The sequence below is a fragment of the Podarcis melisellensis genome (assembly GCF_964234715.1).
Source record: "Podarcis melisellensis genome assembly, chromosome: 14".
Taxonomy (NCBI): domain Eukaryota; kingdom Metazoa; phylum Chordata; class Lepidosauria; order Squamata; family Lacertidae; genus Podarcis; species Podarcis melisellensis.
The window spans coordinates 51,825,654-51,897,742 of NC_138546.1; the positions used below are offsets into that span (position 1 = coordinate 51,825,654).

At 43.7% G+C, this 72,089-nt stretch overlaps 1 long non-coding RNA gene across 1 annotated transcript; it reads left to right on the forward strand.

The window, feature by feature from the left end:
- Positions 1-11,378: 11,378 nt before the first annotated feature.
- On the forward strand, positions 11,379-11,712 carry LOC309356397. The gene is made up of 2 exons (XR_014162760.1): positions 11,379-11,509; positions 11,551-11,712. It is a non-coding gene; the product is annotated as an uncharacterized lncRNA (long non-coding RNA).
- Positions 11,713-72,089: the final 60,377 nt, after the last annotated feature.

Sequence of the window (72,089 nt, forward strand, 5' to 3'; positions counted from 1 at the left end):
CGATGCCTTTCTGCTACCTCTAGCATGCCTCTAAATACCAGGTGCCAATGATCATAGCGTTATCATTGGATGCATGTCCTGCTTGCGGACTTTCCAGGTGCATCTAGACAGCCACTGTGGGAAACAAATTACTGGCCTAGAAGGGCCTTTGGCCTGATACAGCAAGACTCTCATATTCCATGTTCTTGTCTACACTGTGTGTGTTTTTTTTAAAAAAAGAGTTCTCCTGGTAACTTTGCTATCCCATTGATGTTCTGATGTCACTGTGCAAAAAAAAGGGACAAGGAGGGGCTTTCAGTCAGAAAGCCAATTGAATTCCAGGCAGTATGGAAAAGGAGGAAAAAAGGGAGCCCCAAAGACCAGCCAAGGATGCCCCCCGTCTTGCAGATCCTGATAAGTCAGCTTGCTCAGCCCACGCAGCTGAGGGTGGGAGAGGAGCATTCAAGATGGGAAGAAGCCTGGTTGGAAGGGACCAGCTGGCTTAAATACCTAATCTCTTCCTCCTCTCTGACAGCCAGGATAAATCCCACCCTCCTCTCTTTGGGAGCAAATCTCTCAAGACTTATTTTCCATCAAGGTGTGGCAAATGTGGCCCACTTTATGGTAGGACTGGCATTCACATACTAACTCAAATACCACAAGGTCATGTGCATATCAAGGTTCCTGTTCCTCCCTGCAGAACAGGAACTTATTGTGGCAAGTACCAACGTTCACTTTTCCAACATGTGGAAAAAGGAAGGACAGAACTGTGGGCACTGTCCTAGCTCTCAGACTTTATGCATTCAGCTGATGATCTCCAAGGAGCCTATGGCTGGATTCAGGCTAAACCTGCAGTCCTAAACTCAGTTACCTGGGAGTGAGTCCCATTGAATTCAACCGGACTTACTCCTGAGTAGACATGGTTAGGATTGCAGTTTACATTAGTTGCACTTATTTCCCATTCAGATCAATGGGACTGAAGAAATCATGAATAACTTTTCATACTGATTTAAAGAGAACCTAAAAGCACCTAAGTTTGGGTAGCCCTACATGTGTAAGATGGTCTTTGAGCAATTGGGAGCCTCCCAAAAACCCGAGTTCTTGGTTGTATGGAGAGATTTGCATAAAGTTGTGGGTATATGAACATGAAGTATATGAATTCTTCCTTGACTGGGTGGAGATTGGAAGCAGGAGCCTTCGAGAATCTGAGCTGGCCCAAGATGTTTGCTGCCTGAGGTGGACCACCAGGCTGGCAACAACACAACATCCTCCCTGCCACCTCATTTATTATGAAGTTCTAGACTGTTTTTTAATAAAATTGAAATAGGAACATAAACAGTGTATCAAAAATGCTGCTGAGAGCAGTTGTGATGGAAGAATAGGGGATTTGTTGCATACAAAAACAATGTTTTATCTTGCTTATGTATTTCTCTACCTACAATATCCAATAGGAAGGCTTCCGGTTTCTTTAAAAAATGTATATTTCAACATTTTTAAAACTTCATTATATATCATTTCCCAGAAAGCCTTCACTTTCATACAAATGATAGAAGGTACCCTCTTTTTCTTTAAATTTCCAACATTGATTATTTAGTCTGTACATTTTTGCTAACTTCACTGGTGTTATATACCATCTATACATCATTTTCATTACATTTTCTTTAAGCATACTGCAAGCTGTAAAATTTATTCCATCTTTCAGAAGTTTTCCCCAATCCTCTAATTTTATATTATAACCAATATCCTTTGCCCAATGTATCATACCTCATATATCATTGTTTAACTTCCTCATCTTTCACATGCCATTCTAAAAGTACTTTATACATTTTTGACAATATTTTAATTTTAGAACTCAACAAATGTACTTCAAACCTGGATTTTGTATATTCAAATCCATTTTTTTTCTTATCTTCTTTAAATATTCCATTTATTTGACAATAATGCAACCAATCTTTCACTAAGCTTTTAATTTCTTCATAAGGTTTTAATTTCCACTGATTATCTATTTCGATCACCAAATCTTCATAGGTAGCCCAGTTTCCTTCCATATTTAACTTTTTTACACTTGTAGCCTCCAATGGCAATAGCCACCATGTTTTTGTATGCAACAATTGCAGCAAGAATATTATTGGCCCAAAAATGGAAACAGGAAGAGATCCCAACAAAAGAAGAGTGGCAGATGAAGTGAATGGACTATGCCAAGTTGGTGAAACTAACTGGGAAAATTCGGAACCTGCAGGGCCAGACCTTTTTGAAAGACTGGAATAAATTTACATTGAATTTGAGAGACAATTATAAACAACTGACATCGATAGTAGAGCTACAAGAAGTTTTGTAAGGTTGGAGATATCAATTATCATTAATATGATGTTTAAATGGTGTATTTAAGATTTGGATTTAAGGGTAATAATAATAATAACAAAATGTAAATTTCAGAGTATAATTAGGAAAACCATTAGTTGAGGAAGAGGGAAGTCTCAGGCCAAGATGGCCAAGTGGTTTTTATATATTATATGTAAGAAGGATGTTTTGTCAATTTTTTAAAATAAAATTTAATAAAAATTATATATAAAAAGGAAGAATAGGGGGTTTGGCAAATTGTCTATTGTGTCCTTTAAAATAAGGTGTCCCAAGAAATTGACATTACACACTGCCATTCTGATGCAAGGTTAAAAAATTGGGCAAATATTATCCTCCCCCCCCCTCCAAAGTGCACACTGAGATACAGCTGACAATTGACCAATTTTCATTTGAAAGGGGCTGGGGGATCAGTGTTTATGCAGTGCTGTTCGTAAGATATTTTTTCTTGAAAGGATGAAAAGAAATCAATGCCCTTCTGAAATTACTTTTTGCAGAATTGCAAGAAAGTTGAGTGATTAGAGTAATCATATGCAATAAGTTATCCTATATTAACATGCAAATTAAATTCAAGAAGTTCATCCTTTTCTTAAATTTGCCATTTGGAGCTGAAAGACAAGCCTTGTTACTCATATTTGAGCAGATCCAGTTGTGTGGCCGACTATACAAACCTGTCACACACACACACACCATCACCAAGCCAATCCCAGCTGTGGTGATTCTTTTGTAATCTACACCCATGAAGCCACAGGGTATGCAAGCCTGGAAGTCACTGGAAAGCAGTTTCCACATTGCTGCTACCATTTATAAATGGATAATTTCTTGTTCTTCAACCAATACTGGACTCCAGCTCCCATCATCCCTGCCTGTTGATCAAGCTGGCTGAGTCTGATGAAAGGCAGAGTCCAAGAGCAGGTGGTGAGCCACAAGTCAAGACTTCCTTGCAAATGGGATCATCCTCAGAAGGCGGTCCTTCTTGCAACTGGGCCCCTGGACACACCCCTGACTAAGTGGGTTACATTTCTAGGTCTAAGTTTCATTTCTCTAAATAGGCATCACGGGTTACAGCCAATCAGGAAAGGGGTGGGAGTGATTAAGGAATTATATAAGCATCAGTGCAAGAGTGCCCTAGACACTTGATTGGTGCTGCTGAACACCCGCCCTCCCACCCTTAGTGTAGGTTCTCGGCCTTGCTTTGGACTATGTGTGAGCTGCCTGTCTTGGGACAGGGGCCGCGTAGGAATTTTTATCCATTTGGCAAATTGGCACTGGCCACTTGGTTTTTTGCCTACCCCCTTAGCAATCATCACAACTTTCAAGGTTTGGTGGTTAGGCATTGGCTTAATTTTTTGTGTGGAGGGGAGGTGTGACCATCACCTGCCCCTCAATGATCAAAAGGTATTCCGTTAAAGAAATGTGGGGGTAGCGGATCAAGTCCGCTTGATGGGCTAGGGCCATGCCAGGATCACAGGAACCTTGCAGTAAGCTTCTGTCGGGCAAAACCCCGATGTCGCTGCCCCATAGACTCTGTCAACTGGGGCAGTAGTCCATTACAGTCTTCAGCCAATGCCTATGCCAATACCACTCACATTTAATTTGCAATCAATAAAGTTGTGGCCTTAATGTTACCCATCAACCTTAATTCTGTGTGTAGTTATTTCATGGGGGGTGGCTTGGGGCCTCAAGATGCAAATCCATTGGTTGAAAACCAGCTAAGGCCCTGCATAGAGACCCAGGTGAGTGTAGTGGTTGGAGCATCAGACTAGGACCTCGGAGATGGGAATTCGAATCCCCACTTGGCCATGAAGCTCACTGGGTGACCTTGGGCCAGTTACTCACTCTCAGCCTAACCTACCTCACAAGGTTGCTGTGGGGATTAAATGAGAAGGGGAAGCACTGTGTAAGCCACCTTGAACTCCATGGCAGAGAAAGGTGGAATATTAATGCATTAAACAATGTACAGTAGGCATACATAAACTTCTCAGAAAACATGGCAGTGTGCCTGTCTGAGCTCTCACAGACAGACAGCCCCATCTGACTGTTTCGGTGTCAGGTTCTAACCTTCAGCTCTCCACTTCCTCTCCTAACTGCATGACACTCCAGCAGCTCTTTTGGCTCACCAGGAGGCTGACCAAGGGTCTCTCCGTGAAACCGTCTTACATCCCTAGTAAGAAGCAAGGGACTCACAACGTATCCTGTAAGAACAAAAGCTAAATTGGGGCTCTGAAAATACTCAGAATTTTGCTGTTCCTAATTGCAGCCTAAATAACTTATGTATGAGTATAACTGATATTTAGAAGGATTTTTTCTCTCATATGTTAAAAGTTTGCTATTTTTGTTTGGGAGTAGGTAGCTCATTTCTGAAGTTCAGCAATGCCACTTTTCATCTTTTATCTACCCCCTCACTCAGCACTTCCTAGATTGACTTGTCCTTGGCTGCTTCTTCCTTTTGCTGAGCTTCCAACTCTCTATATGCTGTCTGTTCTGCTTTCTGTACATTTCCATGGCAGAGAGACGCTCCTGCCCTTAACCTTAAACCTACTTGCAAGATTCATTCAAGTTAGCACAAAACATCTGCCAGCAGAAGTGCTGGGTTTGAACAAGACATTTTGAATAAAGGGAAATGTTTGCTGTTAAGCTAAAAAACAAAAACAAAAATAAATCCCCATTCACACAAGGAGGAGACCTATTTGTATTAATCTGATGACTCAGACCATGTAAGAACTTCAGATGGATTCTAGCTGAAAGGTTTATACAGAACCAGGAGGAGGAGAAGTAAGGCTTACATGCCAACCCAGCAGCCTGAATTTGTTTGGAGAATCAGACTTGCCAGTAACATTTTATTGAACACTGCAGGGTCTTCCATTTCCAAACCCTGCCAATCATTCAGACCCCCGCCTGTGCTCGTTGCATCTTATTACAAGAGATGCGGCAAATTTATGTATTTTGCACAATTATCTGCACTGATTTGCTGGGACACCAACAGCCATTAGGCCAATCGCCCATTTCTAGCAGGTGTTACTACCCCCTCCAGGCTTCCGAGCCTGTCCCTGAGAGATCCTTTGGAATCCAAGTGACTACAGACATTTTCACACAGTAGCATCACGTATAACCTGGTAATTATGACTCACAACTGCTGAATTCAACATAGTGCCCAACAATATAATAACTGACCTTTGTTTTGCCCTGTCTGCTCACTGCAGGGAAATAACAACTATATTTTATAAGTAAGGTTTACTAGAACTGGCTTTTCCCCACCCCAAACTGAAGGGTTTTTTATGCTCTTATGTATTTAGTGTATCCAGAGTTCAGATTTCCTTCCACAATCCTCATCTCCCCTGTGTAGCCTGGGGCTAATTCAGAATTTTGCTTGATGCTGATTGATTTCTAACCCTTCTCCTATTCTATTCCACCACCACCCTGGAGCTGAGTTGAGATTGCTAAAATAAGCCATTTTGCCCCACAGAGGAAGATGTAAGCTCATCTATGCACCATACATAACTAATGATTTCATTACTATGACTGAAACAGTTATGTATTGAAGTTCTCACCCTGGACACCAGGAGTATCGTGTATATAGTTTTCACTCAGGTCCATGTCAGTTACTTTAGGAGGGAAGCCCTGGGTTGTTGTTGCTACAATGTTGACAGCCGGCTGCCTATAAAAGCAGGCCAGCTTGAGCTGTTTGCTGTTCAGTTCTGTTCCAGCTTACAAATAAAAAGCTGCTTTGGAGAAATCGCTGCGTCGTTTGCTGTGTCTACCCACTATTTAACACTGGCCCTGATTCCAAAAAGCAAGGTGGAGTTGCAGGTGTTCCTGGGGCTGCTCAACTTCTACAACATGTTCCTGCCCCACAAAGCAACACTAGCCGAGCCTCTACACCACCTCCTCAGCTCAAAGGTACCGTGGTCCTGGGATCATCGGGAAATGGTGACCTTCAACTTAGTCAAAACCCTCCTCTCATCAAACAGTGTGCTGGTACAGTATAGTGAAGCCAGGCCACTGGTCCTCGCTTGTGACGCCTCGCCCTTTGGCATCGGCACCCTCCTCAGTCACCGGTTTCCAGATGGTAGGGAAGCACCGCTCGCCTACTCCTCCCAGATGCTGTCTCCGGCCGAACGGAATTACAGTCAGCTTGACAAGGAGGCACTGGCACTTGTGGCTGGAGTAAAGAGGTTCCACGAATACCTTTATGGGAGAGAGAACCTTCAACCTCATTACTGACCACAAGCCACTCCTGGGCCTCCTCGCCGGTGATTGACCAACTCCACCGGTCCTCTCGCCATGCATGCTATGATGGACTATCTTTCTGGCAGCTTACAGCTACCAGCTCATCCATCGCCCTGGAAAATCGATGGGCCACATCCACGCTCTCAGTCATTGCCTTTTTCCAGTGCTTCTGGAAGACCCGGCTCCTGCTTCATCACTCCTCCTAATTGAGGACCTCCCAGCAGCACCAGTATCAGTCGCCGACACAGCCTCTGCATCTGCCCAGGACCTCACCATCAAACGTGTGCTCAACGGGTGTGGAGGGGGTGGCCAGACGGGTCCTTCGCACCAGAGTTCCAGCCGTTTGCAACCGGACAGCATGAGCTCTCGGCTCATCGCGGCTGCCTACTGTGGGGAAACCGAGTCTTGGTTCCCCAAAGACTCCGCCAACATGTCCTCGAGGCTCTGCACATCGGCCATCTGGGAATTGTCAAAAGGAAGGCCTTGGCTCGGTGTTACGTCTGGTGGCCTAATATGGACTTCACTTCACTTCGTGGATTGCCTCCTGTCAAGCATGCCAAGAGTTGAGATCCGCACCACTGGCAGCTAAGGTTAACACCTGGGAGATGCCCAAGGCACCCTGGTTGAGGGTACACAAAATGGCTGGGGCATGTTCCACAGGGGGGGATGCACTGGGACAACCGATCTCAGTGATCACGGGTAGGAGGAGGAGTTACGCTAAGACTAGACCATGTCATTACAGAGGGGGCAGGTTTAGTCGTTGTCTGAGGACTATTCCTGCCTCCGGGTCTGGTCCTGACCGGATGGATACTAGAATCAGCAAGGGATACCCACATGACCTGAAGGTGCTGCTGTGCAATGCCAGGTCAATGATTCATAAGACCACTGCCATCCATGACTTGATCATGGATGGAGGACTTGACCTGGCATGTGTAACAGAGACTTGGTTGGATGAAGCAGATGGGCCTGTCCTTGCCGCTGCTTGTCCACCAGGTTTCTCTTACGCACAGCAACCCAGGTCATGTGGGCGGGGAGGGGGGGTTGCAGTGATTTTTAGAAAGTCATTAGTTTGCACCAGGCGTCCTATTGGGAAGACCCAGTTTTCCGAGTGCATGTTCTGGAAGTTGGGCAATAGGGGCAGTACAGGATTCCTTTTGGTGTACCGACCTCCCCGCTGCACCAAGGATTCCCTGCCCGAGCTGCTTCAGGTCATGGTGGATGTTCTCCTGGAGACACCTAGTTTGGTCATCCTAGGGGATTTTAACATCCATGCCGACACGACCTTACAAGGGGCCGCTCGGGACTTCGTGGAAAGCATGGCCTCCATGGGGCTGTCCCTGAATAAGTCTGGCCCAACCCATAGCTGCGGACATGCCTTGGACCTGGTGTTTACCTCTGTGGATGTTGGTGATCTGACACTAAGTAAAAGCGAAATGAAAGAAGTGCCATGGTCAGATCACTTCCTGGTGCAACTGGACTTCTCTGCGACCCATCCCCTCTGCAGGGAGGTGGGACCAATTCAGATGGTCCACCCACGCCAATTAATGGATCCAGATGGTTTCCAGAGAGTGGTAGGGGATGCTTTATCCCATGCTGATGGCCTTTCAGCCGATTCCCTGGTGGCCCGCTGGAATGTGGAGTTAACCAGGGCTATTGACTGTTTGGTTCCGAAGCGCCCTCTCCGATTGCATGGAGCCCGGAGAGCCCCGTGGTTTTCCACAGATCTGAGGGCAATGAAACAATCGTTGAGACGGCTAGAGCGCCGGTGGCGGATAACTCATTCCGAATCTGACCAGACACAGGTTAGAGCTCAACGTCGAGCCTACCAAGTGGCGATAGCGACGGCGAAGAAGAATTTCTTCACTGCCTCTATTGCATCTGCAGAAAACAGCAGCAGGAGACTTTCAGGTGGTTCACTATTTAGCGGAACCACCTGCAACATCGAGGCCCAGTACGGGCCACATGTTCTCCTGCAATGATTTTGCAAATTTTTTTGCAGATAAAATCGCTCAGATTCGGGAAGAAGTAGACTCCACCGTGAGAGCAGGGCCGGGGCGGGAGAGTGCTAGAGTTCTGTCTAGTCAAGTTGAGTGGGATCAATTCCAATCTGTTACCTCCGGGGATGTGGACAGGCTGCTTGGACGAGTGAAACCAACCACCTGTCTCCTGGATCCTTGCCCATCCTGGCTTATAAAAGCTAGCTGGGAAGGACTGGGCGATGGTCTTCGTGGGGTGGTGAATGCTTCTCTCTGTGAGGGAGCCTTCCCAGACCCGCTGAAAGAGGCAGTTATTAAACCACTTCTTAAAAAACCATCTTTAGATGCGGCCAATATGGCCAACTATCACCCAGTCTCAAATCTTCCATTCTTGGGCAAGGTGATTGAGCGAGTGGTTGCTGAACAACTCCAGGCGCGCCTGGAAGAAGCGGACCATTTGGATCCCTTCCAGTCGGGATTCAGGCCTCATCATGGGACTGAAACTGCCTTGGTCACACTGGTTGATGATCTCCGGCGGGCTAGGGACAAAGGTGAGAGCTGTTTCCTAGTTCTGCTGGATCTCTCAGTGGCGTTTGATACCATCGACCATAACATCCTTCTGGACCGTCTGGAGGGGCTGGGAGCTGGGGGCACTGTCATACAGTGATTCCGCTCTTTCCTCCTGGGCCGTGTTCAGAAAGTGGTGGTGGGGGATGAGTGTTCAGACCCCTGGGCTCTCACTTGTGGGGTGCCTCAGGGTTCTTTCCTCTCCCCCATGCTTTTCAACATTTACATGCAGCCGCTGGGAGAAATCATCAGGAGGTTAGGGCTGGGTGTTCATCAGTATGCGGATGATACCCAGCTCTACCTCTCTTTTAAATCAGAACCAGTGAGGGCGTGAAGGTCCTGTGTGTGTGTCTGGAGCGGTTGGAGGATGGATGCGGCCAACAGATTGAGGTTGAATCCTGACAAGACAGAAGTACTGTTTCTGGGGGACAGGAGGCGGGCAGGTGTGGAGGTTTCCCTGGTCCTGAATGGGGTAACTGTGCCCCTGAAGGACCAGGTGCGCAGCCTGGGAGTCATTTTGGACTCACAGCTGTCCATGGAGGCACAGGTCAAATCTGTGTCCAGGGCAGCTGTTTACCAGCTCCATCTGGTATGTAGGCTGAGACCCTATCTGCCTGCGGACTGTCTTGCCAGAGTGGTGCATGCTCTGGTTATCTCCCGCTTGGACTACTGCAATGCGTTCTACGTGGGGCTACCTTTGAGGGTGACCCGGAAACTACAACTAATCCAGAATGCGGCAGCTAGACTGGTGACTGAGGGCGGACGCCGAGACCACATAACACCAGTCTTGAAAGGCCTACATTGGCTCCCAGTACGTTTCTGAGCACAATTCAAAGTGTTGGTGCTGACCTTTAAAGCTCTAAATGGCCTCGGCCCTGTATACCTGAAGGAGCATCTCCACCCCCATCATTCTGCCTGGACGCTGAGGTCTAGCGCCGAGGGCCTTCTGGCGGGTTCCCTCATTGCGAGAAGCAAAGCTACAGGGAACCAGGCAGAGGGCCTTCTCGGTAGTGGCGCCCGCCCTGTGGAAGGCCCTTCCAGCAGATGTCAAAGCGATAAACAACTACCTGACATTCAGAAGACATCTTAAGGCAGCCCTGTTCAGGGAAGTTTTTAACGTGTGATATTTTACTGTATTTTGGGTTTCTATGGAAGCCACCCAGAGTGTCTGGGGAGGCCCAGCCAGATGGGCGGGGTATAAATAATAAATTATTATTATTATTATTATTATTATTATTATTATTATTATTACACATCAATCTTGCCAGCCCCTTTCATGGCCGCACCTTTATGGTAGTGGTGGACGCCTATTCTAAATGGCTGGAGGTGGCCCTGATGCCCTCCACCACTACCGAGGCAGTCCTCCGGGTGCTGCGAGGCCTCTTTGCGATGCATGGGTGTCCTGATGTCGTTGTTTCCGACAACGGACCGCAGTTCACGTCAGGCACTTTTGAGCAGTATCTTTTGGGACTGGGCATCCGCCATGCCCTAACGGCACCCTTTCATCCATCCAGCAACGGGCAAGCGGAGAGAATGGCGCGCTTGGCAAAAGAGGCACTGGCATGCCTGGACCAGGGAGACTGGCACGAGCAGGTCGCCGAATACTTGTTCGTACAACACATCACCCCTCATGTGGCCACAGGGTGGAGTCCTGCTGAACTGCTTATGGGCCGCCGCCTCAGGTCTCCCCTTGACCGGCTCCACCCAGACTTTGGTGTGTACTAATGCCCCACAGTCCTTTATTCCAGGGGATCAGGTTTTTGCCCAGAACTTTGTGGGGGACATTCCTTGGGTGCCAGCCACGGTAGTGGGAGTAACAGGGCCCCATTTGTACCAGGTGGCACTCGAGAATGGACACTTGTGGCGGCGGCACATAGACCAGCTAAGGTGCAGGGTTGGGGATTTGGACACTACCACTGTGCCCCCAACTGTGGCACCAGCTCCGGAGCAGTCGTTAATGGAAGGCGAGGCTCCACCTACATCTTCCTCACAAACTGAGGGCATGAATCCTAGCCAAGCTATTTCAGTGGGTCTGCCTGGCTCTCCAGAGACTCAGACCACCCCCATGCCTGACCGTCCGCTGAGTCCGTTCACGGCGGTTCCTTCAACAGCAGCAGAGCCAGGGAACATGGGCTTAATGCCACATTTGGTCATACCACAGTTGCAGCCAGAATCGGAAGACCACCCGGACTCTAGTACTGGCTCTTGGCGATCCAGCAGGTTTTCCAAGCGCCCAGCATATTTAAAAGACTATGTTCACTGGACAAACTGCACATGTAAAGCTGTATGGTGAATAGGGTCAATTTATGCTTATGTGCCTTACTGAAACCAATAAGGGTATTGCTGTATGTAATGGAACCACTATGATTGTAACTAATGCCTTATCTCGGTGGGGAGGGGTGTTATGTATTGAAGTTCTCACCCTGGCCACCAGGAGTAGCGTGTATATAGTTTTCACTCAGGTCCACGTCAGTTACTTTAGGAGGGAAACCCTGGGTTGTTGTTGCTACAATGTTGACAGCCAGCTGCCTATAAAAGCAGGCCGGCTGAGCTGTTTGCTGTTCAGTTCTGTTCCAGCTTACAAATAAAGAGCTGCTTTGGAGAAATTGCTGTGTCGTCTCCTATCTAACAGAAACCAATGGTGTTCTTAGCTTGGATGGTTTTAACTAGAGCTATGTGCAAACAGACTCTAAAAATTACCCACCCTATTTGTGGGGATTCGACCCTGAGATGCTTGTTTCTTGATTGTAATTAAGGAAAGAATATTGTCTCAAAAACATCATACAGAAGATGCCTGCAGAGGTGGATTTAGGGGAGCGTGACAGGTTCAGTTTCACTAGAGGTCAGGTGAGGTGGACATTATGGGTGACATATTTGAGGAACTTTAAGGCACCAGCCTTGGAAGAGCCATAGCTCAGTGATAGAGCATCTGCGTTGCATGCAGAAGGTCCCCAACTTCAATGTCCAGGTAAGTCTGGGAGAGATGCCCCATCTGAAGTCCTGGAGAGTCATTGCCAATCAGTGTAGACAGTACTGATCTACATAGACTAATAGCCTGACATGTTATAAGGCAGCTTCCTGTGACTCACAGGACATAATATAATGGAAGTCTTTCCTGTGCCCACTTCACAGAGCCAATTGTGACCTTTGAAGTGCTATATAGCTTGGGGCAGGTTACCTAGAGAAACCTGAGGTCTTTCCGATGTTCTTGGATTCCGACTCCCATCACTTTCAATCAGTGTGGCCGGTGGTTAGTGTTGATGGGAACTGGTTGATGGGATCTGGAAGGTCACCCATGTTCTTATTGAAATCAAGAGACCTACAAAGAGCTTGCATGGGACAGTTCCCTGATAAAAGTCTACCACGTAAATAAGATTGGTCATGCAACATTTGGTTCCAAAGCATCTTAAACAAAGCCTAATAATAATAAAATAATAATAATAATAATAATAATAATAATAATAATAATAATAATAATAATTTATTATTTATACCCCACCCATCGGGCTGGGTTTCCCCAGCCACTCTGGGCGGCTTCCAGAGAAAGATTAAAAGTACATTAAAACATAAACCATTAAAAACTTCCCTAAACAGGGCTGCCTTCAGATGTCTTCTAATAGTTCTTTATCTCCTTGACATCTGATCGGAGGGAGCTCCACAGGGTGGGTTCAACTACTGAGTAGGCCCTCTGCGTGGTTCCCATAACCTCACTTCTCACAGGGAACCGCCAGAAGGCCCTTGGCGCTGGACCTCAGTGTCCAGGCAGAACAATGGGGGTGGAGACGCTCCTTCAGATATACTGGGCCGAGGCGGCTTAGGGCTTTCAAGATCAGCACCAACACTTTGAATTGTGCTTGGAAACGGACTGGGAGCCAAAGTAGGTCTTTCAGGACCAGTGTTATGTGGTCTCGGTGGCCGCCCCCAGTCAGCAGTCTAGCTGCCGCATTCTGGATTAGTTGATATCAGGATTATTGGCTGACTCAAGGAACAAAGAAATATTACAGGTAGATGCACATTTTTATTTAAATTATTAATATAAATGACACCACTTTATAATGCTTAGCAACAAGGAGTCTTTTGCAAAACATCACTGAAATTCTGTTTTCTTTCATTGGTCCAAAGGTACAGACACTACAGTATTCATTCTACTGCAGGGTCTCAAATATACCAACACCATAATTCACAGTGGTATCAATCAAGTAGATTGTGCTCAGGTTTCTTCCTGTATTTCCAATCCGCTTTTTGCTTGGTTTATGAAACACAACATTTATAAGGAAATGCAGATATAACATCTCGTGCCATTAAATTACTGCCATGAATTTATTCCTAAAAAGGCTGCAGCTCCCTGAGTACATTGGCTGGTTTTAGTGCTGCGTTGAGTCTCCTGTCGTGGAGCGGCAGAGCAGTCTCGGGTAGAGACACAGGAAATGATCCTCACCGTGAGTTCTCCTGGAGATGAAAGGGGTCCTCAGATTTCATAAATGCAGTTTCTTCTTGTTTCTCTTTATTCCAGTCCTAAATTCAGTTTACCTCATCTCTGCATCAGTTTGCATTCTTATTATTTTTCTTTTAGAAAAAACTATCTGCACAAAATTTTGTGTTCATTTTTGTGTGCATTGCTCTGCATGTTTGCAAAACATGTTCTGTAAGAAATAATGTGTTTTTGTACATTATTTATTTCTTAAAATTCCAGACTGGATTATTTCAAAGCACTGAGCCTGAGGCTGCCCTTGAAATGACTCAGAAACTTCAGCTGGTCCGAAATGCAGCCGTCAGATTATGGAGTGGAGTTCAATTTAGCATTTGTATAACCCCAGTTTCAAAACAGTTGCACTGGCTGCCAGTTCACTTCCAGACCCAATTCAGGGTGTTTACATTAGTGGGGAGCATACAGATTAATTTTATGCAGAGCGGCTTGGAACCCAAATCACAGATCTAAGCAGAGAGAGCACAGACTCCAAAACTAAGTGAACAGAGCAACTCAGTAACAGCTTTTTTTTTTTAATGCCCAGATAAAGAGACAAGGGGTGGTTCTAGACACAGGTTGAAAATGCTATAAATAAGCCATAAATTAAATTGTTATACAAAAAGGGGGGGGGGAGTGTATGTAAAAATCTACATGAACTCCTTTTTGCTCTCTTGCGCCATCTAGCGTTAGATATTTATAACGCGTTCAAAACGTATTATTGTGAAGAATGTAGCTGAGTCCAAGACAAATATTGGGGTGTGCACACACCCATTGTATTTACTAACTCCTGTTGGATGGCTTCAAACAGCCCAGCACTTATACTCTATTTGGCTGCAGTAGGTCTGAAATTGTAGGCTTTAGAAGTGATCAGTATCTTAACATGCCATCTGACCAAAGGCTTAATGATGTTAAAAAGCTAAATCTGAACTTTGAGGGACAAAAAGTGTTTCTGTTCCTGCAGCTGATATAGGAAAATAGAGGGGTTGGCTTTTGCTGCTCAAATCCCCAAGGGACTGAGTCTCCGAAGTCCATGATTTGTCAGAGATGAATGGATGGAGGCAGGATCCAGTGGAAAGCAGATCTTTATTTTTCTGTTGCAACAGAGGGCGCCCCCCCTTGCACGGAAGTAAGAGAGACCCTGATCAAAGTGTGCAGGAACCTTTTGTAATTGCCCAACCCCTTAGCCAAAGACCACCCAGAAAGCATCACAAGAGGCAGTCTACAACACAAATTTGTGTGGGGCTTCTCTCCTGTCTGCCAGGATACCCGATAATGTTTTACCTGGGCAGCCTGGCCATTCTTTTGAGATGGTAAATACTTTGTTCTTGAATCCAGGTCATAGGCCCACCCTATTCATACACAAATATCCCCCAACGACAGGATCTGAAGAATTTGTTAAGTGACAAGAACGACTGGAAAAGGTTTCTCCAAGATATCTCCTTCTGCAGAGAGAGGAGTAATTAGAAAAGCCAAGATGGCTGTAAGGATTGCTCTGTGTGCTAAAATAATGTGTAATTTTCCCAGGAATGTTTCCTAAAATTTGAAGGGTGAAGGACTGGTTTTCTGTGGAATGTGTGTCAGCTATGTATGTGCACCCTAAAATTTTATAACTATTCAACAACTCAATTTCCCCCAAAATTCAAAATGGAAGCATTTTTATAAGGTTTTCTGTTACTAGTAGTGCAAAGTGGGAGAAAATGATTTGACATTATATGCAGTAAAATTTAAATTGAATGTGTCACAAATTTGGTCACTGCATTTCAGAAAGTGTATTTGGGGGTAGCCTTGGGTAGGTATGAAGGAGAAATTCATTTCAATATACAATTTGTACTTTCAAAACCAGTTCCTGAATTGAAACAAAACTATGTCAGGTCCAACAAATTCCTCCATTTCCTCGCTGACAATTTCATTTCCCATAAAGTGGAAGGAGCCACAAGGGGATCATCTATCTTGGACCTGGTCCTCATCAACAGGGAGGAGATGATCAATGAAGTGGAAGTACTCAGAAACTTGGGAGGAAGGGATCATGTCCTCCTGGTTTTCATCATACACACGTAAGGGAAAACTGAGTGTAGTCAAACATGCGCTCTGGACTGGTTTGGTGTCTCTCCCACACACGACACAACTTCAGACAGGTCATTATTCCAGATTTATTGTTCAATACAGAGAGCTCTGGTCGGAGCTCAGATAAATCATTCCTCATTCGATGATCCAGTTACCAGAACTAGGCTCCTCCCCTTCCGTCCCCAACAGGGAAGCCGCCACCTTCTCTTTTACCCAGGCCCACGCTTTTCTGCTAGCCTAGTTAATCTACGAGTTCGGGGCAATTCTACTTCCCCTATCTCTTTCTCTCCTTCTGTTGTGGTGTAGTGGTTAAGAGCGGTGGACTCATAATCTGGTGAACCGGGTTTGATTCCCCGCTCCTCCACATGCAGCTGCTGGGTGACCTTGGGCTAGTCACACTTCTCTGAAGTCTCTCAGCCCCACTCACCTCACAGAGTGTTTGTTGTGAAAGGAGATGGTTAGCCGCTTTGAGACTCCTTAAGGGGAGTGAAAGGCAGGGTATCAAGTCCAAACTCCTCCTCCTCCTCCTCTTAAAAATCAGAGCTTGCAAGTTGCATTCCTTCACGCTGTGCCTCCCTGTCTTGCTCTCTGGGTCACATTACTGCTGCTAACTGCTTCTACCTCCCTTAGGAATTCTCTCTCTTCTTCCTCTGTGTCTGCCTCTTCTCCACTTGTCAGTAAGGGAACGTTCCTGACATTTAAGAAGGTCAACTTCAAAAAGCTTGATGAACTTAAGGCTGCAGGGGATAGAAATGGGATTCAATATGACTTTAACAGAGTGGAGAACTGGGCCAAAACTAACTAGGCCAAAATGAATTTCAATAGGGACAAGTGTAAGGTTCTGTACTTAGGCAGGAAGAACCAGCTGCACAAATATAAGATAGGAGACACCTACCTGGCCAGTAGCACATGTGGATCTAACGATCTTAACAGACTACAAGCTAAACAGTCAACAATGTGATGCAACTAATACTCTTCTAGGCTTCATCAACAGAATTTGGGTATGTTTAACATAATTAAGAGGAAACTGAGAGGAGATATGATAGCCGCTAAGACTTAACAACTCGCCGGTTGGACTACTTTCCCTCATGCTTCTTGACAAATTCCAATCTAGTTGGTTGAAGGGCGCTCTCAGAAAATTGGCCACATATGGTCTCTCCCCAGAGTATTTATTAAGTTTAGAAAGGGGAAGGGCCAAGAACAGAATCAAAGAAAGACTCAGGGACATTGAAGCCCAAAATGACTTTAACCAACTTCCGATAACTTATAAACTCCTATACAATTCCCAAAGGCCCCATCTAGCAAACTATCTCAAAGTTCTAGACAACGCTAAACACCGATGGGCATTTTCCAGGACCCGCTTTAACGCTCTCCCTTCAGCTCTTCTAGAGGGAAGATACAACAAAATACCGATCGAACAAAGATTATGTCCCTGTAACAGCAACGAAATCGAAACAATCTGGCATGTCATCTTATACTGTCCATTATATCGAGACTCAAGAAAAGAGCTGATCAAACCGATTCTGAGGAAAATACCTCGTAGTACAGACGACACCTATATCAGACACCTGTTAGCTGACAAAGAGCCCGAAATTAACAGGCCTTTTTTTATATAAGATATTTATTAAAATTTTACAAAAAAGCATAGAAATACATACATCATAAAAAGAAAAAACAAAGATAACAAAAATACACAAGAATAAAACAAAGAATACATAATAAAACAGTACAAACAAAGATAATGAAAAAACATAAACAAGAAAAAAAACCCAATTTTTAACTCTATATTTGTTTAACCCTGGTTCTTGACTTCCTCACACCTCCCTTTTTTGTGTTCCCATTTATCAATCAAATTCAGCAAATCCCTACCCTCTTTCAATTCTCATTATTAATTATATAGCTTAACATAATATATCTCCAATCTTTCATCCCTTTTTAGTTCATTGTTACATATTCCATAACTTAGTCACTAATGCCATATTATTTTTAAATCCAACATCATCTTAGCATTCATAAAATTTGCAATATTTTTGAAGGTAATCTTTAAATTTCTTCCAATCCTCTTCCACCTACTCTTCTCCCTGGTCTCGGATTCTACCAGTCATTTCTGCCATCTCCATGTAGTCAATTACTTGCATCTGCCATTCTTCCAAGGTGGGTAGATCTTGTGTCTTCCAATGCTTTGCGATGAGTATTCTTGCTGCTGCTGTGGCGTACATAAAGAAGGTTCTACCCTTCTTTGGCACCAATTGGCCGACTATGCCCAGGAGAAAGGCCTCTGGTTTCTTCAAGAAAGTATACTTAAACACCTTTTTCATTTCATTATATATCATTTCCCAGAAAGCCTTAATCCTTGGGCACGTCCACCAGAGGTGAAAGAAAGTACCTTCAATCTCTTTACATTTCCAACATTTATTGTCGGGCAGATGATAAATTTTTGCAAGCTTGACTGGGGTCATGTACCACCTATATATCATTTTCATAATATTCTCTCTTAAGGCATTACATGCCGTAAATTTCATACCGGTGGTCCACAACTGCTCCCAGTCAGCAAACATAATATTATGACCAATGTCTTGTGCCCATTTAATCATAGCTGATTTAACCGTTTCATCCTGTGTATTCCATTTTAACAGCAAGTTATACATTCTTGATAGTGTCTTAGTTTTTGGATCTAACAGTTCTGTTTCCAATTTTGATTTCTCCACCTGAAAACCAATTTTTTTGTCCAAATTGTAAGCCTCTCTTATTTGAAAATAATGAAGCCAATCTCACACTTTATCTTTTAATTTCTCAAAACTCTGCAATTTCAATTTGTCTCTTTCTTGTTCTAATATTTCCCAATATTTCGGCCAGTTGGCCTCCATATTGAGTTTTTTCAGAGCCTTTGCTTCCATTGGTGACAACCACCTTGGGGTCTTGTTTTCCAATAGATCTTTATATCTTATCTAGACATTAAACAAAGCTTTCCTGACAATATGGTTTTTAAATGCTTTATGTGCTTTTACCTTGTCGTACCACAAGTATGCATGCCATCCAAATGCATTGTTAAAACCTTCTAAATCCAACATATCTGTGTTCTCAAGAAGCAGCCAGTCTTTCAACCAGCAGAATGCTGCTGATTCATAATAAAGTTTAAGGTCTGGCAGGGCAAACCCACCTCTTTCCTTTGCATCAGTTAATATTTTAAATTTTATTTTGGGCTTTTTGCCCTGCCAGACGAATCAATCAATCAATTCCTTTATTCGACCGATAGTCAGAAATAAAACACAGAAATAAAACACAATACAGAATTATGAACTAAAGCATCATAGGGGTACATGAATAAGGTAGGGCCACAGCACTAAACCTCCTACAGATAACCCACATCAAGGCATAGCCAGACGAATCTAGAAATATCTCTCTGCCGCTTCTTGAAACAGTCCATCTTGTCCACAATTTGCAATGCTTGAAACAAAAATAACATTTTTGGCAATACATTCATCTTTATAACTGCAATTCTACCCAACAAGGAAAGCTTCAAATTCGACCATATTTCTAAATCTTTTTTTTACTTCTGACCAACATTTCTCATAATTATCTTTAAATAAATTCAAATTCTTAGCAGTCATAAAAAACCCCTAGATATTTTACTTTCTTAACCAATGTTAAGCCTGTCTCTTTCTGAAACCTCTCCTTCTCAATCGGTGTTAGATTTTTCTCAAGCACCTTAGTTTTTGACTTGTTCAACTTAAATCCCGCCACATGACCAAATTCTTGAATCAGGTCTAATACCCTTTTCGTACTAGATTCTGGCTCCTGTAACGTCAAAACCAGGTCATCTGCAAAAGCTTTCAATTTATATCGTTTAACTCCGACCCGAATACCTTCAATCAGACGGTCCCTTCTAATCATGTTCAGCAGAACCTCCAGGACCGAGATAAAAAGTAATGGAGAGATAGGGCAACCCTGTCGTGTTCCTTTTTCTATCTTAAATTCTTCTGTCACCACATTATTAACTATCAATTTGGCCTTTTGTTCTGAATAAATTGCACTTATACCATTTTCAAACCCTTGTCCCACCCCCATTCCCTGAAGATTTTTCTTCATAAAATTCCAAGAAATATTGTCAAAGGCCTTCTCCGCATCTATAAAAATTAAAACTGCTTTTGTGTTAATATTCACTTGTAATTTCTCCAAAATGTTAATTATATTTCTTGTATTGTCAGACAAGTGTCTACCTGGGAGAAAACCAGCTTGGTCCTTATGTATCTCTTCAACCAATACCTTTTTTAATCTATTAGCCAAAATATCAGCAAAAATTTTGTAATCCACGTTTAACAGGGATATAGCGCGGTAATTCTTAAGTTGTGTCTTTTCAGACTCAATTTTTGGTATAAGTGTAATAAAAGCTTCTTTCCATGACTCAGGCGCCTTCTTCCCCTCCAAAATCTCATTGCAGACCTGCTTTAATGGTTGAATTAACCAGTCTTTCAAAGATTTATAATATTTTGCAGTTAACCCATCCGGCCCTGGAGATTTCCCCAGCTGCATATTCTGAATGGAACCTTCAATCTCCTGTTCTGTAATTTTGTGGTTCAGCATTATCTTATGTTTTTGAGAGATTTTTTTGTAATCCATTGGTTCTTAAAAATTGATCTATATCAGTCTCTTTCTGTGGCCCTTGTGTATAAAGTTGTTTAAAGTATCTCTGGAAGCACCTTCTGATCTCCACTGGATTCTGAATGTCCTTTCCTTCTATCTCAAGGTTTGTAATAGTATTTAACAGGCTTGTGGCAAAGTACTGTTACATTGCAACAAGAATAAGACGAGCAATGATGTCAACAACGAAGTTCAAATTGTAAACATCGAAGGAACGATAATAAACAGTAGTGACACCTGAATTGAATTCTTAATACCTTAAAAGTCGAAACCTGGTCATAAATACAAGCACCAATTCTGTGAATTGGCCATATTTCCACTGTTATTTGTAGCACAATACTACTTATAATGTCATATATATATATTTTTATAAATTGCTTTCTGGTCATTGACCATATTAAAGATATTTGATTTGATATGATAGCCATCTTCAAATGTTACAAGACATCTCCCTAGATTTGCTTTTATTGGCAGGCTCAAGGTGAACGGCACTTCCTCTGGCTGTCCACAGCTGCACTCTCCACACCCAGTTCCAGGTACAGCAGGTTTCTTGAGTTTCCCAGGGTGTCCAGAGGATGGGAGAAAGACCCCCTCACAGTTCTTTCTTCACTTTCACAAAGTGGCTCATTGTTACTTTGAACCTCCGGCTCAGGGATAAGGGGTCACAGGTTTCCCCTTCTCATAATTAGAAACCTTTGATGCTGGATATTAGACAACACTGCCACACACAATACTTTCAGACCTCAAATGTTACTGACAGTGAGTATCTGAATTGTGTACATAGAATCATAGAATAGAATCATAGAGTTGGAAGAGACCACAAGGGCCATCGAGTCCAACCCCCTGCCAAGCAGGTTCTGCCTCTCTCCATTTTATCCTCACAACAGCCCTGTGAGGTAGGTTAGGCTGAAAAGCAGTGACTGGCCCAAGGTGGGCTGAATGGGGATTCAGAGGCATCATGGTGCCTCTCATGGCTAACCTTCCAAGAGCTGCATGTCCATGATAAGCGAAGTCCATGCAAAAAGTGGGCAGGGAAATCTACACTCATTGGTAGGACCTATTGGTAGGTCATTCTGCCCCCATTCTTTCTCTCACTCATCCATCCTCCCCATTCAAATACATCCATGCACATTCATACAAACACACCCATACACCAATGCCACACGGTATTGCCACACCAATGCCAGACAGCATTTTAAGTCTTGCAGAAATGACCACCCATTGCATATCCTTTTGATGATAAATCTATGGTGCCCACATTTATAAAGGAAAAGTGGTAGGAGGCCCTTAATGACACCCACAAGGTCCACCCTTAGCTGAAGCACAGTCACTTAATCCAATACTGTAATAATAATAATAATAATAATAATAATAATAATAATAATAATAATAATAATTTATTTATGCCCCGCACATCTGGCTGGGTTTCCCCAGCAACTCTAAGTGGCTTCCAACAAAAGATTAAAAACACATTTAAACAACAAACATTAAAAACTTCCCGATACAGGGCTGCCTTCAGATGTGTTCTAAATGTCAGATAGTTGTTTATTTCCTTGACATCTGGTAGGAGGGCATTCCACAGAATGGGCACCACTACCAAGAAGGCCCTCTGTCTGGTTCCCTGTAACTTCGCTTCTCGCAGTGAGGGAACCGCCAGAAGGCCCTCGGTGCTGGACCTCAGTGGCTGACCTCAGTGGACCTCAGTGGCTGAACGATGGGGGTAGAGACGCTCCTTCAGGTATACTGGGCTGAGGCGGCTTAGGGCTTTCAAGGTCAGCCACCAACACTTTGAATTGTGCTTGGAAACGTCCTGGGAGCCAATGTAGGTCTTTCAGGACTGGTGCTATATGGTCTCGGCAGCTGCTCCCACTCACCAGTCTAGTTGCCGCATTCTGGATTAGTTGTAGTTTCCAGGTCACCTTCAAAGGTAGCCCCACGTAGAGCGCATTGCAGTAGTCCAAGCGGGAGATAACCAGAGCATGCCCCACTCTGGCGAGACAGTCTGCGGGCAGGGGGGTCTCAGCCTGTGTACCAGATGGAGCTGGTATACAGCTGCCCTGGACAAAGAATTAACTTGCGCCTCCAAGGACAGCTGAGAGTCCAAAAGTAGCTAAGGGAGCATCACAAATCACAAGGGCACTGGGGGTTCCTTTGGCCCTGCTATAACTCAAGCACGGAGCATTCGGACTCTTCCTCATGGCACACCAACAAGCAAGTTCTTAACAGAAAACCTCTCCATTTTCTTGGGACTGTCCAGGGATGTGTACAACAAAGCAGACAAAAGCATTTGAAAATATCTTTTAGTTGGCAAATTTGCTTTTCATTTATAGAATCCTCAGCTCTTTGCAGATATTAAAGGTGGATGTCTTGTGCAGATTGTCATCAATTCTCTCATCTGATTTCTGGGTCTTAATCTCTATTTTTTGTGATCATTTGCATTCAGGAGATGGTGCTTGCTCTTTCAACAAGGCCTGTGTATTGCAGAGTTTTGTTCAGCAAGTGGAAAAAAGGAAGGAAGGAAGGAAGGAAGGAAGGAAGGAAGGAAGGAAGGAAGGAAGGAAGGAAGGAAGGAAGGAAGGAAGGAAGGAAACCTGGCGCAGCTGAGGCTGCCTTATAAACAGGAACTTCTTGTTTTGATGGGCTAAGGGGGGCAATACCTGATAACAATGGGGAAACTTCAGGAACTCTTTGTCTTAAAGTCAAGCAGAGCCAATCTTCTACAATAATTTCCTACACCTCTACAAGTCTGCCTGCCTGCCCACATTCTCAGCCTTGCTTATTATTGATCCACTTTGGTGATTTCATAGAATCATGGAATTGTTGAACTAGAAGGGACCACAAAGGTCATCCAGTCCAGCCCCCTGCAAAGCAGGAATCTATTACCCAGTGTGGGGCCTAACCCCACATCCCTGAGATTAAGAGTCTCCTACAGTACCGACTGAGCTATCTTTGCCACCAAAGAGCTGAGGAGGCAGACAAAATGTTAGACTATGCCTTATGATCCCACAGCTCAGGATGGGAAATAAATCTACTTAAATTTGCAATTAAGCCTCAAGTGTATTTTCTACCCAAAGGAGATTTCCACTTTATGGCAAGATAGGATTTTGACCCCAGACAAGACTTTTTATTTATTTATGGCATTTATATCCTACCCTTTTTATCCTTGGTTCCCCTCTCCCCTCATTTATTCCCCACAACAGTCCTGTGAGGTAGGTTAGGCTGAGAAGCTAGGTGCCCACGCCCCCCCCCCTCCGCTGGCTGTTCCTGAGTCAGGAGTCTGACCAGAAGACTGTAATCTTTACCTTTCCAAAAGAAGAGGCAGTGAATAAAGAGAACACACCTGACTAATGTCTGGTCATATTTTTCTTTGCATTGTCAATCATTTTTAAGAAGAATAAGAAGAAAAAGTCATTGCTCACCAGCATGTACACCATGAATCTCTCCTGATTATTTAAACGCCTTCTGTGAAAGCAGCATTTTGACTGGGTCTTTCCATTTTTCAGGAAGACCATAGTTCTCCTTCCAGCCCACAGATGTTTTATTGGCCCATGTTTGGCAAAATTCCTTCAAGCCTGTAGGGGAACTTGTCATTTAATCAATGGAATGTCTCTTTTTATTTGCATTATTGATGGGAGACAAAGAGATAGTACCTCTGAATGGCTTTTATGTATAAGCTAAACAAGCTATAGCTTATGGCTCCACTCGCTTGGGGACCCCTCAAAAAAAATTAAAGGAAAAAACCTGGATGTACATTTCAAAAATATAAGATAAAAAACAAATAAAATAAAACCTACATACAGCAACAGTGGCAAATGGCTTTAGATACATATTAGGTCCATAAATTACCATATAGTATATATTCAACACAAAAAACAGCGACAATTTGTTGTTGACAAAGGACAGTTGGACATATAAAGGGCCCCATTACCTTCAGTAGCTTAAGGCCTCATCAAACCTAAATCCAATCCTGTCCACAGCTGGAGCAGGTCCAAAGCTCTCCACAACTGAACTCAGAACAACCAAAGATACATTTTCCATAAGATTTGAAGGAGCCTTGCCGTCCACCACCTGAAGCCTCGCTCTGCCTGATGACAGGACCTGCTCTGCCTCTCCACAGTGGCTGCTTGTCTCTGAAATACCTTATCATCTGCGGTCTGGCAACCCATGTCAGTTCAATATGGGCAGGTCAGCCAGGATATACAAAACAGTACAACCGCATTCACACAGCAGTTTAATCTGTTTCTCCAATGTCTCCCTAACTGTAAATTTCCACACTACATTTGACCTTTCAGACAACATAAAAACCCCTTCTAGAAATCCAGAAGAATATAGTGGAAGTTTAGCACACTTCTGTGTGAGCTGGTTCCAGAAATAATCAGTTTGCAAACCTATTAAACCAGAAACCAGATGGGATTTGGGGGGTGGGGTCCTGGCAGGCAGTTCTTTCCCACACCATTTCATGGGGGAATCCTGGTGGAACAGAAGCACGCATCTGCAGAAAGGGCCAGGGAGTAGTAATGGTCTCTACTGGAATTTGTTGTGTCACACCACACTCACTGGTGAGAATAAAACTTAGCACAACATACCAGTATATTGTGGAAAAGCCACAGCTCCATAATGCAAAAGGTACTGCAGTGTGAAAGGAACACTGGAACACAGAATCAGGAAAATCAATCCAATATTCCCTATGACTGAACACAACTACGACTAGATCAGTGGTTCCCAAAGTACTGCCCCTGGGGAAATAAAAAAAAAAGGTAAAAGTACCCCTGCCCGTATGGGCCAGTCGTGTCCGACTCTGAGGTTGCGCACCCATCTCGCTTAAGGGGGGGGCAGCGCTGTCCGCAGACACTTCCGGGTCACGTGGCCAGCGTGACAAGCTGCATCTGGCGAGCCAGCGCAGCACACGGAACGCCGTTTACCTTCCCGCTGGTAAGCGGTCCCTATTTATCTACTTGCACCCGGGGGTGCTTTCGAACTGCTAGGTTGGGGAAATAATAACGTGCAATTAATTGTTACTGTTTTGAATTTTATAGTGTTATTATATTCCTTGGTGAGTCATACAAATCACAGCTCTGAATAATGCTTTTTATAGGATCCAAGGAGGTAGTGATCTACAAAAGTTTTCAAACTACTAGGCTGGATGTTCTGGGATAAGGCCACTGCCAAGCAAATCTACTTAGGGGGTGTTTTTTGTAGTCTTCTTGAAATGCTGCTTTCCTCAAAGTTCCTCAGGAATGGTACATAAAATTTGTTTCAAAATTTATTTCAGATGAATTTATGGTGTTAAGTCATTGGAGCAACCAGTCAACAGAAGTTTGGGATGCCTACCCCCCCCCCCCCCCGTGCACCATGAGCTGTCCAACAATGCTCCTTCTATCAGGCTGCTGCTGGCTGTTGCCTATTAGCGTCTGAGATGGTCTGTTTTGAACTCTTGGACAACAAGCCCTGCTGCTACCAGCAAAATTTGGATAATATTTATGAAGGGCTCCAAGGAACAGCTCGAAAGAAGAATGTCTTTGAAGATAAACTGCTCCTGCCACCACACACACAATAAAGAGGAGAAATAGATGCCCACCTGCCATAATTCACCATGAAGCATTCTGATCTATAGCTGAAGGACTCTGAATAAGTCACCAGTTGTGATGGATCTGCTCACATGCCCAGGCTAGTTATTTTGTGCATCCACCAAGCAGTTCTCTTGAACAACTTTCCTTTCCCCTCGCCTTCCTCCTATTGTTCAAAATGCAGCCTTTGCAGAGATGAGATGACTTTAGAAAAGAAAGATGGATAATGAAACAAAGAGCCTTTCCCTTCGAGGTTGTGGTTCTTTAGCTCAGTCAGTAACTCATCCGAGTTGATGCTCCTTGAAGTTATCTATGTGCTTTCAGTGAAGGCTGCTCACAGCATAAAATGGAAAAGAACTGGAAGCAAGAGACAGGCTGGATGAATCTTGGCAGAAAGGTCAGCGACCACATGAGTGCTGAGAGTAAATAAACTCCCATCCCGACAGATGTATACTGGTTGTAGGGACACACAGAGCGAGATCTGGACCCTTCCCTGCTGGTCTATCACTTTGACAGGAAAATGGGGGGACTTGTGAATACAGGACCCATTGCCCCAGGAATAACACCGAGGGGTTTTCAGCAGCAGCAGGATGGTGCCACTTTAGGAGGCTGATGAAGAAAACCCTTTTTTGTTATTTTAATTCTGTGCTGCTGGTTTTTTCATGGATTTATTTCCTATGTATCTGTCATGAGCTGTCTTGTCCATTTTAAATGTGTGTGTGTTTGTGTATAGAGAGGAAAATTTTAATGAATTAATGAACAAATCTAGCTAAGGCTTTGCATGCTAAACAGACCCTAAAGCATCATCATCATTATTATTATTATTATTATTATTATTATTATTATTATTATTATTATTATATTCCACCCTATACTCACAGGTCTCAGGGCAGTTCACAACATTAAAATCAAAATATAAAAGCATAAAATACATAATAAAAACAAAAACAAGAATGAGCCAATAATCCCCAACACATTTTAAAAGGGCATTGAATGTTAATCAACCAAAGGCCTGCTCAAAAACGAACATTTTTGCCTGCCACCTAATGAAGGTGTCTGGTGAACTTCCCTGGGGAGAGCATTCCACAAGTGGGGAGCCAATGCAGAAAAGGCCCATTCTCGTGTTGCCAACCTCTGGACCTCTCAAGGAGGAGACACACAAAGAAGGGCCTCAGAAGATGATCTCAAGGTCTGGGTAGGTTCACATGGAAAGATGTGGCCCTGGAGGTATTGCTGTCCTTAGCCATTTAAGGTTTTCCATGCGCTGCTTTGGTTTCGCCAGAAGCAGCTTAGTCATGCTGGTCACATGACCCAGAAAAACTGTCTGCGGACAAACGTCGGCTCCCTTGGCCAACAAAGTGAGATGAATATCACAACCCCAGAGTCATTCGAAACAGGACTCAACAGTCAGGGGTCCCTTTACCTTTAGGTGAAAAACAGCACTTTGAATTTGAAATATACTCGGAGTCGAGTGTGAATTTTATGCTCTTTATTCAGCTCATAGTAGCAATGAATGAAGCTTTCCCCCAAAACATCTAGCATATATACATTACTTACACAATGATTGGCTAATTCCAGGCTGCTCCTGTAGGCCAATCAGGTTGCTGATTCACTTCCTCCAGACTGCTGCCTTCTGGATCCTATTGTTCTAGGATTCAGCTCAGTACATAACACCCCTCCCCTCTAAGTTCCAGTCCTGCCTGGGAGGTTGCATTCATTTGTAGTCCTCAAGGTACGCCAGCGCCTACGTATGCGTTGCGGCCTGGGGTGTTCCTTGGTCAGGGGTTCTGGTTCTGGCTTGTGTTCCAAGGCTGCTGGCTATGACAGGGCTGTTTGGTCTGGTGCAACCGGCCCGCTCGGTCGCGGCTCTGGCTCCGGTGTCCCCTCTGTACTTACTGATTCTGCCTCCCCTACCCACCCCTCCTGCTCTATGGCCTCACTGCCCAGCGGTCCCCTTGGGACCCCTCTGTCCCACCCTCCTCCTGGTTTTCTCCTGGGAATCGTCATATCTGGTTGCAGTGGCGGCGCCAGCATTGCCCGCCCCCCTCAGTTAGCACCTTGTACGACACGGGACCAGTCACCCTGGTGACTGTGGCAGGTACCCATGACGGGCCTGCCTCAAAATTCTTTGCGTACACTGGGTCCTGGGCCACGAAGGTCCGGGGGTTTCTGCCATTCCCCGCCATTTCCTCATCCTGAGCTCTGTCAGGGTGAAGGCGGTCCAGTCTAATTGCGAGGCAGTGGTCCATTACTAGTTCAGCTGGGCTCTGGCCAGTCGTTGTGCTGGGGGTGCTGTGCTGTGCTAGAAGGAATGCAGCGAGGCAGTACTCCCAGTCCCCTTGTGTCATACAGCGGTGGCAGAGTGGAATGGTGCTGAGCGGATGTGGCGGATGGTGTTCTGCGCTGTGAAGGTCTGGAATTCTTCTGACATAAATGCAGTTCTGTTGTCCGAGATGAGGGTATCAGGGAGCCTATGGGCTGCAAACAGCCTACCTAGTACCCAGATGGCTGTGGCCGTAGAAATAGATGCTATCAGTGCGACCTCCAGCCATTTGGTGTAGGAGTCCACCACTATGAAGAATGTTTTCCCCTGAAAGGGGCCAGCGAAGTCCACGTGCAGGCGTGACCATGGTGCTCGGGCGGACTCCCAGGACTGGACTGGGCCCCTTGTCAGCTTCGCCTTTGAGCCAGTGCCACCGACTGGGCTCAACCTCTTCAGCCCTGACTGGGCCAGGCGAGCTGGAAAGCACTTCCAGAGACCTTCCACGCAGGAAGCAGGTCTAAGTACTGTGGACTCACAACTCAAAGCTGTGAGCACCAAACTCACTTTCAGTAGTCAGCGGAGCACAGCAGAGCATGAACCACACGGACGACAGCTTCTGTAGAATAACTTCTTTTATTCTCTACAGCTACTATACAAACTAGGACGCAGGTGGCGCTGTGGGTTAAAGCCTCAGCGCCTAGGACTTGCTGATCGAAAGGTCGGCGGTTCGAATCCCTGCGGCGGGGTGCGCTCCCGCTGCTCGGTCCCAGCGCCTGCCAACCTAGCAGTTCGAAAGCACCTCCGGGTGCAAGTAGATAAATAGGGACCGCTTACCAGCGGGAAGGTAAACGGCGTTTCCGTGTGCAGCTCTGGCTCGCCAGAGCAGCGATGTCACACTGGCCATGTGACCCGGAAGTGTCTCCGGACAGCGCTGGCCCCTGGCCTCTTAAGTGAGATGGGCACACAACCCCAGAGTGTGTCAAGACTGGCCCGTATGGGCAGGGGTACCTTTACCTTTACCTTTTACTATACAAACTAACTACAGACTAAATGGAGACACTGGACTGCACTTAGTGTTACAGCTGCATGACCAGTGACCTTATCTATACACAGATAACACTCAGACTCCCCTTGAAGTCAGGCTGGAGCGGAATAAGTAATGAGCAAAATCCGCCCCCTCCTTTCTGAAAGATCAGCAGATTCTTGCAATGGGAGGGGTGAAATATCCTCACCTCTTGGGGGATCTGGGTGGGATTCTTGGCAGGCCTGGCAGTGTTTGACCCAGGCCTCTATCTCTCGATCGATCCCCGGCCACCACACATAACTCCTGGCAAGGGCCTTCATTCTCACTACCCCTGGGTGTGTCTCGTTTAGGGCTGTGAGGACCCTTTTGCAGAGGGGCTGGGGAACGATGACCCTGCTTCCCCATAACAGGCACCCCTTGTGGGCCGACAGTTCACATTTGTGGGTTGTGTAGCCAGCGAATTCTGTCCTGGCGCTGCTGCTGAGCCATCCCCTCCACACCCAGTCCAGGACCTGGGAGATGACCCTATCTTTTGTGGAATGGTGCGCAACTTCTTGTGCCTGAACGGGGTGGTCGGGAAGCAGCTCCAGGCTCATAACCTCTTGCATGGGCTCTGGGTCGGGGGGGGGGTCTGCTTCTCAGGGGCAAACAGGTCGAGCAACGGCTTGTGGTCAGTCACCACAGTAAAGGGCCGCCCGTGCAAGAAATCATGGATTATTTTTTCTCCCTTCATGATTGCCAGACCCTCCTTGTCGATCTGCGATTAGTTCCACTCAGCTGCGGTGAGCGTCTGGGGAAAGTATGCCACAGGCACCTCTTTTCTGTCTGGGAATTGGTGTCCCAGCACAGCGCTGATGCCGTAGGGCAAGGCGTCGCATGCTAGCACCACCGGCAGCCTCTCGTCGAAGTGTGCCAAGACCGAGTCTGAGATGAGCAAGTCCTTGACTCCTGGTGCTGGCTCCACACCCAAGGGGCCCGGTTGTCCAGGAGTCTGTGTAGGGGCTCTGAACGGGGCGGTCAGGACCTGGGAGATGACCCTATCTTTTGTGGAATGGTGCGCAACTTCTTGTTCCTGAATGGGGCGGTCGGGAAGCAGTTCCAGGTTCATAACCTCTTGCGTGGGTGCTGGGTCGGGGCTTGTTTCTGGTAGTGGTAGCCTGCTGAGGGAGTCCGCGTGGCCCATCACCTTCCCAGGGCGGAAGATCAGTGCATACTGGTAGCCAGCGAGGAAAACTGACCACCCAAGGAGTGGGGAGACAGCACTTGGGGGGTTGCTTCTTGGGGGCAAACAGGCCGAGCAACGACTTGTGGTCAGTCACCACGGTAAGGGTACAGGAAATCATGGATTTTTTTTACTCCCTTCACGATTTTTTTTTCTCCCTTCACGATTGCCAGACCCTCCTTGTCGATCTGCGATTAGTTCCACTCGGCTGCAGTGAGCCGTAGGGCAATGCCATAGGGCGAAGCGTCGCTTGCTAGCACCACCGGCAGCCTCTTGTCGAAGTGTGCCAAGTTTGAAATGAGGAAGTCCTTGACTGCCTGGAATGCAGCCTCCTGGTGCTGGCCCCACACCCAAGGCGCCCGGTTGTCCAGGTTTTGGTGTAGGGGCTCCGCTGCCACCACCTTATGGGGGAGGAAGGCATGGTAAAAGTTCAATAGTCCCAAGAAGGCCTGAAGTTCAGTTTTGCCCTTGGGTGCTGGGGCACCTCAAATGGCCCATACCTTGTCCCCAGTCGGGTGGACCCCTTCTGCGTCTACCATAAATCCCAGAAAGTCCAACTGAGGCACTCCTAGTAGACACTTTTCCCACTTCACCTTGAGACCCGCCGTCTGGAACGGTGCAGAACGGTGCGGAGGCGGTCCTCAAACTCCTCTGGCATGGGCCTGGTAATCAACACATCATTGAAGAAGGGGGTGACGCCAGGAATCCCTTTAAGCAGGGAGTCCATTAGATTCTGGAATATGCCTGGTGCCACCCTGACACCAAATTGTAGCCGCTTTATCTTGAACGCTCCTCTGTGCATCACAGTCGTCTGTGCCTCTGCTGTGGCCTCATCCCCCAGCAGCTGTTGATAGGCTTGGGCCAAGTCCAGCTTTCCAAATTTTTTTGACCCAGCCAGGGTGGCGAGGACATGGCTGACTGGGTATACATGGGCCATGAGGTCCTTGTTTATGGTACATTTGTAGTCTGTGCAGATGTGGACCGAAGCATTAGGCTTGACGGGTGTGACAATTGGGGTTTCCCAGGGGGCATTAGGCACCGGCTCCAGCACTCCTTGCTCCATGAGCCAGTCCAATTCCTTGTCTATGCTGGGTTTCAGGGCGAACGGGACCCGGCGGGGTCTAGCTGTAGGGCAATGCGGGGGGAGTATATCATCCCAATGCCCCTTCGAAAACCCCCAGAAACTCTTTGCATATGGTGCCCACGTCCACTTGTAAGCTAGTGCAGTCCACCCCCATAATTGCTAGCCCTAGTGGTCCAAACCCTGCCAATCCCAGTAAGCTAATGTAGGGGCCCTTGACCATAAGCAAGTTCAGTTGCCGCTTCCGCCCTCGATATTGCACCCTGAAGGTCCCCACCCCCATTGTGGGGACCTTACGTTTCTGGAAGTCCCAAAGGGTGAATGGGGCCGGCCTGAGTTTGGGACCCCTGTTAGGCCACAGTTCCCTTAAGCTCTGTGCCGAGATTATAGATAGAGCTGAACCCGTGTCAAGCTCCATGCGGCACGGGGCCCCCTCTATCTGTATCTCTACGTAAATTTTCTTTGTGTTGGAATGGGGCAACTGGTATGCCTGGCAGTCTGTGATCTCCGCCAAGTTGCCTTGGTGCTCTTGGGTGGGTCATCTGATGCCTGGCGTCGGGTGGGCCGAGCCTTACGCACTCGGGTGATGTGTCCCAATTTTCTGCACTGCCTGCACTCTGCGTTGCAGAAACAGCAGGTCCTCCTCTCGTGGCTCTCCCCACAGCTTGCACAGTTCCCTCCTTCTCGTCAAGGCAGTTGTGGTGTGTGCGTTGCTTGAGTGCACCTCCTCCCTGTCGGATTCTGAGTCGTCAGTGAGGTCTTCGTGGTGGACCCTCAGTTAGGGCAGCAGGCTCGGCTGTGCCTCTTGAGTCAACCTCTTGGCAGCTTCAGTTGCCAGGGCCTCCTCCAGAGCGACCTGGAACGTTAGGTCCTTCTTGGTGTAGAGGCATCGTTGCAGCTTCTCATCCCTCAGGCCCCCAACGAGGTGGTCACGAAATATGTTCTCCAACTCTGAGAAGTTGCAGAACTGGGCAGCTTGGCAGAGGGAGGTCACAAACCTGGTTATGATTTCCCCGGGGGCTTGCCGCTTTGCATAGAAGGCATTTCGGTAAGCTACCACTGAGGGCTGCAGTGAGAAGTGCCCCTTCAGCCATTCCATTATTGTTTTGTAAGAAACAGTAGCGACTTCTTCAGGCGCGAGGAGAGCCTGGGCGATTTCAAATGTCCCCTCTCCACAGACACTGAAGAATGATGCCCTCTTCTTGGTGTTGTTGGTGACTTCTTTAGCTTCTAGGAGGAAGTTGAAATGGGTGGTGTACCTATCCCAGTCTCCTGATGCTGGGTTGAACGGCGAGAAGCTGCTGTAAGTTGCCATTCTGAATTCCTTGCGTCCCGGAGCTGAAACCTGGCTACACGGTGCGAGGCAGCGGTGCGGCAGGCGGCAGTGCTGTGGTGCTGTGCATAGCAGTCAGCTCAGCGGGATCCCATCCTCATCGCCAGTGAAATATACTCGGAGTCGAGTGTGAATTTCATGCTCTTTATTCAGCTTTATTCAGCTCATAGTAGCAATGAATGAAGCTTTCCCCCAAACATCTAGCTATATATACATAATTTACACAATAGGCTCGTCCCCGTGATTGGCTAATTCTGGGCTGCTCCTGAAGGCCAATCAGGTTGCGGATTCATTTCCTCCAATCAGACTGCTGCGTTCTGGATCCTATTTTTCTAGGATTCACCTCAGTACATAACAGAATTGGGCCCGGAAACTAATTGGCAGCCACTGCATTTGGACCAGGATTGGTGTAATATCCTCAAACTGCCTTGCAAGAATAAGGTGTTAGAGGAGGGGTTGGGAACTCCAGGCGCACGCAAGGGCTGTAGGCCCTTCCCTGGTCACACCCCTTCTCAGTCCACCCTGGCTATTCCTGGGCTCCAGCTCTCAGCGTCTCTTCCCTGCCCCATCCTAGGGTGCTTTTGTCTGGCTGGGACATGTGCTTGGGCCTCCTGCTTGCCTGAACAGGTTTCGAGGGGGGTGGGCAAGGATGGATGTGCTGAATCTCCTTCATATTTCTTTATAAATTTATTTATTTGGTTTTAACATATCCAACATACAACATAAAGACAAGATTCCAAAGACTCTCCTGGACTTCCCACCTCCCCTTTGTGGGTCCTACTGTTAATCATTTCTTCCTGCATCTTTTATAATAATCCAAATCTTTTACATATCCATTATATCCAAAATTCACCATTAAACTACAACTACTAACAATTTTAACTGTTTACAATGGTTTTTAAGATAAATTATAATTTTTCCCCATTCCTTATTAAAATTTTGGTCTTCCTGATTTCTGATTCTTCTGTTCATTTTTGCCATTTCAGCATAATCCATCCACTTAATCTGCCATTCTTCTCTGGTCAGGACTTTATCTTCTTTCCATCTCTGGGCCAATAACAGCTGTGGTCACATACATAGTCTTTTCTGCTCCATTGGGATTTCAGGATCTAGAATTTCTAAAAAAACAAGGTTTCTGGGCTTTGGTTTTTTTTAAGAAAAAAGTTATTTTAAACTATTTTTTTTCCAATTCATTATATATCATTTCCCAAAATTCTTTTACTACCTTACATGTCCACCACATATGATAAAAGGTGCTTTCTTTTTCTTTGTATTTCCAACATATATTTGACCCTTTTATACATTTTTGCTAATTTACTGGGCGTTAAATACCAATGGTACATCATTTTCATATAGTTCATCTTTCGTATAGCATTTTAGTATTAATTTATACATTTTTGCAAGTAATTTTGTTTTGTTCTCTAACAGCTCTTTTTCAAATTTAGAGGTTTCATTAAAAAACACACCATTCTTTTTGTCCATACTGAGTATATCATTTAGTTGATGATATTGTAACCAGTCAGTTTGTCCTCAAACCTCTTCAATTTCAATTGGTATTCTACTTCCATTAACAGCTCTTAATATGTTGCCCAGTCATTTCTCATATTCAGTTTTTTTAAAAGGATATTGCTTCTAGCGGGGAAAGCCACCGTGCTGTTTTTTGTGCCAGTAAATTTTTATATTTTTCCCATACCTTGTACACCGATCTTACAACATGATTTAAGAAGGCTCTAAGTACTTTAACCCTCTCATACCACAAATATGCATGCCAACCATCCCTGTTATCATGACCTTCGAATCCTCTTAGTTTTTCAAGCGTAAAATACAAACTTCACCCAACTGTTTTTGTATCCTGCCCCACCCAATATTGGCATGTGGTCCCAGAACATTGCCTATAAGGAAAGTGGCCCTCATGCTGAAAAGGTTCCCCATCCCTGTGTCAGGGATTTTAAGTGGAAGTCTCCAGGTGAGGCTGCCCAGCCTCCAGGTGGCAGGGGGAGGACTTGAATCTCCTGATGGGTGCAAATGCCTTATATTTACTTATTTTCTTAATAAGAACCTGCATGTAGCTTGCAAGCTCCAGACCAGCAGGAGGCAGCTGCACATAAGGGCAAACTTTGGTGGTGCACTTTGGTGGGCAAACCCACCTCCCCTCCCTCTTTCCCTCTCCCAATTAACCCCCATCTCTGATTTCATATACTTTCTGGTGCCCACCTCCCATCACATCACCAGGGGCCACCCCAGAGTCTTTGGTTTGGGCCCCGAAATCTCAGACTCCTGACCTGGCAACCCTCAATGGAAGTCCTTTGTGGTGCAGCCTGACCTGAAAGCCTACAGAAGTCCTGAATCCAGTTTAATAAGATAGATGAAGGAAGATTAAGGGGAGCATTTTTCAGACAGTGAGATATGATTGGATTTTTACAAGTGTGGGATTTTGCTTTCACTATGCAACAACCTTTGGACTTCAAGTGCTTCCAGTTATACTTAATGGTATAGAATCATAGAATCAGAGTTGGAAGAGACCACAAGGGCCATCGAGTCCAACCCCCTGCGAAGCAGGAAACACCATCAGAGCACTCCTGACATATGGTTGTCAAGCCTCTGCTTAAAGACCTCCAAAGAAGGAGACTCCACCACACTCCTTGGCAGCAAATTCCACTGTCGAACAGCTCTTACTGTCAGGAAGTTCTTCCTAATGTTTAGGTATAAAAAAGTCCTTTCTTTGTATAATCAATATATTTGACAACAGCTCTTGTGGATGGGCTCTCTCTCTCTCTCTCTCTCTCTCTCTCTCTCTCTCTCTCACACACACACACACTTTTCTACTCATGAGTATTTTAATTATTTAGCCAGAGCCTGGAAATAGGTTTGCAAAGTTGATCCAATAAATGCTTGGCACGGGTGACCTTGAAAACTCAGTACAGTGGTATTTCAGGTTACAGACTCCACTAACCCAGAAATAGTACCTCGGGTTAAGAACTTTGCTTCAGGATGAGAACAGAAATTGCACGGCAGCAGCAGCAGGAGGCCCCATTAGCTAAAGTGGTGCTTCAGGTTAAGAACAGTTTCAGGTTAAGAACAGACCTCCAGAATGTATTAAGTTCTTAACCCGAGGTACCCCTGTAGCTCTGTGCTGTGAAATGGAGAAGCCAGATTGTTACTAAGCAAAAATTTGGCCGTCTCCTCTGCTTTACTGATCTGGCAAATAAGGGTGTGGCAATTTCATTTCATTCCATTTATTTATTTTCAATGCTCTTTATTGGTTTCATTAGATATTACAACTATTCCATTCATCATCAAAAACATCATAGAATACAGGAAAGAAAAAAAATCATGAAAAAACACCCATAAATAAAAAAAATTCAACACTGTATATCTTCAGAACCTAAAATTATAAATAAATGATCTACTTCTTGAAAGTGACTTCTATCTACCTCACTTCGGGTCCTTTCTTCCTTTTTTAACTACATCCCTTTTCACCTTATCAATCATCAATATTGTATAAAATGTATTATCCATCTGTCATGTAATTTGCAAAAATTAGTCAAAGCAAACTAAAGATTTATTTGGGAGCAATGTTTTTTTAAGTACCCTCTATAGCACTCCCACTCCTTTATAAACTTTTGGTTTGTTTGATTCCTGATTATTTATGTCATCTTTGCAAGTACCAAATACTCAAAGAGATTTATCTCCCATTCTTCTCTTGTTGGAGTTTTCTCTCCCTTCCAGTCTTTAGCAATCAACGTTCTCGCTGCTGTTGTTGCATATAGGAATACTCTTCTCATATCACTTGAGATACCTTTTGTCAAAATGTCTAGAAGGAAGGCTTCTGTTTTTGTTTTTGTTCTGCAAGTGTTTGTTTAAACTTTTTAAAAAATTCCTCATAAATGATATCCCTTTTTTTGTACAACCCCACCACATTTGGTACATTGTTCCCTCAGCCTGCTTGCACCACCAGCATATGTTTGAATTTGTTTTGTACATTTTTGCCAATTTGCTGGGGGCATGTACCATCTATAAATCGTTTTCATGAAGTTTTCGTTTAATGTGTAACAAGCAGTAAACTTTAGATCTTTAGTCCATATTTTTCCCCAAGCAGCCATCTGAATGGTATGCCCAAAATCCTTTGACCATTTGACCATTGCTTCTTTAACTTCTTCCTCTTTTACTTCCCAATCTAGCAGGCATCTAGTTTAGATAATTTTAGATAATAGTTTCCTTTTATTTTGTATTAAATCTTTTTCCAGCCTTGAGGCATCTATCGTGAACCCCTTTTTTCTATCAAATTTTAAAATGTCATTTATTTGATGGTACTGCAACCAATCCATGAAATGATGTCTGATTTCTTCAAACTTTCTCAATTTTAATTGGTTTTCGTCCTCTAATATTTCTTTATAGGTTGCCCAGTTTCCCCTCCACATTTTTCCTCTTTACTGAAATGGCCTCTGGGGGGGGGGGGGATAACCACCAAGGTGTTTTTTTTGTTGTTGTTCTAGTAGGTTTTTATACCTATCCCACACTGTATATAATGATTTCCTTATTATGTGATTCAGAAAGCTCCTCTTTACTTTGACTTTTTCATAGCCTAAATAAGTATGCCATCCAAAACTATTGTCCCATCACTCCAAATCCAGTAAGTCTGTATTCTGCAGAATTATCCACTCTTTTATCCAACCTAGGCAGGATGCTTCGTTGTAAAGTTTCAAATCTGGCAGTGCAAGGTCCCCTTCTATTCTTAATACCAATTAATACAGTGGTACCTTAGGTTGCAGACGCTTCAGGTTACAGACTCTGCTAACCCAGAAATAGTGCTTCAGGTTAAGAACTTTGCTTCAGGATGAGAACAGAAATCGTGCTCCGGCGGCGCAGCAGCAGCAGGAGGCCCCATTAGCTAAAGTGGTGCTTCAGGTTAAGAACAGTTTCAGGTTAAGAATGGACCTCCGGAACTAATTAAGTACTTAACCCGAGGTACCACTGTAGTTTGTTTTATTTTGGGTCCCCCCTGCAAATAAAATTTGATCAATCCCTCTGCCATTCCTTGAAGCATCCTTCCCCCCCCCCCCCGAATTGCCTGAAACAGAAACATCTTTGGGAGAACATTCATTTTGATTGTTGAAATCCTCCCCCAGAATGAAGGGTTCAAGCTATTCTAAATTTCCAAATCTTTTTTTATCTCTTTCCAAGTCTTGATATAATTGTTGTTAATTAAATTAATATTTTTTGCTGTAATCCAGATTCCCATATAGTTATTGTCAATCCAGACACTGTTTGCAATTCTTGCTTTTCTTGATCTCCCATATTTTTTGCCAACAACATGGTTTTATTTTTATTCTATTTAAATCCTGCCACCTGACCAAATTCATAAAATCTTTCCAGAAAAAATTGGTATACTTTCTAGTGAGTTTTCTGTAGCTTTTATAAGGTCATCTGTGAAAGCTTTTAGCTTATAAGATTTGTTTCCCAGTGTAATTCTTTTAATTCTGAGTTAGTTCTTAATGCCATTGCCAGTGTTTCAAGAACCATAATAAACAATAATGGGGAGAGTGGACAACTATGTCTGGTTCCTTTCATTATTCTAAAGCTCTCTGATATTTCATTATTTATGATCAATTTGGCTTTTTGATTCTGGTAAATCACTTCTATACCTCTACCAAAAATATCCCCTAAGCCCATTGTCTCTATAGTCCTTTTCATAAACTTCCAAGATACATTGTCAAACGCTTTTTCAGCTTCCACAAACATTAGTATCTCTTGTTTACCCGATCTCATCTCCAAATATTCTAATATATCAATCACTGCTCTTATATTGTTATTCATTTGTCTCACCGGTAGGAAACCTGCCTGACCTTTATTTATGACATCTTTTAGTATTTTCTTTAACTTATTTGCCATGAGATCCGCAAATAATTTATAATCATTATTTAAAAGAGATATTGGCCTGTAATTTTTCATTGATGTAAAATCCTTTCCTTGCTTTGGAATCAACATTATAAAGGATTCTTGCCAAGATTCTGGCAGTTTCCCTTCCAGGATATTAGTTTGCCTGTCTTCCCAAGTGATGTGTAAAATTTATGGTTCGGTAGCAGGGTGGGGAATGCATCAACAGAATCCCTCCCCTTCTCAAACATCCAATACAATTCCTCACATCCAGTTCCTAGGTAGGTTGGGTTCCTGGTGTGAGAGATGCAAGTATCCATGGATAAGTTCAACCCCTCCCCAGCCCTCTGACCAGAACTGCCTCATGAATCCCAAGGAGACATCATGGAGGGGCTGATTGGATCAAGACAAGTGGTAGGAAGAACTGGAGTTGTCTGCTGACAACCCTGGTGAGGGTCCCAGTGGCTTGGGATGAGCTGTGTTAGGGTCTGAAGATACAGTGGTACCTTGGGTTACATACGCTTCCGACTCCACTAACCCAGGAATAGTACCTCGGGTTAAGAACTTTGCTTCAGGATGAGAACAGAAATTGTGCTCCGGTGGTGCGGCAGCAGCGGGAGGCCCCATTAGCTAAAATGGTGCTTCAGGTTAAGAACAGTTTCAGGTTAAGAACAGACCTCCAGAACGAATTAGGTTCTTAACCCGAGGTACCACTGTACAGAGGAGTCACCCCAGGGGGGAGTTACAGATGAGGAGCCAGATCCCAGGAAAGGTCCCAGTGGCATGCCCCACCCCCAGCTCTGCTCTGTCCCCTCTTATGCCAGCCTCGCCTCCAATCCTGGCATTCCCTCCAGTGCCGCTGGAGCCCACCCCTAGCCCATCCTTTCAAGATAAATCTGCCACTTTGTCTGGTTCAGGGCCACATCATGGAAACATCAGTGGAGGTGCAAACAAACAGCTCAGGTCCAGCCCCCCAGAAGGCATTCCTGTTTGCTTTCCCAGTCTGGACAGTCCCACTTACGGCGCTGGCTGTGCCTTCCCATGTCCATGTCATGGGATCCAATAGGAGTGTTGCTTGTTGGCATTGCTTTACTGTCCCTGCAGGTGGGTGGGTGTGAATTGTCAGTGAGGGGGAAGACAGCAGCAAAGGGAGGGAAGAACAGCTCCAAGAACAACCATGAAAAATGGAAAAATCTAAGGCATTGGCTCACCCCCAAATCAGCACTTTCAGTGTGAACACTGATTTTGGATAAATCACTATTGCTGAGCCTCCAGCCTTGTTACAGGCCATGGTGGGTCATAACTTATGTGGGTCTGCAGGAAACCCTTTTGCTCCATTACTTGACCAGAAATGTGTGACACTCAAAACCATGAAATAATAATAGCAAAAAGAAGGCGAGGAAGAATGCTTCTGCCATTTATGAATCAGACTGCAGGATTTGATGGTGCTGTTTCTGACTCTAATGGGGAAGAGAATTCAGAAGAGTCTTGCACTCCCCTCCCCCAAACTCCCCTGCTGCTAATAGAATAAATTACATTTTTCTTTTCTCTTCCTCCCCCTTTTACTGCCATGCTTCATTCTTTTATGTGGCAAACTGGTGGCAAGGAGATAATGATGTGTCCCTAGGCAAAAATAAAGCTAAGGGGAAGTGGGTCTGTGGGTCTGGGAAAGTACATGTGAAGCTGTCTGCAGATTAGAAGGTGAGCCTGCTTTTATTTATTCCATTTTAATTGAGCTCCTTTCCTTTATAACCCGCAAGGACAGACATCTACCTGCCTTCTTCCTTGACTGTGTTTGACACTGGGATATCACACCGCTAATAAATTTCACAATAACACTTACAGCTTGATGGCAAAATAAAGCATTAATTTATTTTATTTTTATTACCGGTTCACAAACTGTTACACTACATGTAGGCACAGACAGATGAGTCATCCTTGACGAAAATCTGTTTAAAATGAAAAACAGCTCTGTGAGCAGGGCAATCTGAGCAGAGTTGCAGTGTGTGTGCAGCTATTAAAATTTCCCTTGCCCAAGCAGGCACAAACTGTGGTCTTGCAAGGGTGGCAAAATAATGGACACAGGACACAGGTGTTAGATGAAATCAGGCCAAATCTTTGACTACAGAGGCATACCCTCCAACATTTCACCAATGAAAATAGGGACATTCTAGTCTACAATAGGAAGCTTCTCCTGTGTTTGATCTCACCGCACACATACATGTCATAGACACATTGCATGTACATCAAGTGGATAGCTCAATTGGTGAGAGCCTGATGCTGATAACCCAAGGTTGCATCGATCCCCGTATGGGAGAGTTGCATATTCCCGCATTGCTGGGGGTTGGACTAGATGATCCTCAGGATCCCTTCCAACTCTACAGTTCTATGATTCTACAGTATGATTCCATATAAAGGTAAAGGGATCTCTGACCATCAGGTCCAGTCGTGGCCGACTCTGGGGTTGCGGCGCTCATCTCGCTTTATTGGCCCAGGGAGCTGGCGTACAGCTTCGGGGTCATGTGGCCAGCATGACCAAGCTGCTTCTGGCGAACCAGAACAGCCCACGGAAACGCCGTTTACCTTCCCGCCAGAGCGGTACCTATTTATCTACTTGCACTTTGACATGCTTTCGAACTGCTAGGTTGGCAGGAGCAGGGACCAAGCAACAGGAGCTCACCCCGTTGCAGGGATTCAAACCGCCGACCTTCTGATCGGCAAGTCCTAGGCTCTGTGGTTTAACCCACAGCGCTCTTATGGTTCCATATACATATACCAATTACAACCTCTCAGCCCAACCTACCTCGCAGGAATGTTGTAAAGAAAAATTTGCAAGGGAAGAGATAATCTACAACACCTTCAATAGATAAATGGGATAAAATAAAATTTTAGCTGTAAGCTGCCTTGAGTGCCTGGCAGGGAGAAGGGTTGGATATGACATGATATGACATGACATGACATGATATATGATATGATATAAGATATGATATGAAAATATGATATGATAATATGATATGATAATATGATATGATAATATGATATGATAATATGATATGATATGATATGATATGATATGATATGATAATATGATATGATAATATGATATGATATGATATATGATATGATAAGATAAGATAATAATGGAAACTGAGAATGATCAGAAGCATACCAAAGAGCAAATCCTATTGAACTCACTGGGACCTAGTTCTGAGTAAAAATGCTTAGAATTGCAGTGTAAGGCTGCACAGTCATTACTCTGGGAGTAAACCCCATTGAATACAGTGGGACTTGCTTCCCGGTAGACAGTGTAAGGCTCCATTTACAATAAAGGAATAAACGCTCCATGTGTTTCCTAAAAAATGGCTGTCTCCTGAAACATTGCAATTAAAGGACTGGATCGAGACACATCAAAGAAGCATTTCAGTTAACCATATTGTAAATTTTGTATGAGAAATTCGATGGGCAAAAACGCAACTTCACAGTGGCATCTGGCATCACAATGTTAGAATGCATATACAACACATATAAAGCACTTTTTCTTTGCCAGTGTAGCTGAGTCCAAGAATTTAACATGCATTGCTGACATTTTCATTCAAAATTATAAGAAGGGCTTCGTATTCCAGCCACACCATGAAGGTGACACCAGGCGTGGGTGGGTGGGCAACCTTCAGGGTAAAAGAGCCCTGAACTCTGGTGTCTGAGGCCTTTCCCAGGCCCCCTTCTGTCTTTCTCTCCAGAAGATGTCATGAGAGGATCCCATTCCCACTGGAGATCATGGGCACAGAAACCGTGGGGAGACACGAAGGACACCTCCCACTCTCTGTGCCTTGCAAAATCATCCCATGCACACGGTACCTGGAACGAAGCTTCTTGAAAGTCATTTCAGTCCCCCCCCCCCAGCGTATTTCTTCAGTTACAGCTATTGGTATTTCTTCCCCTTTTAAGTTATATATAGGGGTTGATGTGTCTTCAGCCCCCCCCCCCAAAAAAAATACCAGGAGGCCAAAAGTTGATGGGCATTGGCATTGTTGTTCCTTTGAGAAAGCTGTGAGGTGATACAATGGCCATCTTTAAATATCTGCAGGGCTGCCGCATGGAAGGTGGAGCAAGCTTGCTTTCTGTTACTCCGATGGGCAGGATTTGAACCAATGGATTCTAATGACAAGAAAGGAGATTCTGTTTAAACATTAGGAAAAACTTTATGGTGGTAAGAGCTGTTTGACCTCAAGATAGACTACCTGAGAAAGTTTGGACTCTCTTTCATTTGAGGTTTTTAAAGAGAGGTTGGATGACCATCTGTCAAGGATGCATTAGCTGTGATTCCAGCACTGCAGGGGGTTGGACTAGATGACCCTTGGGGTCTCTTCCACCTCTACGATTCTATTATTATAACCAGGGAGAAGCCTGGCTTGATATATGGTGAGCTATGGCTACCTGAAGCAGCAAGTTTCAGATGCCATGAAAGGGCAGGAAATTTCCATACATTTAAATAATTTGTTCTGATTATTATTAGTCACAGTGCAAGATGGGGTCAGGTAGTAAGAAGTGTACTATTTGGACATTCTGAGCAATGCATTGAAGTCCACCTTTTTACCTGCTGCTCTATAGCATTTTAATTAATGTGTTGCTTGTGGTAGTATGTATCAATATTTCTTGTAGCAGAAGTTAGAAATTTTCTTTTCAAAAACAAATTGTCGACTGAGCTCATCATCAGTTTTACATGTACACTCTCTTCATATTGATTCTCTTAATACAATAGTAAATCACATTAATGGCGGACATCAGATAAGTTATTAAAGTGGACAAGTTAAGAAGTGCCTCTCCAAATGTGTATATATTTTAGTTAAGGGCAAAGACTAGGCATGTTGTTAAACATAAATCCTACACAAGGAGAGGGATGTGGGTGGCGCTGTGGGTTAAACCACAGAGCCTAGGACTTGCCGATCAGAAGGTCGGTGGTTCAAATCCCTGCGACGGGGTATTTGGTCCCAGCTCCTGCCAACCTAGCAGTTCAAAAGCACGTCAAAGTGCAAGTAGATAAATAGGTACCGCTCCGGCAGAAATGTAAACGGCGTTTCCGTGCGCTGCTCTGGTTTTGCCAGAAGCGGCTTAGTCATGCTGGCCACATGACCCGGAAGCTGTACGCCGGCTCCCTCGGCCAATAAAGTGAGATGAGCGCCACAACCCCAGAGTCGGTCACGACTGGACCTAATGGTCATGGGTCCCTTTACCTTTACACAAGGAGAAGGGGATGACAAAGGACAAGATGGATGGACAGTGTTCTCAAAGCTACAAACATGAGTCTGACCAAATTGTGGGAGGCAATGGAAGACAGGAGTGCCTGGTGTGCTCTGGTCCAGGGGGTCATGAAGAGTCGGACATGACTAAATGACTAAACAACAACAACAACAACACTTTATATGGTTGGAGAACTGCTTTGCAAAATTTGAGAAAGCACTGGTTTTGAATTGTAGCTGCATTCAGTTCATGTCATAAGAATTTAAGAAGAGTCTTTAGCTGGATCAGGCCAATGGCCCATCTCCTTCAGCCTCCTGTTCCCACAGTGGCAAAGCAGGTGCTTGTGAGAAACGAGCAAGCGGCATCCCAGCACAGGAGCACGTTCTCCTCCTGTGGCTTCAAGCAGCTGGCATTGCTGCCAACTCTGGAGGCAAGGCTAAGCCATCATGGCCAACTACCATGGATGGGGCTCTCCTCCATGAATTTGCTGTTCCATGCTGGTGGCCGTCCTGCCTCCTGTGGGAGCGAGTTCCACAGTCTAACTCTGCGCTGCATAAGGAAGGACTTCCTTTTACCTGTCCTGAATCTCCCACTGGGTGTCCATGAGTTCCAGCATTAGGAGAGAGGGAGGAAAACTTTTCTCTATCCTCTTTCTCCATGCCTGGCATAATTTTATAAGCCTCTGTCATGTTACGTCTTACCTTTCCTCTAAACTAAAAAGTCCCAGACACTGCAACCTTTCTTCAAAGAAGAGTCACTCCATCCCCTGATTTTAGAAGTGAGGATTATGTAGTTTCATATTAAAATGCAAACCGAACTGAATTTCTGTCTCATCCTTGCTGAGGAGCACTTTGGAGAGATGAAGATGGAGTTTCAGGCTTGCTTAGGATGTATTTCTTTGTTTGTGACTATCTGCCTATCAATTTGACTTCTGGCTTTAAGCAGAGCACATGGTGCCTCAGCACATTCATTTTCCAGTCAGATCATTATCCAATTTAACAGAAGCTTTCTACAAATGGGGAGATTAGGCAGCTTTATGACGCACATAAATAATTCCCATTGACTAACAAAATTACTTCTGAAACTGCAGAACACATAGCCATTTGTTGACAGAAATAAAGTTCTACCTTGTCTTCATTGTTTATATGAAGTCCACAACATCACCTCGAAACCGGCCACCCAGGCATCTCACCTTCCCATCCTAATCTGAGGCAGTGTTGGACTGGCAAGTCATTGCTTGCAGAGAGGGGAGTTAGGAAGAACTGGATGAAGAGGAGGGTCTTGTTTTCTCCAAAGGCCTCAGAAGGGCATTTTGTCTGCATTGATCTGCTGGGGCTGAGGCTAATCAGGTGAACACAGCCAGGTTAATGTCCAAAACCTTAAATGACTTAGACATCCTTCCTTACAGCCCATCCCTGGTGCTAAGGTGCTAACAAATGCCCCTCTTTGCCCTGTCCTTTGGCATTTGAGACGCGTGCTTTCAGGACCTAACCTATTCTTATGAACTTGCTGATATCCGATAAAACGGGATGTTGGGAGATTCAGGACAGATAACATATAGGATTTCTCCATGCAGCACACATATTTTATTTATTTCATGCATAGCCCACATTTTTTCTCCAAGGAGCTGTACATGGTTCTCCCCCTCCTCACTTAATCCTCTACAACCCTGTGAGGGAGGCTAGGCTGAGAGTCAGTGACCAGCCCAAGGTCACCCAGGGAGCTTCATGCCCAAGTGGGGACTTGAACCTTGGTCTCCCAGATTCTAGTCAAACTTTCAATCCACTACACCACCCTGGCTCACATAATGGAACTGTGGAACTTGCTCCCATGGGAGGTATTGCTGGCCACTAACTTGGATGATTTGAAAAGAGAACTGGAAAAATTCATGGTGAAGCAGACTATCAAAAGCTACTAGCCACAAAGGCTACGGTCTGTTTCCATGGTTGGAGGCAGCAATGCTTCTGAACACCAGCTGCTGGAGAGTACTTTCATGCTAGGGTCGTGCTTGTGTGTTTTCTACAGGCATCTGGCTGCCATTGTGAGAACAGAATTCTAGACTGGATGGGTCACTGGTTGGAGCCACCAAAGTCTTCTTATGTTATTAATACAGATGGGCAATGACAGTGGTTCCTCCCCGTCATTAGCTGTCCATATTATGTATGCCAAACTGAGTATACACACCTCAGGGGACCCTTCGAACTCTACAGCTATGATTCTATGATCTATTTATGATCAATATTATGTGCATCAGTACCAAGTAATGCACATTTTCAAAATTCATTTGATTTTAATTTAGTAAAAAATATTGTAAAAGCTGTATGAACTGGCATCCATTACCTTGGGACATTTTCCAGGGAGAAACAAATGAGAGACTTACATACAGTTCCTTACATGCAAGTAGTTCTTAGAAGGTTATTTTCTCTTTTTTATGATAAGGAAAAGGTCAATGTTGTTCATCTTTCTGGCGGAAATGAGCTGTTAAAACACTTAACAATGAGTGGCGAATTCTGTCTGCTCAGGCTGTAAGAGAGTACCCAAGCAAAGAAACAACCGAATGTTTATGGGTGGAATAAGCGATATGAATGGGAAGGTGAATCAAGGTGGGTGGGGGAGCAATGAATGGAGCAAAGCACCAGGGAGGAATAAGAGGGGCTACAGTGAAGGAACCATGACCTACAAAGGGAAGTAGTAGAGAAGGAATATGCTAAGGTCTGGGGATCTTTCCTTCTGTGGTGGTCCAACAGACAGCCAATAGTAGTCCTGATAGTACAGGAGACCACTGAACAAAGGGTGACACAGGAACCCTGATTGAAACAAACTGTGCACCGAGGGTGTCTGATGGTGAGAGGAGCCCAGAGTTTGTGAGAGTGATGGGCTTCCCAGTTTTCTCTAATAAATAAGAGGCATGCTGAAAACATTCCTAGGTCCTCAGGGTTGGGGAAGGGGAAGAAAAACCCCCACAGTTCCTAACACTCATCTTCCTAATTTGGTGACAGATAACACTGAGTGCTACAGACTGGTGATGTATTTTGTACTTGATTTATGAATGCAATTTTCTTGTTGACTTTGGCTGTTTACCACCACAATGCCCCCCCCCCCCGTTAACATTGGCAGTATAAAATAATACATGCAAGGGCTTACTTGTGCATCTGAATGCGCTGTCACAGGTGACTCGTTCAGACAGGAAGACCAGAGATGCAGCCAGCACCAATGCTTGGCATCCTCAGGTGGTTGCTGGGTGTCCCTTGGCAGGGCCCACAGCTGACACCTGCCTTGACCTCCTGGTGCTCCAGAGTTCCAGCATAGCCAGGCAGGATTCGGACAAATACATCATCAGCCCCCCATCCCATGAAACAGCACTGAGAGCACCCCCTGGTAAGCAGCGTCCCAGGGATCTCTGAGTACAGAGATCAGGGAGGGGAAAGTCCGAGTGAGAATATGCAGCAGTGAATCAGACACAGGACGGCCGGCAGTAGCCTCTCCAAAAACTCGTAGGCTCTCAAGACTTTGCGAGAGGTGCAAAAAGGAAAGGAAACGACAGTGGGGGTTTTCCTGTTGGGAGAAAAGGGGGCAGAGCTCAGTCCTGGCAACTGCTTCATCTGGAGCAATAAATGTGAAATAATTGACTGTCCGAGTTGCCTCGCATCTATGGGAGAGACCCAAGCCATTACACAGGGCTTCTGTCTGGTTCCATTTTATTCATGAATTTATTTTGCCCAGCATTGTTCATGTACAGCTTGCTGAAACTTCATTTCCTACAATTTTCTGATGCTTGGCATCACCACACCACCAATTTGCATGACTTAAAACCAGTTTTTAAAAAAACAGTATTGGGCAGTCATGTACAATCTCATCAAGGTGCTTTTTATGTCGTACATGGGCATGAATTGTTCAAACTGATGTGCCCCCCCCAGCCAAAAAAGTGAAAAATACCAGCAAGACAAAGAGGTACAAGGATCCCAGTCAGGGATAAGCAAATCAGTCCGTTTCAGCTTCTCTTACTTTCTCATTTTTTCAATCTTCAGTTCTCCACATTTCATATCAGTTTGAGATTTTTTAAAACATTATCCTGAAATGATTCAGTGTGAATCTATTCTAATATGCACATTTCTGCAAGCAAGATTCAGTAATATAATGCATTTTTGTAAATTATTTTCACAGACAGGTGCATTTTTTACCTACACTTCAGCCTAATACATGAATGCATGTGCACACTGCAAAATCCTGAAGAGTGCAGAATTCAAAGGATATGTGTGTTCCATTTCACATATTGTTTCAGAAAGTGTGAATTAAGAGATCCTGCAGTTGCCTTTACAAGGTGAACTCCAATGACTTTTTCCTCCATCCTCATCCCTACCCCCAATCTAGCCCCTTCATTTTCCTCCAAGGCAAATTATAGATTTTAAAATAATGTTTGAATAGCAAGTTAGGGGAGAATCGAATCAGCTGCCAATTGACAGCTGACGTAACTTGGCCAAGTCTCTTACAAGCTTCCCTTTTATCTGAGACTCCCCCAAGCTTCCAAGCAGATGACATAACAAAGGGACAATTTCCCTTGATACAATTTGTTAAAGCATCCTGAGTACACTCAAGTTACAATTTACTTGCCTTGTTTTCCCATGAAGTTCCCAAGCCTGCAGCAGACATGCTTAATCTAAAATGATTAAGCCTCTAATTAGGCTGTTAGCCTTCTGTATCTCCCAAACAAATCTTAAAGCTCATAAATGGGGCTAAATTCTTCATTTTTCTATTAGGCTGCTGTGCTCTGGGTTCTTCATTTTATTAAGCTTGTTGAAATAAAAAGGAAAAAGCAACAAATCTATCTAATAAGGCTGTTTTGTTAGCAATAATTTCTGTAGAAAGGAGAAAGGTGATCTAAGCTGGTTAGTAATCAAGTGAAAACATAATTTTCTAAATTTGGCTTCTGATGCCAAAATCCACCTACCCTATCCTACCCTACCCTGCCCCCCCCATTAAAATTCAGTGTTCAAATTTGAAATTGAAATTTATCTGTTTGTGGGTATTTGGGTTTTTGACCAGCTGTTTAAGAGGCTAGCAATCAATATATAATATATGAATAAAAAGATGTTAAATGCTATTGCTATTGAGCTGCAAATATTGTAAAATGATTACTGCTATTCATGTCAGTTCTTGGATACAATCCAATGTCATCTGTTTGTAAAATACTGAAATCAAATATAATTTTAAACTACACATAGTTGCCAAATATTTAGACAGCACTTGTTGTGCATGTAGGGCTATAGGGTCACGGGAGGGGGGAGGCTAGCTCAGGGCAAGAGCATCTGTTTGGATGCAGAAGGTCCCGGGTCCAGCCTCCAGCATCTCCCTCTCTGAAACCTTGTAGAGCTTCTGCCAATCAGAGGAGGCAATACTGAGCAGGGGGGACCAGCTGTCTCACTGAGTATAAGGCAGATTCCTATGTTTGTGTATAATAATAATAATAATAATAATAATAATAATAATAATACCCCACCCATCTGGCTGGGCTTCCCCAGCAACTCTGGGTGGCTTCCAGCAAAATATAAAAACCTAATAAAACATCAAACATTAAAAACTTCTCGATACAGGGCTGCCTGTATTAGGGGTGTTCTGGAAGGAGTAGTTAACAAGTCTTTCTCCGCTCCTGAGTTGAATCAAGATGTCTTTAACCCACCCTGAGTTGGATGGGAGTCCTCAGAAAGGGGACTGTGTGTACTGAACAGGTGGCTGGTGCTGAAATCCAAAGAGGCTGAAGGAAGGGTGGGCTGGCCTCAACACACACCCCTCCCCCCTCTGGAGCCAAGGGGGCCTGCAGCTCCATCCTTGCATCACACTTCCATGCCTTTTCTTCCCATCCAGTGGCAAAGGTCACTCCCACCTGCTTGGAAAGGTGAGAGTATCCAAATCCTGGAGTTAACCCCTCCACAACATGCATTTGCTTAGTTATTTAAAGTATGCTTATGCTGCTCTTCAGCTGAAAAAGGCTCTCAGAGCTGCTTCCAGATATCATTAGTAAGAGAATTCCTTGTCTTCAGGCCTAAGAAACTAATAACAGCCTGCTGGATCAGGCCAGCATCCTCCTCTCACAGTGGCCAGCTAAATGCCTATGTGATGCCCACAAGCAGGATCTGGGTGCAACAGCACCCTTCCCTCCTCTACTTTCTGGGAAAATTCAGAAGCATGCTGCCTCCAGCAGTAGAGGCTTACAATCTTAAAAGCATGGCTTTAAAGTGTTGGTTCAAAGGGGGGGGGAAAGGTATACGAAAGGAGAATTCCCAGATGCAAAGATCCAAGTTTGGGAAGAAACCCCAAGTAGAGAGAAACCCAGCAGAGATTTAAAGTTGCAAAAAATGCAGAAAAGTAAAGTGTGGAAATGTAGGCCATTAGATCTTTAAAATATGTGTCCTTTAAAGCAAATTCTAAAGTTTCCTTCTTCCTCTAGCATAGAAAAAGATCACACATTTGGAAGTTAGAAACGGTTTACTTACAAACTCTCCAAAGGTCATATTCATGTGCTTTTCCATACAGCATACAGAAAATGTTGTACAGGCAGTAAAACATGGCTTAGTTAGAGTGGTGAAAGTGCCTAAGCTATTGAAATAGGAACTCAAGAATGGCTTCTAAGAGCCATGCAGCTAATCTCCAGAAACCAGTTTAGTTTCTTCACATGCTGAGTTCATCAAGTAGTCTGGATGAGGACAAAGACTTGATTACCTAGTTCCCCACTCCACCCAAGGGCAGCTAAGCATAGCAAGACAGCTTACACTATGGTATTAACCCCTTCATGCATTAATTAGTCTTAAGCATGTTGGCTATAGGAAGCTGGTTATCCCACAGAAAGGAAATGGGATTGGAATAGAGGAGAAAAAAGCAAACAGGCATGAGTTTATACCAAGGGAGTTTTTATAGTGACAAGCTAGGAGGGAAAGTGTCCAAGGAGAGGAGGAACCAAGTGTTGCTGGTCTCTTGAGTGAGTAGATGGAGAGGCACTGAAGTCTCGTCTCTCTCTCTCTGTTTCTGCTATAGTCAAAAAATAAAGCTTTTGTCACCACTGAAGGTTTTGCAGAAATATATATATCTTTTAAAAACACCCACTTTTCAGTTCAGCCCTTGCAGAAACCACTTGACACATACATAATTCCTTTTTCTAATGGCTGAGTAAATGCAGCCCACCTCCAATCGCCTGGAATGAGGGTGCAAACTTTTCAAGCCAGCTAAGGCTGAGAAACTGTCTTTCCACAATCCAAACCTGGCATCTCTTTCCTCCTCCTCATCTGTCATGTACTAATTATCTGAACCAAAGTAAAATGAAATGAGCATTCATTTTAATTTGGCTGTTTGGCAGAAGGTCAGAGTTTGATGTCTCCTGGGAATGATGAAGCAAAAGTTGTTTAAATGATTTGTATAATCCCCACCTCAGCCTCCTCTGTTGCATCCCCTCTCTTGGCAAATGATAAATTATGCTGAGCACCTCCAAGCTGACAAATATTTGAAGGATTAAAAACATTTATGTGTTTATGTGCTATCGTACCCAGAGATCCATTTATAGCAGAAGTCCTGCCCATGTTGACAGCTCGCTTTTACCAATGGCAAATTTCATAAACCTTATGAAGAAAGGGAAGACTTGTTAATTTTTACCAACTCTGGGATGAAAATGAGGAATTTCAATGGGGGGGCACTCCATATTTTGAAGTGAAATTTGCATTAATTCTGAGGCCTTATTCTGATTTTTAAAACTGTGCAATCCGTGTCCAATCCTAGGGAAATCGATCAGAATTTAAACACACAGACTGAATGCACGTATCCACCAGTGTTCTGTAATTCCTCACTTCAATTCACGAGCTGAGTCTAGATAGAATTTTTCTGAATTAAGCAAGAGGCTTGAGAAATGCTTGTCGGTGACTTCTGGAGAGGCATCATGGCTGGTTAGTTGCTTCTGTAGTGACACTGTCAACAGAGGAAATTAAGTGGTGATTAACAATAGCTAATGTATATTGTATTATCTATGAAAAATCAGGGATAACAGGAATTAACTTCCAAATGCTCTGGAAGAATTGCTCCCATGCTGCAGGGCCAAGAAATCTTCAAAGGACCCAGGCAGACAGAGTGAGTGACTGGGGAGTGAAAGAACCACAAACTTGTCTGAACACCACTTAATAGCCCTAGATATCAGTTCATAGAGCAAAGACCAGCAAATCTCCTTTCTTTAATTACTTTTGAAACTTCTGCCGGTTAAAATGTTCATTTGAAATATAGACTGATGGCTGGCTTAGGAGGAGACACCATTAAGGGGCTGAAAATAAAGACAGAAAGAAGCGTGCTCTTAAGATATATACCAAAGTAAGTTTACAAACAGCTAAAAGAGTCTTCAGTTCTGAGAAATCCTCATCTTACTGTGTTCTCTTTTTAATCCAATAGTCACCAATAGTCAGCATGGATTTCTGAAAAATAAGTCATGTCAGACTAACCTGATCTCGTTTTTTGACAGAATTACAAGCCTGGTAGATGAAGGGAATGCAGTGGATGTAGCCTACCTTGATTTCAGCAAGGCATTTGACAAGGTGCCCCATGATATTCTTGTAAAGAAGCTGGTAACATGCGGTCTTGACTATGCTACCACTCAGTGGATTTGTAACTGGCTGACTGACCGAACCCAAAGGGTGCTCATCAATGGTTCCTCTTCATCCTGGAGAAGAGTGACTAGTGGGGTGCCACAGGGTTCTGTCTTGGGCCCGGTCTTATTCAACATCTTTATCACCGACTTGGATGATGGACTCAAGGGCATCCTGATCAAATTTGCAGATGACACCAAACTGGGAGGGGTGGCTAACACCCCAGAGGACAGGATCACACTTCAAAACGACCTTGACAGATTAGAGAACTGGGCCAAAACAAACAAGATGAATTTTAACAGGGAGAAATGTAAAGTATTGCACTTGGGCAAAAAAAATGAGAGGCACAAATACAAGATGGGGGACACCTGGCTTGAGAGCAGTGCATGTGAAAAGGATCTAGGAGTCTTGGTTGACCACAAACTTGACATGAGCCAACAGTGTGACGCGGCAGCTAAAAAAGCCAATGCAATTCTGGGCTGCATCAATAGGAGTATAGCATCTAGATCAAGGGAAGTAATAGTGCCACTGTATTCTGCTCTGGTCAGACCTCACCTGGAGTACTGTGTCCAGTTCTGGGCACCACAGTTCAAGAAGGACACTGATAAACTGGAACGTGTCCAGAGGAGGGCAACCAAAATGGTCAAAGGCGTGGAAATGATGCCTTATGAGGAACGGCTAAGGGAGCTGGGCATGTTTAGCCTGGAGAAGAGGAGGTTAAGGGGTGCTATGATAGCCATGTTCAAATATATAAAAGGATGTCGCATAGAGGAGGGAGAAAGGTTGTTTTCTGCTGCTCCAGAGAAGCGGATACGGAGCAATGGATCCAAACTACAAGAAAGAAGATTCCACCTAAACATTAGGAAGAACTTCCTGACAGTAAGAGCTGTTTGACAGTGGAATTTGCTGCCCAGGAGTGTGGTGGAGTCTCCTTCTTTGGAGGTCTTTAAGCAGAGGCTTGACAACCATGTGTCAGGAGTGCTCTGATGGTGTTTCCTGCTTGGCAGGGGGTTGGACTCGATGGCCCTTGTGGTCTCTTCCAACTCTATGATTCTATGATTCTATGAGATGCCTGAAGACTGGGAAAACATTACCTAGCAGTAGGAGCAGCAGCTGGATATTACTCTGGATTGAACATTTGACTATTTAGTAGAATGCTTGTATACAGTGCTATTTTTCTAGAAAACGAGGTGCCAGAACTCACCTTGAACGTCTCCCTTGTTCTCTTATAATGACAATGGCACCCACCTGAGAAGTGCTGAAACTCAGTTCTGGCAAGTTGCCGCTGGAAAAAAAGCCCTGCTTGTATATATAACTGACAGATGGATAGTTGGAAGTCCTTTATACCTATTTCTTTTTTCTATCTCTCCTTCCCTTTTATTCCTTTATTATTTCTTTTAATATTCTTATCTCTTTGTTCTCTTTCCCTCCCCCCTTTTCTGCTTCGTTTTTGTGTTTGGTCTGCTCTGCTCTTTTGTATTTTTCATGGTCTTCTACTCAGGGTTAAGGAGGGGTTAACAAGCAGATGGCAGTGATGGATGGCGGATGAAGGACCCTGCGTGAGAGACAGGGAAAGGAAGATCTCCCAGGGTGGGAGGCTGGAAAAAGAAAAGGAAGCTCCCAGGTGAGAGCTGGGAGTTCACCTTTCTCTGTGTGTGACAAGTTAAGATTTACCTGTGAAAAAGGACTTTGCATTCTTTCTGCTTCTTCTTTGTTTTTCTTCAGATTAGTTTGTTTTTTATTGTAATGTATTCTGAACGGTCTTAATAAAATCTTAATAAAAAAGAAAAAGAAATGCTTGTCAGACGGCAATTTATAAACAACATGGTGCTTAATATGCTCCAAGGCATATGTCTCTCTGGAACTCTCTAGCTTTCTCCATAATCCAGCGCTTGTTTGCAATTTGGTCTCTGGTTCCTCTGCCCCTTCAAAATCCAGCTTGGAACATAAATGGCGGGAATTCTCCAGAAAAACGGAGAAAAGTATTTCATATTTTGAAAAAAGAACAATTGGACATTATTTGCCTGCAAGAAACACATGTGACAAGACTCCACAGAAAAGTGTTAATTAACAAAAGGCTAGGCCAAGAATTTATCTCATCGGACAAAGTTAAGAAAAGAGGAGTGGTGATATATGCAAAGGAGAACTTGTCACCAAAATTCGTATTTAAAGATGAACAGGGTAGAATTTTGGCAATTGAAATTCAGACACAAGGAGAAAAGTTCTTAATTCTAGGAATATACGCCCCAAATGATGGAAAATCGGAATTTTTCAAGAAGCTGCATGAGACTATGCTGGACTATTTGGATTACAACAACATTATCATGTTGGGAGATATGAACGGAGTCGCCTCAGTGAATATGGATAAGTCGCAAAGTGCTAATATAACGAAAGACGGCAGACTACCAAAAACCTTTTTCGAAATGACTGACAATTTGGATTTGAGTGACATATGGAGGATCAAGAACCCTCTAGGGAAGGAAGGAACTTTCTTTTCTGAGGCCCACATGACATGGACGCGAATCGACCAAATATGGATAACTAGAGGGCTGGCACCTAAGACCAGAAAAGTGGAAATCTGCCCAAAAACCTGCTCCGACCACAACGCTTTGAGAATGGAATTGAGATTAAATACAACCGGATCTTTCAGATGGAGAATGAATGACGCTTTGTTAAGAGATCAGGAGATTGTTAAGAAGGCCCAAAAAGTTTTAAAGGATTATTTTGAAATAAACTTAAAGACAAATGTGGAAAAAAGAACAATCTGGGACGCAAGTAAAGCAGTTATGAGAGGGTTTCTAATACAGCAGAACACGATTAAAAAAAGGCTCTGGAATGAAAAGAAGGAGAAGATTTTGGAGAAAATAAGAGAAGGAGAGAAAAAACTGAGATCCAGGCCTAAATCAAAGGAAGTATTGAGAGAAGTGAAGTTTTTCCAGGCACAATATTCGAAACTGATAAATCAAGAGGTGGAATGGAAAATTAAACAAATGAAACAAAGATCCTTTGAATCTGCTAATAAGTGCGGGAAGTTGTTGGCTTGGCAGTTGAAAAAGAGACAAAAGCTTAACACAGTTACAAATCTAGAGATTGAAGGGAGAATGGTTCAGAAACCCGAGGAAATTAGAAAGTGTTTCCAGAGATATTTCAAAGAACTTTATTCACAAAGGCCACAAAAAGGCTCGGAGGTGGACCAATTTGTCACAACTAATGGATTACAAAAAATACCCCAGGAAATGAGAGCAACCCTGAACTGTAATATTACAATCCAAGAAATTGAATGCGCCATTCAGAACCTCCAACTGGGCAAGTCTCCGGGGCCTGATGGACTTACTTCCAAATATTACAAGGCATTGAAGGATTCATTGATACAACCATTGTTGGAAGTTTGTAACCAGATTATGGAGGGGAGGAAGGCACCGGAAATGTGGAAAGAAGCTTTCATCACGTTGATACCAAAATCAGAAACTGAAAAAACTCAACTTAAAAACTACCGTCCTATCTCACTCCTAAATGTGGATTACAAAATCTTTGCAGACATTTTGGCAAGCAGGTTTAAGAAAGTATTAAATGAAGTGATTCATAAGGACCAAGCAGGCTTTCTCCCTGGCAGACATTTATTTGACAACACAAGAAACATCATTGACATTTTGGAATTTTTACAGATTAACTCAAATACAAGAGCGGTGTTGATCTTTATTGATGCGGAGAAAGCCTTTGACAACATTTCTTGGATGTTTATGAAGAAAAATTTGGAAAGGATGGGAGTAGGGCAGGGGTTTGAAAATGGAATAGAAGCAATTTATTCAGAACAAAAAGCTAAATTGATAGTAAACAACGTGGTGACAGAGGAGTTCAAAATTGAAAAAGGGACACGACAGGGGTGCCCTCTATCTCCTCTGTTGTTTATTTCAGTCCTGGAGGTGCTATTGAACATGATTAGAAATGACCGGTTGGCACAGGGAATTGTGGTCGGAGAGAAACAATATAAACTGAAAGCATTTGCAGATGACTTGGTATTAACATTACAGGAGCCAGCCTCTAGTACTAAAAGAGCGTTAGAATTAATTTCTGACTTTGGTCGGGTGGCGGGATTCAAGCTGAATAAACAAAAAACTAAAGTTTTAGCAAAAAACTTGACAACTACTGAAATAGAGGAGTTCAGAAAAGAAACAGAACTAAATGTGGTTAAAAAAGTAAAGTACTTAGGGGTGCACCTGACCTCCAAAAATTTGAATTTGTTTAAGGACAATTATGAGAAATGTTGGTCAGAGATCAAAAGAGACTTGGAAACATGGTCAAGACTGAAACTTTCCTTGTTGGGCAGAATAGCTGCTATAAAGATGAATGTATTGCCGAAAATGCTATTTTTGTTTCAGGCCCTCCAGATCGTGGATAAGGTGGAATGTTTTGGAAAATGGCAGAGGGATATATCTAAATTTGTCTGGCAGGGCAAAAAGCCCCGAATAAAGTTTAAAATACTAACAGATGCGAAAGAAAGAGGGGGGTTTGCCCTGCCGGACTTGAAGTTATATTATGAAGCTGCAGCCCTCTGCTGGTTGAAGGATTGGATTTTGTTGGAGAACACCGATGTCCTCGACCTGGAGGGATTTGATAATGCTTTTGGGTGGCATGCATATTTGTGGTACGACAAGGTTAAAGTTCATAAATCGTTCAAAAACCATATTGTCAGAAGGGCAATTTTTATGGTCTGGTCAAAATATAAAGACTTATTGGAGAGTAAAACTCCGAGGTGGCTCTCACCGATGGAGGCCAAAGCACGTAAAAGACTCAATATGGAGGCCCACTGGCCTAAATATTGGGAAATAATTGAAAAAATTGGAGATAAATGGAGGTTGCAGAGTATGGAAAAGTTAAAAAACAAGGTGCGAGATTGGTTGCATTATGCTCAAATCCAGGAAGTTTTTAAAGCGGACAAAAAAGTGGGTTTCCAGGAGGAAAAATCGAAACTAGAGACAGAGTTGCTTGAGCCAAAATCTAAGTTAATTTCGAGAATGTACAACTTGCTGCTTAAATGGAATACACAGGATGAGATTGTTAAATCCTCCATGATAAAGTGGGCGCAGGACTTGGGGCACAACATTATGTTTGAAGACTGGGAAAGGTTATGGAACACCGGAATGAAATTCACGGCATGTAGTGCCTTGAAGGAAAATATTATGAAAATGACATACCGGTGGTACATGACCCCAGTCAAGCTTGCAAAGATATATCACCTGTCTGATAATAAATGTTGGAAATGTAAAGAGGAGGAAGGGACATTTCTACACCTCTGGTGGACCTGCCCGAAGGTGAAGGCCTTCTGGGAGATGATACATAATGAACTAAAAAAGGTGCTTAGACTTACCTTACCCAAGAAACCGGAGGCCTTCCTCCTGGGCATGGTAGACCAGAGGGTGGCTAAGAAAGATAGAACTTTCTTTATGTACGCTACTACAGCAGCAAGGATCTTGATGGCAAAGCACTGGAAGACACAAAATCTACCCACACTGGAAGAATGGCAGACGCAGCTGATGGATTATATGGAACTGGCTGAAATGACTGGCAGAATTCGAGACTCGGGAGAAGAAGAAACGGAGGAAGTTTGGGAAAAATTTAAGGACTATTTGAAAAAGCATTATAAGTTGTATGAATGTTAAAAAATGCTTCTCTCTGGGAAATTATAGCTTCAGTATCGGTAAATCTTTGAATTGGTAAATAAGGCACAACAAGACAGAAGTGGTGTAATGTAATAATTTTATTGTGTTGAAATTAAAAATTAATGGATTCGGATTGAAATGTCTAGAGACCAGATATCACGATAAAATGGAAGATATATTATTATGTTTAAAACAAGTCAACAAATTGCTGAGGTTTTGGTTTCACAGAGAATGCAGTGTCCGGAAGATGGGGGGAGTCCACTAGATTTATGGAAACATGTATTTGGAATTTGAATTTTGTATATTATAAACCTAATAAAAATTATATATAAAAAAAAACAAAATCCAGCTTGCACTTCTGGGAGTTCTCGGTCTACATACTGCTTAAGCCTGCCTTGTAGAATTTTAAGCATAACCTTGCTAGCGTGTGAAATGTGTGCAATTGTGCGGTAGTTGGAGCATTCTTTGGCACTGCCCTTCTTTGGGATTGGGATGTAGACTGACCTTCTCCATTCCTCTAGCCACTGCTGAGATTTCCAATATGCTGGCATATTGAGTGTAGCACCTTAACAGCATCATCTTTTAAAATTTTAAATAGTTCAGCTGGAATACCATCACTTCCACTGGCCTTGTTATTTGCAGTGCTTTCTAAGGCCCATTTGACTTCACTCTCCAGGATGTCTGGCTCAAGGTCAGCAACCACACTACCTGGGGTTTTAAAGACATCCATTTCTTTCTGGTATAATTCCTCTGTGTATTCTTGCCACCTCTTCTTGATGTCTTCTGCTTCTGTTGGGTCCTTTCCACTTTTGTTCTTTATTATGGAAATATTTGTATGAAATGTTCCTTTCATATCTCCAATTTTCATGAACAGATCTCTGGTTCTTCCCATTCTGTTGTTTTCCTCTATTTCTTTGCATTGCTCGTTTAAGAAGGTCTTCTTGTCTCTCCTTGCTATATTTTGGAAATCTGCATTCAATTTCCTGTATCTTTCACTATCTCCTTCGCATTTTGCTTGCCTTCTCTCCCCCGCTATTTGTAAGGCCTCGTTGGACAGCCACTTTGCTTTCTTGCATTTCCTTTTCATTGGGATGGTTTTTGTTGCTGCCTCCTGTATAATGTTGCGAGCCTCCATCCATAGTTCTTCAGGCACTCTTTCAACCAAATCTAAATCCTTAAACCTGTTCCTCACTTCCACTGTGTAATCATAAAAGATTTGATTGTATCTTACCGCCCCTTTTATGATTACTTTTATGATTGTATCTTACCGCCCCTTTTATGATTACTGTGTAATCATAAAAGATTTGAGTGTATCTTACCGCCCCAGTGGTTTTTGCTACTTTCTTCAGTTTAAGCTTGAATTTTGCTATAAGAACCTGATGATCTGAGCCACAGTCAGCTCCAGGTCTTGTTTTTGCTGACTGTATAGAGCTTCTCCATCTTTGGCTGCAGAGAATATAATCAATTTGATTTCAATGCTGCCCATCTGGTGATGTCCATGTGTAGAGTCGTCTCTTGTGTTGTTGGAAAAGAGTGTTTGTGATGATCAGCTTGTTCTCTTGGCAGAACTCTATTAGCCTTTGCCCTGCCTCGTTTTGAACTCCAAGGCCCAACTTGCCAGTTGTTCCTTTTATCTCTTGACTCCCTACTTTAGCATTCCAGTCCCCTATAATGAGAAGAACATCCTTCTTTGGTGTCATTTCTAGAAGGTGTTGTAAGTCTTTACAGAATTGGTCAATTTCAGTTTCTTCAGCACCAGTAGTTGGTGCATAAACCTGGATTATTGTGATGTTAAAAGGTCTGCCTTGGATTCGTATCAAGATCATTCTATCGTTTTTGAGATTGCATCCCAGTACAGCTTTCGCCACTCTTTTGTTGACTATGAGGGCCACTCCATTTTTTTATGGTATTCTTGCCCACAGTAGTAGATATGATGGTCATCCGAACTGAATTCGCCCATTCCCATCCATTTTAGTTCACTGATGCCCAGGATGTCAATATTTATTCTTGCCATCTCATTTTTGACCACATCCAACTTACCAAGGTTCATGGTTCTTACATTCCAGGTTGGACACCTTCCGACCTGAGGGGCTCATCTTCCAGCGCCATAACTTTTATATGCCTGTTGTCTTTGTCCATGGAGTTTTCTTGGCAGGGATACTGGAGTGGCTTGCCGGTTCCTGCTCCAGGTGGATCACGTTTGGTCAAAACTCTCCACTATGACCTGTCCATCATGGGTGCCCTACACGGTATAGTTCATAGCTTCTCTGAGTTATTCTAGCCCCTTCACCATGCAATGTTTTTATGGACCATGTTATAAGGAAATCATTGTATAAAATATGGATGAAATATAAAGGGATCCTAGAACGCAAAACACCTTGGTGGACCTCACCCTCATGATCATAAAGAGAAAGAATATGAATAACAATTGGGCAACATATAAGGTATTATTGGAAGAGGAAAATAATAAACTTAAATTGAAAGAATATAAGGAAGTTAAAAAATATTTGAACGATTAGCTGCAATATTTTCAAATTAATCAGAGACTGGCAAAAGATAAACAAAAAGGATTTGAGAAAGAAATTTCAAGACTGGATGAGTACTTAATCCAATCTAAAAGTAAACATATTTCCAAATTATATGATTTGCTAGTAAAGGAGGAGCAAGTGAAGACAGTGCTGGTAAAGTGGGCCCAGGATTTAGGGGAAAGTATTATGATGAGCCAATGGGAACGGCTGTGGAAAAGAGATATCAAATTTACGGCATGCTATAATTTAAGAGAGAATGTAATGAAAATTCAATACAGATGGTACCTGACCCTGGTCAGACTGGCAAAAATGTATAAAAACTGTAGCGATGTCTGTTGGAGATGCTACAATGGGGCAGGAACCTTTCTACACATATGGTGGGAGTACAAAGAGATAGTGGGATTCTGGGAAAGTATCTATAACGAATTGAAAAAGATGTTTAGATTTTCATTTGGGGGGAAAAACCCAGAATCCTTTCCCTTAGAGAAATGTCAGAGGAAATAAAAAGAATGGTCAGACCAATATTTATGTATGCAACTATGGCGGCAAGGTTATTGATTGCCAAAAATTGGAAAAGCAGCAGCATGCCAACTAAAACAGACTGGTTATCTAAAATGATGGAATACTTCTATATTGCCGAACTAACAGGGAGGATAAGAGGAGATATGGTACAAAAAATGAATAAGGAGTGGGCTATCTTTAAGGAATACATCCAAATTTATGTGGAAAAAGTAGAATTTCTGACAGATACTGAGTGAATCCAGAAAACGATTAGAGTGAAAGGAGAGTAAAGTCAAGATAGAAGAAGAGATTAAAGAAATAATGAAATTCATATAAGCTAGTTGGAAAAATAAAGTAGCGTAACTAGAACGGCTGGAAGTCAAGTCACTTGGTGGGTGTCCATGTGGGGGTAGGTGTGTAGGTATGTTGATATGTATAGTATAGGTAGGTATTATATAGAGTAATGTAAGTATGTTTTATGTTATGAAAATAAAGTAGTGTGTTGTGTAAGTGTATTGTGTAAATGTATGTGTTTTATATGTTAATAAAATTAAATAAATTTTTTGGGGAGAGGGGAAAAAAGAAATGAAAGGCAACATTCTGACCAACAACACCAAAACTGGCTCTCTCACCAAAGAGTACTTTCCTCAAACCTGGTCCTGGACATGAACACTTGCTGCAGTCACTCGCTCTCAGCCAACCTACCAGGGTTGTTGCAGGGATTCAGTGAGACGGGGAGAACTATGTGACCACCTTGAGCTCCTTGGAGGAAAAGGTTGGGGTATAAATGCAATAAATAAAATAAAACCCAGCTGATAGAATAGCAAGAAGGATTTCTAGGACAACAAAAGAGCAGTACACTTTCCTTTAGAGAATGTAGTCAAAAAGGGGAAATGTGTGGCAGTTTCTAGGGAAACTGAAAGTCTATAACCCTTTATACCCATTACAGCAGGTGACAAAATAGTCAGAGTTGGTTCCAGATTTTGAAAACACAGTTCACTGTTTCCAGGGTCAAAAACAGGTAGGTGTTGAGAGACTGTTCAGCAGCCCTGAGTGCTTTGTGCTCCTATGCACTCTGATAAGCAGACTCAAGGCTAGCAGCAGCAGAATTGCCTGAGTGCTCCAAGCTATCAGCCTACGAAAGTAGGCTGAGATTTATGAAATGATAAAAAGTGCAGGGCTGCCATGGCCTGGTGCAAAGGGATGGGTGGGGGAGGGGCCATATTTCAACCTCACTAAGATAAATGGGACAGTTTTGCTTGTTTCAGCAAAACCATAATGATGTGCCCAAGAATAAGAATCAATGAAACAGCTAGCGCACAAACCAACTGTCCTTGTCTGGCATGGAAAGCCACCTGTCTGTTGGGATGGGATGGATTAAATTAACCAATACATCAACAAAATTACATTCCATTTGACACTCTTCCTCTTCACATTCATCCGCTTTGCTCTATTGTCTTCATCGCAACAGGGCAGCAAAAAGGCAAGCACAGTAGGTTCTACTCGGGAGCACCTTTTTTTTCAAGGGGAAAAAATACTGGACAGAGACACTCATTTTCAGGAGTCATCAGGAATAGACATAGGTACTTGTGGGTTGCGCCGTGGTTCAAGCAAGCTCAGCCTATGCACAGGAGTGGCTGCTTGGTTGCCCCGTCCTACGGCCCAGGGAAATGGCAGTGCCAATGATTGTGCCTGCTCTGCTCTTCAAAAAGGGAGCCCAGGGTGCATGTCAAGAGTTGGGGGCTGGGGGTTACCTAGGGAGGGTGCTAAGAGTCAAAGGGGTGGCAGTGGGGTCCGTGAAGTGCAAGTGGCTATCGCTCTTTGGAAAGCTGGCATGACAGGATCAAGTTCCTCTCTTGTTGAATTAACTAAAGTAGTTTGAATTTCAAATAAATGTACAAATAATTGTTACTGTTCTGCATTTTTTGTTAGTACCTTCTTGAGTGGGTCGTGCAAACTGCTTTTTACTCGGTGGGGTAGGAGGACCTGGAGATGAGTTTATGGAACCAAGAGACCTGAAAAGGTTTGGGAAGCACTAACTTAGCTGATGCCTAGTCATTTACCTTAGAGCTCTGCTGTGATTTCTGAACCACGTGTCCTGATCTATGTTTGGGATTCTGTAGTGAATTCTGGAAGAAAGTCTTTAACAATAATAACCAAGCTAAGAGTCTTGAGTGGGAGCCAAGACACATATTCTCCAGAATTCAAATCTGGGTTTTGGGGGTGGGGATGTAACAGGGGCATTATTAGAATTTTGTGTTTTACAAGGATGTCCCCCTTATTTAGTATCCTCCAAGCTCTGACTGGCTTTTACTTCTATTCATATATATGTATATATATGTATACAATATCAAAACAGCCTTTTGCACCAACCAAAAAATAGCCAATATCCTCAGAAACCCCAAGGATAAAATCCAGTTGGAAAACCAAGGGGTCTATGAAATACCCTGCAAAGTCTGCCCAGCCACGTACATTGGACAAACAAACAGACGAATAAATGCACGTATCGCAGAACACAAGAATGCCGTCAAAAAAGAAGAAAAAACTTCCTCTCTTTTCCAACACATGAAAGAAACAGGACACGAAATTAATTTTGCAGATTCCAAATTGCTCTTTAACATGGAACATCACCACAAGAGAATAATCATGGAAGCCATCGAGATAGAGAAACACCCTCACAACATGAACAAGCGTGACGACACATCCCGCTTGCCAGACATCTGGAAATTAGCCCTCCCCACAAAAACTGACACCAGATCCAGAGGCACACAGAACGCCATCACCAATCAACCACACCAGACCCAAACCCAGACCCTCTCCACAGATAAATTACAGACACCATCCAGTAGCCAAACCATGGTGGCACCTCCGGATGCTGCACCCCCCTGCAATCCCTACACAGATCTGGCTGACACAGGCCACAAAACCACAGCTCGCCCCTATACACGAAGCCAAGCCAGAGCACAACTAAGTGCAGTACAGCCATCTTCTCAGAAAAACTCTTCACAAAGTTCAAGAGGTCAAGACACAAAGACTTTAGCAACTAATCCACACCTAATGACCCACCTAAGTGGTACTCAGGATATCACTCAAGAAATCACTCAAGATATCCCTCAAGTAATTAAGGAACAAAAGAAGAAAAGGCACACTAGCCTGGGAACTTCCTCTCTGCCCAGAACATTGGAGGCTATACACCACACCCCCTCAACAGTATTTATAGGAACTCAAACACTGAGATCCTGCTCTGTTCCAGTAACAAGAAGCCGAAAGCACCAGCCTGAAGATGACGAGTGAGACCTCGTCGAAACGTCGCCTAGACACCCCAACTTTTACACGGGAAGACACCCGAGGACACCAAAACCTGCATATATATGTATGTATATATATGATTTTCAGGTTTATACATTTCAATAATTTTACAGTCATTTTAACATTTCAAGACTTGACTTCCTTCCCCCTCTTTCTGCGGTTCCTTAAATTTATTTTTAGTATTTTCTGGATATCCAAATTCTATTTTCTAATATATAAGCATTGGCATCTCAATGCAGCCACTTCAGATTAGCTGATTTAATTGTAAGTCATATTGGGGGAAAATTCTAATTCCTAAAAATAAGAGAGTAACAATTACTTCCATTCCTTATTTGCATTGTCTACATATAGTGCTTTTTGTGTTCTTATATGTTATGTTCAATTATATTGGATTAATTATGCACCAGGTGTCTTATGTTCCACATGAATGTTTTGGGAATCCACACTTCCCTCACTCTGAATTACTTCTGCAAAAAGGACACATACTTTAATTGCAGTATGATTCATTCTGGACAAAGCTTAGTCTTGGCATTTCAGTTTAAATGACGATTTAATTAGAATTATTATTATTTTTCTATTGCTACAGCAGTTTCCCCCTTGCTTAGAATTAGATCCATTTGCGTGTTCAATTTTTTTTAAAAAATCTCTCTCTGGATGATGAAGCAGAACAATTGTGTCGTCAAAGGCAGATTTTTATAAGTGAAGCAATGGCTTTGTTTGGTTCTCTGTTGTGCTAAAGATGTCTGCTTTGGCCAGAACTATAGAAGAGCCACTTGTGCTCTGAGAAATTGTAGCCTCCAGATGGTGATAAGGCTCAAGCAGTTGCTGTTGCCAAAGAAGCTGCTCTCTGCTCAGAACTCAGGATAGATGAAGTTGTCAATTTGGTTTCTCTCAATTTCTTCTATTTCCAATCATAAATTCAGTTTGCAGCATTTTTGCATTTAATGAAGATGATGATGATGATGTTGATCAGTCATGAAAATTCATCAGCATTATAGCACATTTCCCTCCTATTTTTGCATCCAGTTTCCCATAATAGATGTATGTTACTATTTCTAATTAGTAATTACTATTCCCCGCTTACTCCAGGACTGACCTTGAAATTCCTGAGCAATTATGTGTGCTGAGAAAGCAGAGAAGGGAGCAGCAAGACGAGGCTCCAAAAGTGCACTTTTTGAGGAATCTGTAATGCAACTGTTGAATGAAATTAAAGACAATACAAATCGCAATACAGAGGATATAGAAAAATTGAATAAAAAGTTTGAGGACAACTGTGGAACTGAAAGAGGTAAAGACCGAGGTAACAACTCACGAGACAAGGCTCACACAGCTTGAGATAGTTAGAGTTACTGATTTGGAAAGATTACAATATGAAAATTCAAATTCGATTGCATTTCTTCAGATGAAGGAACGGGAAACGCATCTAAGATTGAGAGGTGTCCCTCAACAGGAAGAGGATCGAATCAGGGAGGGGTTGGCAGAGCAATTTGTGATGTGGTTGCTTGAAGCATGGGTACCCCCAACAAAAATTTGGCTTTGTAATTTGGAACTTATGTGATTTGATTGGTTTGTTGATAAAAATATATATTTAAAAAAAGATACAGGTTTGTGATTGAGCCGAGAGAGCGCTCCACTGCTTCCCCATTCGGCAGGAAACCAGAAGTCGAGACCATTCCTGTTAAGATGTAGGTGAACATATCAGACGACACAGCGATTCTTCCAAAGCAGCTCTTTATTTGTAAGCTGGAACAGAACTGAACTGAGGAGCTCAGTCAGCCTGCTTATATAGAGCTCCAGAACAATCGTAACTGTTGCAACTTTCTAAAACTATCCAATCACTGAATGTCACTTTCGATCCTTCATTTGCATAACTATCTACAGTATCCCTCTGCTGGCCCAGGGTGCGAACTTCAGTACATAACAGTTCCACTCTCAAACAGCTCTTACTGTCAGAAAGTTCTTCCTGAGGTCCAGTTGGAATCTCCTTTCTTATAACTTGAAGCCATTGATTCAAGTCCTGCCATCCAGAGAAGAAGAAAAAACTAACCTAGCTCCATGTGGCAGTCCTTGAAATATTTGAAGATGGCTATCATATCTCCTCCCAGTCTCCTCTTTTCCAGGCTAAACATACCCAAGCTCTTTCAATTATTCAACATAAGGTTTAGTTACAGATCCTTGATAATCTTGGTTGCTCTCTTTCCAACTTGTCAATATCCTTTTTAAACTCTGACACACAGTAGTCCAGGTTGGGTCTGACCAAGGCAGAATAGAATAGTACTATTACTTCCCTTGAGCTAGACACTATACTAGTGTTGATGTGGCCTAGAATTGCATTAGCTTTTTATACTACTGCATCACACTGTTGGCTCATGTTTATCATGTGGTCTACAGAGACCCCTGGCACACTTGAGAGGAGAAAGGGAATTCCATTTTCACTAGAAACAGATGGGAGGCAGGAGCATTGGCTGGGGCAGGAGGGAGGTCTCTCTTAACCCCTATAAAATATATGTGTATTGAGTAATAGTTCTGTAAGCATGGAGTGTGTGGGGATTTCATAATGTGAGTCTGAAGTTTGACAAATAATTTCTCTTTGTGCCTGGCACCAAACTATAGACATACAAATTAAAGTATTTCCCCTCAGTACTGCTGACTTGCGAAATGAAAAGCTGAGAAACGCTTTTACAGTATTTTGGAGATTTGTAAGGTTGTTAATTTAAGGACTGTTTTAGTGATGCACTAAGTAGAATTGTTTAAATGGACAAGATTGTGGTGCGCTTTGGTAAGCAGACTGGAGCTGAAAGATTTGATGGTGCTCATAATTTGAAAGTTACAGCTGCTGCACAGTTTTACAATAATAGAATTGCTAAGCAGCCACTTTCCTCAGAAAGGGTAAATAGTAGCAGGGTCCTAGGTGAGGGAGATGACTCCTGCTGGATCACCAGAGAAGCACTTCAGAGTCCAATCCTGATGCAGAAAATACTCACATTGGGAAAGGACGGAGTCAGAGCTTGTGGATCTCTCCTCACCCGCATTGCAGAGGACAAAGCCACAAGAGGGAGTGGGGAGGACTTTGACCAGCCAGAGAGGCAGGGGCTGAACAGGACGAGGTGGTATGGGAGTGGGAGGAAGAGGAGCAGGACAGTCTTGTCACCTAGAACCTGCTGCCTTTTGTAGATGGGATCAGACCCTCCGAGTGTCCCTATTTCCCAGGGACACTCCCAGATTTACAGAAGCTGTCCAGGTTTTGGATTTGATCCTAGAATGTCCCTTTTTCCTAGAATGTCCCCATTTTCATCAGGAATGTTGGAGGGTATGGATGGGATCAGATGTACCCACTCAAAGCATGCATGTGCAAACTCAACAGATTCATAGCGAGTGAGAATCCCATGAGTAGGCTTGCTCCACCTTGTCTTTAAAAGCTTGGTGGGAGCAGCATGTCAATTGTCAGAACATCTTCACAGCTTTTATTTGTTTCTGAATCTCTTGCCTTGCTCATGTACCTTGGAACCTTGGCTTTGGGGCAGGAAGCATTGCCTTAATTCTGATTGTCCTTGTTCTGATTTGGCTTCATGTCGGTGACACATTAATCATGAGGTATCTTAGGAAGCCAAATCAGAGTGAGGGCAATGTTTGTTGCCCTCACTTAGGAGTAATCTGGAGGCGGGATGGAATGACACCTGCCAGACATAAAAAACATTATTGCCAACTCCACCCAGACTACAAAACAGGTGGCGACAGCAGCAAAAAAAGGTACCATGGCTATTTGTGGGAAATCCCGCCCCCCAAAAAACCTCCCACATGTGCTGGGTTCCACCCAACTTAATGCATGTGTGATGTCACATGGTGGGAAGAAGCCTGATGGGGCGCACTATGGCCGTGGGAAGGCCCAGTGGGGCCTGCCGCAGCTGAGGGTAGGCCCAACAAGGCTCATCACAGCTGTGGAATATTGAGGGGGCACAGCCCCCTCCTTGAAAACTGGGGAGGGGCTTGGCCCCCCAGACCCCCCCAGATGGAGTCCCTGCTTACAAGCATGAAACTTATGAGAGGAACTCTGGGTTTATCTCCAATGAAGAGTTCAGTTTCTCATTTCCATACTGTTCATGGGAACATTACCAGAGCAGCAATCCTTTTATCTTCTCCACAAGGTCCCTTCATAACTAGAAAGCACTTTTTTTTCTTGCAAGTCTCCACTGAACAAACCACCCTTACTTAACCCCACACATTAAAGAACTGGATCTGGAAGCTGGCTTTTAGTGCCATATCAATTCTCCTCATTACTTTGAAGATAGAAATTGGACCCGATGTGAGTCAGTGCTGTCTTTGACCACTTACTCAGACGTGGGCATATGGAAGAGGTGGGTGGGTCCCTTCCCCTGGGGTACAACAGAAGCAGAAACGCTGCTCTTCTCCACACTCAGCTCTGTAGGGATCTGTAGATCTCTTCATTTGCTGTCCTGCAATGATCCCCCACAACATGTCTGCCCACAGACAAGCTTCTCACTTTGCATAGATAACCCAAGAAGGTCAGACAGTGGCGGAGAATATCGTGCCCCATCTCTTCCGGGTTAAGGGGTTCCAGAGAGGATGCCTCAGCTGCAAGCCTCCAAACTCCTGTTGCAGGGTGTGACCGACAGCTGGGCCAAACCAGTCTGGTGATACAGTGCCCCAGAATGATTATTATTATGAATTAAATTTGTATACCACCCTTCATCCGATAATCCCACAATGATTCACAACAGAAAAATACAAAATGAGAATACAAAATACATAATAAAACAAACCAATTTCCCTCTTTCCACAAACACATTGAAAAGGTCACAGAATGTTAATCAGCTGAACTCCTGGTTCAGAGGAACTTTTTTTGCCTAGTGCCTAAAGATCTGTAATGAGGGTCTAGTTGAGCCTCCCTGGGCAGAGCATTGCACAAGAAGGGGGGAAGCCCCTGGCCCTTCACTTGCCTGACCGGCTTCTTCCTCCTCTTCTTCCGACCCATCCGGTGCTCCACCTCCAGGTCCGAAGCTTCCCCTGATGCAGGGCCCCACAAATCCCTGTCCCCTCCCTCCTGAGCCAGACTCCAGCCCCCTCCTCCAGTGCACACTCACCAGCATCCTGCCAGTCCCTGGCAGCAGGGGAAACAGATTGTGGGGGTGGACATAGCCACAGGCATGTGAAGAAACAAAGAGTGGCTTAACATGCAGGAAGTTGGACTGAGGCCAGCTAGCATGGTGTAGTGGTTAGAGTATTGGACTAGGACCTGGGAGACCAGGGGTTGAACCCTCACTTGGCCATGAAGCCCACTGGGTCACCTTGGGCCCTTCACTGCCTTTCAGCCCACAGAGTTGTTGGGAAGGAGGAGAACTATGGATCCCCCCTTAAGCTCCTCAGAGGAAAGGTGGGATAGAAATGTAATAAATAAAAATAAATGTAAATCTCTCCTTCCTATGTAGGTCCAGATGGTGCAACACTCACCCTGATTTTGCGTTCACCATCAGTCTTCTTTGGAAGTGTACAATTCTACAAGCATTTCTTTGCTTCATTAGGTTATTCAGATGATTTTGCCTTTGATATAAAGGAAAATGATCACATTATGTGGAGAGGGAGGGAGGGAGGGAGGGAGGGAGGGGGAGAGAGAAAGCTCTCTCCAGGGTCTTGTTATTATTTGACAGCGTAGGGAAAGATAGACTAAGATGATGTGAGGTGCTGAGAATGCAGGCAGGGAAGCAACTCAGTTTGTCAAAGGCAATTTATGTCCCTCCTGCCTTTTTCAGGAGAATTAAAATTGTCAGCAATTAGATACAAACAATTAGACTAATTTGGAACTCAGGTTCATGGCATACTGAGAGTTCTAAAATTATATTTATTCAAAATTATTGCAAATTGCATTAGGGCTGTAAGCTTTCATGTGAGAGGGGCACATCACATTGCTGCTACATTAAAAAAATAACAGTAAGGAGTAGGAGGGAAATTGGAATTACAAGCTGTTAATTCACCTGTTTATTTGGAAGTGTGGAGTGCTGTGTTTTAAAGTCGAATGTAGGCCCCTTTGAAAATAAAGCTGATTTTTTTTTAAAAAAAGCCAGACTTTACACGTTTACATCGCATATATCCAAAACATTTAAAGCATATCCCTGCAAAGAATCATGGGAACTGCAGTTCTTCACAGAGCTACAGTTCCCAGCACCCTTAACAAACTAGATTTCCTAGGATACTTGGGGGAGGGGGCTGTTGAAAATGTATTTTAAATTGATGGTGTATGCACATCCTCAGTCTCTACCAGATTGCTGAAGCAGTCAGAAGCCAGCAAAAATAAATAAATGATGGATTTGGGTCAGGAGTCTTGGTTTATTAAGGATTAAATTGTGAGGGAACTTTGTGGCAAAGCACTTGCTTTGACTGTAGAACTTCTGGAATGCAAACCCACAGGATTCTAGCTGGCCACTGTGAGAATAGGATGCTGGACTAGATCCAGGAGCTTTATCTTATGTTCTTACATCATACCTGAAGGAGCGTCTCCTCCCCCATCGTTCTGCCCGGACGCTGAGGTCCAGCGCCGAGAGCCTTCTGGCGGTTCCCTCATTGCGAGAAGCAAAGCTACAGGGAACCAGGCAGAGGGCCTTCTCGGTAGTGGCGCCCGCCCTGTGGAACGCCCTCCCATCAGATGTCAAAGCGATAAACAACTACCTGACATTCAGAAGACATCTTAAGGCAGCCCTGTTCAGGGAAGTTTTTAATGTTAGTGTATTTTTTGTCTCTGTGGAAGCCGCCCACAGTGGCTGGGGAAACCCAGCCAGATGGGCGGGGTACAAATAATCTATTATTATTATTATTATTATTATTATTATTATTATTATTATTACTATTATTATCACCACTTCAAAGGATGAGCTGAAGCGGTATCACAAGTCAGTGTAGACATGCTGGACTACAGATTGACAACTTCCTATATTCCTTGTTCCACCAGCAAAATGGAGATTAAGATTCATGTTTCATGAACAGGCACCCTTTATGTGGTCCATCAGAACAGCGAAGACATTCAGATAATGTCCATCTAGCCCAGTATTCTGCTTTCCACTGTGACCAATCAGATGCCTCAAGCAAGGTAAGAAAGCATTAGCTCTCTCCAGCTGCTGCTCTTCTGCCTAGATGATCCTCACTGATGGACCTCTCTACCTCCAAGATTTATCAAACCCTCCTTTAAAGCTATTTAAGCCACTGGCCACCACTTCATTATGCTTCCCAGACAATTGGTTCTCTTCAGTGAGGCCAGGACTTATCCATCAGGGATAATCCTTGTCAAGGCTGGCCTTTAGGAGGGAGCTTATGGCACACAGAACAGCTGATAAGTTGCTTTTGACTTTCCTGAATTCAAGGCAGTTTGTGGTAAGATCCTTGCTATACCTTAGCAGGTAACACCCATCTCATTTTCTATCTTGGACTGAATAGATATGTGATTGGGAAACTGGCAAAAGTTACTTAGTGTGCTGCTGACTGAAACCTAAGTAGTTCAGTAGAGGCAGAACAAGGGACTGATAAGGAATCTGTTTAAGACGTGTGTTTCTCATATTAATATTATCCTGCACTTCTCTGA